Below are 72,089 nucleotides of genomic sequence, written 5' to 3'. Positions count from 1 at the left end.
AGAGAGAAATTATGATTGTATTCAGTTTGGTTTAACTGTTCATTTAAAAACAAAATAAAAGTAAAATATGTAAATTTTAAAGTACCTACTATTATAATTACATAGAAGCAGAAAGATGTGTATGAGAATATTAAATGCATATTATAATTAGGAAATTGATAAAGTGAAAGCAGGAGTTCCACAACGTAGTGTCATGGAACCTACACTGTATCTATGCCGCCTAAACCTGTTAATAAGGAAATGAATTGTATTAAAATGAAATGAAATGAAATGAAATGAAATGAATTAATGATATGAATTAATGAAATGAATTAATGAAATGAATTAATGAAATGAATTAATGAAATGAATTAATGAAATGAATTAATGAAATGAATTAATGAAATGAATTAATGAAATGAATTAATGAAATGAATTAATGAAATGAATCAATGTAATGAATTAATGAAATGAATCAATGAAATGAATTAATGAAATGAATTAATGAAATGAATTAATGAAATGAATTAATGAAATGAATTAATGAAATGAATTAATGAAATGAATTAATGAAATGAATTAATGATATGAATTAATGAAATGAATTAATGAAATGAATTAATGAAATGAATTAATGAAATGAATTATGGAAATGAATTAATGAAACGAATTAATGAAACGAAATAATGAAATGAAATAACGAACGTCAAAGCGAACGTGACAAAATTAGTTTCGATGAAGAGATATTTACATCTTGGCATGTACTTGGATGAAACGTAACGTGGAAAAAGCATATTTTTACCAAACGTCCAGCAATAGGACAACAATAACGCAAAAAGTCATAAGAAATGGTCAACCTGCAGTGGAAAATAAGGTCTTGTTATAGTATAAGTGTATAATGAAGTTTCAATGGATACTGTCGAAGATGCTACCTGAATTGTAAATCTTTATGTGAATGCACTAATGTGGTAAAGCAGCAGTATACGATGGAGTATTGAGATATTGTAGAAGCACCGTGGTACGTCACGAGAGACTTTACCGAAAATTCGGTATCAAAACAGTGAAAGAAGAAATAAATAATAAAGCTAAACATATCATAATGAAAACTGGAGCTACATAACAGTTTATTTGTGGACGATATATTTTCAAGTATTCGTTCGTAGACTAAAGAAGAAAGTACCTCAGGACTTACTGAAAGAAGATTGATTTATGACACTGGCCTCGAAGACCGCTAGAATTATTATTATGAAAATGGTACTGAATACCGCTCAGACAGATTGATTGCAATAACAGAGAAAAAGAAAATGTAACGAAGACGGAAGATGTAAAATAGAATGTTTAATTTAAGGTCCTCGGGTGAAACTATTCACAAGGAAGGTGTTGACACTACACTGGTGTTGTCAAATGCGAATCGAATTTCAGCTGGATGATTGATTCAACTGTTGATTAAGGTGTTGCAGATGATAATTGATTCTCAAGTAATTAAACGATATAGATAGCATACATGTATGGGGACATACATCATAACGTTCGAATGGCCGAAGCGGAATGGGGACATTCCGGCATCAGGACGGCCGTCTGTTAGCAACGAAAGGATTAACGCTGATTTGGCTATCAAATTTCACCTGAGGAACGCGGGGAGTCGTACGGGATAACAAAAAGATATTCCTTGTGGCATTCGAACGTTGGCCGCGAGCGAGAACGCCATGACCCGAGAGCCTTCTAAAATATCAGTGTGTTGTGTACCTATGATTGATGGCTTGAATTGGCAAATTATGGTAGTGGTGAATAAGTTGGTTTCAGACTATTTGTATTTAATATCCAATTTGTGAGTGAGTATGTGTACGAATTTAACACATATGTCTAGAGATTTTTTTGTTCTCATTTGAAATTACAGAAGAATTATGTAGGTACCTAATACGTAATTGAAATTACATAAGAGAAAAAGTACCTAAATAGTTTAGCACTATTATCTTAGGGTGGGTTGCACCATCTTACTTTGACTTTGAAAAACGTCAAAAATCTGTCAAATTACATACAAAATGCACCGGTTATCGTCATAGTTACCGTTAAAGTTAGGTAATGGAACTCAGCCTTAAACTTTTTAGGATATAGGTACATATTTAATAACCACCTCACCAATCAAAGTCGCACTATATGCTATATCTTCTGCATTATCGATAGTTAGTTTTTATACTGCCTTCACTAACGAAGCTTGTTTCTGTCCCGCTAGTGCTGTAAAAGTACTAACTAAGTAGCTAAAGCTGAATTTCACCACCTAACTTTGACCGTAACTTTGACGTTAACCGATGCTTTTTGCATAGATTTTGACAGATTTTTGACGTTTGGTAAAGTTAAAGTAAGATAGTGCAACCCATCCTTAGACCGTACTAAGACTCAGACTAGGTACTTGTCAAAATATTAAAATTCAATCAATTACCTAGTATTAGTAGAAGAAGTAAATAATTTAATTTACACGTGTTTTCATGCGATGGCCAAGTCAATATATTTATGTAAAACGTTAAAGATTTCCTGGCCTGGACTTGGTATTACATAGATCTCACAACTTTTTACCGTAGACCAACTGAGTTGCGAGACTTGGTTTTTTTGACAAGTATTGTTTTTGATGGGATCTCATTTCTTTTTGTATTTTGTAGACAGCAGTTATGTATCTAGAAAACTGGACCGAAATTGAAAAATTTTACTCGACTTGGCGGTTGCACTACCGTGCCCCCAAATATTTTAGTTTTTCCTTGATTCATACACCAAACACTACTTATATTCCAATTTTGAAGCTTCTAGGTCTGCTAGAAGTGCCTTAGAATTTTGATGATCGGTGAGTCAGTCAGTGAGTGACAAAATTAACAAAATTAAAAAACTTTGACCCGTTATAATTCTTAAACTACTGGTTCAAATTGAATGAAATTTGAAATATACCTTGTCTTTACAATGCTTGCATAGCTAATGAAAATTCAGCCTTCTAGTTTTATCCACAACGAAGTTACAGGCGGTCGAAAATGGCCTGAATTGCTTCGAGAAAAGGATGGTACGGCCGTGCTCGACTTGGTGGGGGAACTGCCGTGCCCCCAGATTATTTCGTTCGTTCGTTCGTTCAGCCAAATGACGTCCACTGCTGGACAAAGGCCTCCCCCAAGGTTTTCCACAATGAACGGTCCTGCGCTGCCCGCATCCAGGCTCTTCCCTCGACCTTTACCAGATCGTCGGTCCACCTAGTAGGAGGCCTGCCCACACTACGTCTTCCAGCTCGTGGTCGCCACTCGAGAACTTTCCTGCCCCAACGGCCATCGTCTCTACGAGCTATGTCCCCCGCCCACTGCCACTTGATTTTAGCAATTCTGCGAGCTACGTCGGTTACTTTGGTTCTCCTGCGGATATCATTTCGTAACAAATACAAATTATTTTTTTAATATTTGCCCTTAGTTGAGGCTGCCTCTATTGGAGACCCAGCTTAAGGCCTGTTTTCCATCAAGGCGACAGATTTTCTAGTTTCCTGAATAGTGAGATCTGATTGGTTATTCAAAACATTTCGTCGCTCCGCTTTGGTGGAAACTGGGCCTAAGACTTTGACCTGAAAATGTTGTTCACAATTTGCATGTTCTGTTCTCACTTTTCACTCTCGTTAAATTATGCTCTAGATTTAATTTACAGTCGTCTATAATTGTTTTGTTGCAAAATCGCACATTACAATTATTACTCACGAAGCACGAACAGTGTTTGCCTAGCTTTGTTTTCTTCGTCCGTACCTACTTGGACGAAATTATCATTCTTAAACCAAAGACAATAGCGTGGTAAATGGTACGAACGAGTTCATAGCATTATTTAGTGCCAAGATAAGCTCATTAAAAATCAAATTGTCAATCTCGACCTTATAACAGTTTGAAGTACTGCAACTTTATCGACACTTGCATCAATCAATATTAATTTATTCAAATCCAAGTTTTAAATTAGTTTACAGTGGCAATTTTCAATAAGTTCAATTATTAAGATTGCTTATACTCGTAATCTAAGAAGGCAATTATTGACACTTGATTATATTTTTTTACAATAACTTGAAAAATCGAACTGCCTAAGGTGAGAATTTTAAAAATTTAACGCCAGAAATTTTTATAACTTGATTATTTAGTATTTATTTATTTATTTATTTATATTAACCGGCAGACAGTGGTGACTGAGTTTGTTGCGGCGCTTCTTCTCGGCACTTGCCAAATGTTGGTCTCGAAGCGCTGGTAGGGTAAAAAGATTGTGAGACATGTAGAGGCTCCTTAAGAGCAAAATGACGATTTGTAAGAACTATTTACTTACTATTTAGTCTAAACAAATAAAGAAATTTTGACTTTGACTTTCCATTTTTTCCAGAGTATGACGAGTTCAAACTTTAATACTGCTACTATTTCCATTATACGCACATCGCAATTAGAGCTGCCTTGTTTGTTTTGAAATACCTAAATGGCTTTCATTGCCGTCTATGAGTGAGTCTGAATGAAAATCTGACGAATTGCAAATGAAAGGACTCCTTTGATAAATGACACTTAATTTTCGGGAGCAATCAGCTCTCCAGTTAGGTATTTTAAAGAATCCGTTGTTTCCATTAACTGCAGCACATTTCAAAACTTCACACAGGCAATTTAGTTAGAATTAATGAGATTTGGAAATTCTTGTTAATAATATCTAATTCTTGTTAAATATTATTAAACTTCAGTCAGTCACAAGTTTACATCGTTGCTTCAATTGAGACTTTTGAAGTTCATTACAGAATATAGATTTAAGATTTAAAAGGTTTTACCACATTTTATTTTTATAATCCATTCCGAACTAACAGAAAGCATCTAGTTGTTAAATATTGATCTAAATCCAATTGTTACTCTCCTCTCTTAAGATATTTTAATTCAAAGTAGATTTAATGAAACCCATCACAGACTCAAGTCACGCAGTTAAGGAGTGTTTGACATTATCATAATGAAAACCACAAAGTCACAATTTATTTTCAAATGTTCATTCGTTTAGGTACAAAACAGAAGACAAAAGGTGTCATGTTATTTGAAATTTGAATTTGTATAAGAATTATAATATAATCAGCCTTGTAATTTTGAATAATGTACCTAAAATTTTGAGCTATAGCTAAACCTATTACTTCTAAAGAACGTAAAGTATCTAGGTATCTAAAACAGATGTTGTACGAATAGAAAACCGCGACTAATAACGAAGGTCATACATACAATGTACTTACCTAAAACAATGAAATAAGACAAAAGACTTATTGGTAGTGAATAGTAATCGGTGTATTGCAAAAAAAACAAGGCCGGCTAACATTGACATCGAATTGCCTATAGCAGTTCAGTTTATTTCAGGAGATAAAGTTTCAGCCGGACCAGGACGCGAGCCGTGATAAATTCTTATCGATGATTTTAGACGAGAAATGTATGGGCTTATCGCGTAAAATCGATATATAAAATGGCGTGATAAATGCTTATCGCGGCGCGCATCTTAGGCCTACAGGAGTTTGTTTAATATGTAAAAACCAGCGTAAGTACACGTGACTTGATCGCGACGTTATACGTTTTTTTTACTTAACATCTAGAAAGCCTATACTTTGAACTTGACCAAAATACTTGAACCAGTAAAATAATTCTTGTCCAGAAAGTTTGAAAATATCTTGTTACACTTCTATGTGTCATTATCCTAAAGCCTGTATATTATTTAAAGACTCAACCCTGTGGTTTGTTGAACTTTACCTATTATGTAAGTATTTGAACCAGTAAAATAATTCTTGTCCAGAAAGTCTGAAAAATTGTTGGTAAGTAGGTACACTTCTGTATTAATATCATGATGATTTCTGAATACTTCCTTGTCACTATATTTTTCCTATTTTATTCCTTGAGCCCTTGGAGATATGATACCTCATATCATTATCCTACCGGATCAAGTTTCAAACTATCAGTTGCTTCTGAGGAAATTGCATGTGACAGAGGGACGAGATCAGACAGAATTTTATAAAATATCCGTATTTCAAGATGTCGAAAAATACATTTTTATCCAGTTAGTAAGTTATTTAGAGACTGCAAGATTAAATTGATTATTGACATATTATGTAAATATTATACTGTAGTAACTTTACAAAACATACAACTTAACATGATACTTATTCACGTCGTGATTTATTCAAAAAATATGGTACTGAACCGGTTGTTAACTTCGGATTACTGTTCTTTTGTCCACTCGTCATTAATATTCTGCTGTAGTTGGCTTTCCATTAATATCTTTTGTAGAAAACTTCGCAACATAATATTAACATAGCTGGGCATTAACTCGTTAATCCGTTAATCGTTAATTAACGAAGTTAACATTTCTATTAACGGATTAACTTTTAAGTTAACTTTAAAAAATGTTAACGGACTCGTTAACTTCCGTTAAATTATCCTAAGTCCGTTAATCGTTAATCCAGTACCTACTATTTACCAAAAAGATACAGCAGGCACGCTGAAAAACGCGTTCTGACAAGTACGTTCGGGCTTCTAGAACTTCCAGAACCCAAAACAACAGTTTTTGTAACCAGATCACTAACGACACTTGTTAGTATGTGTAGGTGTGACAACTCTTGCAACTGAATTTAAGACTAGTTTTCCTCAACCGATTGAGCTGAAAGGACATCATCCACGTTTCATATATTTTTGGTCCAAAATCAAAAGTGCCGGCCAACAAAAAAAAGTACTGTATTCTGACAGAATACGTCTGCCTTAGCATTTGTTACTATGGCACCAAAGCCGTAGCTCCACTGTGCGTCGAGTATTTGAGATCTAAAAGTCATCGACTATTCATACATTTTTTGTTCAAAATCAAAAGTGTCGGCCAATACAATAAAAAGTGCTGTATTCTGACAGAATACGTCCGCCTTAGCATTTGTTACTATGGCACCAAAGCTGTAGCACCACTGTGCGTCGAGTATTTGAGATCTAAAATTCATCGACGATTCATACATTTTTTGTTCAAAATCAAAAATGTCGGCCAATAAAAAAAAAGTGCTGTATTCTGACAGAATACGTCCGCCTTAGCATTTGTTACTATGACACCAAAGCTGTAGCACCACTGTGCGTCGTAGTATTTGAGATCAAAGACAGTCGTTTCATATATTTTTAGAACTCAAATACTACGATGCACAGTGGTGCTACAGCTTTGGTGCCATAGTAATAAATGCTAAGGCGGACGTATTCTATCAGAATACAGCACTTTTATTTTTTGGCCGGCACTTTTGATTTTGGACCAAAATGGATGATGTCCTTTGGTATACTTATGTAAGTACGATGACAATGCAATGTTTTTGTACCATTGAGCTGGTCTGATGATGGAGTCATGAGGTGGCCATAGGAACTGCTAAATGAAACGGCAGCATCGCATCGAATTTGGGTTCGTTGGATTTGTCTTTTCGAGCACTTTAGTACTAGATGATGTCCAGGGTCCTGATGATGGAGTCAGGAGGTGGCCATAGGAATTCCTAAATGAAACGGTGGAAACTTATCGAGTTTGGGTTTGCTGGATTTGACTTTTCGAGCACTTTGGTGCTAATTTGTATTGTAATTGAACCAAGGCTCTGAGATTGAGATATTACTAAAAATTGTAGAATAAAATTATAATAATTATAAAACTTTTTTAAAAACAAGCTTTTATTCTGAAATGCAGTTGTACTAAAACGAAAAAAATAATTGTACATATGCAAGGTTCAAATAATTTCGAAAGCTTGTAGCGCAAACATAAAATAAATTATATGCGCGATAAAGCTTTCGAAATTATTTGAACCTTGCATACAATTATTTTTTTCGTTTTATTATCATATGTTAACGGATTAACGATTAACGTTAACTTGCGGTATTTCCCAAAGACAGTTGTGAGGAGGGCATGCGGATTCAAATTTATCCCTAGTTAGCAATTTTTAAGTCCCATTATAAGATGGATTTCATACATGAAGTTGAGCTAACTCTATACTAAAGCTGAAGCCACACTGCAAGCTAAACAGTCGACATGAGCTAATCTTGTAGAGAAATAAATGTCTTAAACTGTAAATAAAATTAGCTCAGGTTAGCTCTCAAAGCCGTGGCTTTTCGTTTACTTTCTCCGCTTTCCCATTGAGCTAATAAGGCTAAGAACCGAAGTAAATATAGAACAATACCTATTGCAGTTAAACGCGACATCATACAGCTGTGTTAGCTTAGTCGGTGGTATGGTCTGCGTTTTACCAAACTGCAGTGTAGCCACAAAATAGATGGGAGCAGAAAGTAATCTACGTACAAAGTGCGATCGAGCAACGTACACATAGACAACGCTCACGGTAAGAAAAAGCTTACAGTAAGAAAATACAGGTTATTGATGTGAATTTTGTTCCCAACGGGTAACAGGATTACTCGTTTGGGTGTGACTCGTTGGGAACAAGCAACACGATATCACCAATATCGCGCGAAATGTCGCGAACCAAACTAAACCAGTGCGAGCGCGAATGCCGCGATGCCGATGCCGTCTGCTTGAGACACGCGTCTGTGTGCGTATGCAATATGAATTAGGTACCTACACCTACAGGGTTGTCTTCTGTGGGCTTAGCGTGAGTTTACATCAAACCTCTTCACTAGTGACTGCGTAAAAAAATTACACTAAATGTATGACGGATTGTACGGCGACCCTAACGGATACTTTCAAGAACTAAAATCTTCATAGATTTTTTAAACGCGCTCACCAGTGACGACGTTTGATGTAAAACACACTAACCCCTCTGTACGGCTAGCAGGAAAAACTTTCGAGTTCAAATCGTTTGCGTACTCGAATCGCCATCAAAATATTTAGTAAGAAAACTACAACAGCGCCCCTGTGAACGTGTCGTAAGGTGAACTTAGTATGAGATGTGGTTGCATGAAACTTATTTTGAGAACCAAAATTGTCACGTTATCGTTTAATTCGAAGATTGAGTATCGAATTTTATCGAATACGCAAACGATTCGAAGACTAAAGTTGTTCATGCTAGAGGTACTGTTACTATCTACTTTGTGGTGTAGCACAGTAAGTCATAGGTAGGCCGCATTCGGGCAATTTATTTGCAGCGTTGACACATCATTGTAGTAAAGAAACCTATTACAATGTAATTTTTATTACATGAGTAATAACAGCGCATTATATTTACATGAGCACGCAATTACTGCCACCATGTTGTCCCTTTATAAATCACAATTATTATGCACTATTAAATTAATTATAGCGGTTTTATGTGTGCCTATAAATCTTAAGTTTAAAGATCAATTTGGGATAATAAATTATGACTTTTTGAGTAGATGGAATAAACAGATATGAGTGATAAATTAATTTCAACTTATTATGTTACTAATAAATCAATAAAATACGATGATTTCAACAATCGGCTAAAAATACATGAATGTGATTATTATTTTTTTACCTAAAAAGAATTACCATAATTTAAGGTACAAACACGTGTGTGTTATTATTTATACCATTAAATATATTTAACTCACGTTTTGTAGTTACTAATAGAAGTCACATTATGTTAAACTTCAAACTCCAGCTATCATTCTAAAGAGATCTTCCGGTAGAGCCGAGACATGATCATTTCCCTAATCTATGTATTTACAAATAACTTTGAAGTTACTAAACTTGGATTGAATTTCTGTCACTATTTGAAAGGAAATCCGAGTGATTTAGTCCACCCCGTGTCACTCGGCTAATTGCGTGTGTGACATGAACCAACGGAAACTCGGAACAATTGATTCGACCGCAAATTCATCGTCATATCTATTGTGAAATGCTAATAAAAGATACTAGAATAACCGTTTTAACTGTCTGACACAGACAGTATATTCAGGATAAAACACTTTATATTTTCTAACTAGAAATAACTCCTCCTTTACCTCCTGTTTTCAGCAGGTGTTCAGTGTAACAAATGACAATAAAATATGAGGGTAGTTGAAAATTTTCAAGCCCGCCCGAACGGACGACGTCGCGAGCCGCCAGTCTGCTTGTGAGCTTGTGACCACGGCAGCAGCATAGCAGCCGAAACGTCAAGCCGTGAGTACATAATGTAACTCATTAATAAACGTCGCGTTAAGACCCGTGTCTTTCTATTTTAGTTGAAATGGAACGGGAAAGTTTAAAATCTTATAGAATCTTATAGAATTATGATACAAACCTACTCGTAAGGTGTATCTCTAAAATAGCTTCCTACTTTAGAGATACGCTATTTATTATTTTACAATCACATTAATATGAACCTCAGTCGTAATTAAAACTACATCTATTTTGGGAAAATTCCGGTAGTTTCCCGACATAGACAAGTAGTTTCAGATGATTAAAGATTACGTATCTGCCTAATGCGTTTGTTGATTGCTTCTCGGAATATCCTAACCCTTACACGCGATGAACACTGGTTTAAAATCACATACTAAAACATCAATTTAAACAACTGATCAACTTGAGTTTCACTTTTTGTAATAAAGCCCTCTAAAGTTTGGTTCGACAATCATCAAATTGTCTGAAATTAATATTATTATTTATTGACAAAGATCTATCTACCAACAACACATCTTTACACAAACAAGTAATGCATGCAATGAAGACAAGCCATAAAGATGTATCTTTATAGGTTTATAAATTAACACTTAGTTTTAACTCCATAAGTTACTGTTTAAAAAAGCTTTTGAAAAGTTTACATTGCAACTGCTAATTAATTACCTACATCTAACTCATTTAATTTGCACAGCCAAACTTTCCGGAAGTAACAAGCACAATTTTCCGCGCTCGCAGAATCATATCCACGAAATGGTGATTCATAAATGTGCAGCTGCCGACTAATGTTAATGTAGAGTGTGAAAATAATGTATTTAAGTGCGTGGAAGTGTGGTCTCTTGTAAAGGCACCGGCTAGCTACACATGAACAATTATACTATAGGATAGAACTAAGTCCCTAGGTATCCTAATTCCCTAGTTCCCTAACCTACAGCATAAATGTAAGATAAATAAATATATAAATAAGTGAGGGATGTCTGCACCGTGAGACCTAAGGTAACAGACGGAATGTGGTGAGGAATAAGGTGAGGAGTGGGTTTTCTCACTGCCAGTCAAGCAGACTCACAAGACTGATCAGGATCTGATGGCTAAGGGTGTCTTGGCCACAGTGAGAGGAATATAGTTACCAGGTGGAACGATACGTGGTTGAAATGATGTAGTCCAAGTCCAAACAGTCAAAGAGGATTTATTAACAATCTAACAATATTTATACTAACGCTATTTACACACACATACAAGTACATTACTTAAATCTATAATAGTGTACGCCCGTGTAATGTGCAACGATTGCACTATGATGTAGGCCAAATTTGTTGCTGATCAGAGATCAATGTTCGTCTGAACATCCTGGCGCCTCCAAGATGCTGGGGTCCAACTGGTACAGCTCGATCATCTCAGTTGGTGCCGGTGGCAGCTGGGTGTCAGGTGCCTGGCGTCGTAATGGTTTTGGAGGCGGTGTTGTTGCCGTCCTCTCCGTCCGTCCGTGCCTCCTGTGTGGGATGCTGTAGATCAGCTGTTCTGGTTGAACTGCAGACCGTCGATGATGGATCCTGGCTCGTACCCATCTTGTTACCTGTGGACCGTAGCAAAATATTAGTAAAACTATTATTAAAAGAGTAATTGTAGTAATAAAGCTAGCTAAGTACGAATGAGACTCTATTTGTGCCCAAACTGTATTATCTAACTGAGTTTGTAAATTGTGTTCTGAATTTACTATGTGTTGGAAACTGTCCCTGGAGCTATCTATTATCTTTTCTTTAGATACATCTTCTATGACAGTTGACGTTATGTTAGAGAGTACAGAGAAATTTAGACCTCTAGAAAATGATTCTAATACTGTAACTTTTTCAGTTCTTTTTGCAGACAATAAGTTATTGACTTAAATCAAGCCATCCAGGCTTGATTTAATTTAGTTTGAAGTAGTGTTGAACAAAGTTCTAAACGTGGTAATGTTGTTTTATTTTTCTTTGGTGCTACTTTCGATTTTGCTTGTAGTAACGTGATATAATATTGGTCATTGCACTTTACTCGGCAGTAGACTACTGCACCGTAGGCTTTTTCCGATGCGTCACTGAACCCGTGTAATTCAATGCTCACGTTTTTTGTTATATGACACCATCTGTTTATTTTTAAAGTTTCAATACACTTTAATTGGTTTTGTATGTCATTCCATTGTTTGTTGTTTTTCTCGTTGATAAGTTGATCCCAATCTGTGCCGTTAGTCCATAGTTCTTGTACTAATAATTTCATGGTTATGATGATGGGTGCTAACCATCCTAGTGGGTCAAATATTTTTGCGACTTCTGATAAAATAAAGCGTTTCGTAGGTTGTTTATTTTCAGTAACCTTGATTTTAAAATAGAAGGTGTCTTCTAATGGTGACCATGCCACTCCTAGCGACTTCCTATTTTCATCTAAAGGTATTTTTAGTAGTTGGTCGTCTTTGTTCTCGTTTGGTATGTTTGCTAACAATTCAGCACTATTTGAAGACCATTTCCGCAATACGAAACCACCTTTATTTAGCATAGCTATTAATTGGTTCTGTAATTCCTTTGCGGTTTCTAGATCATCCTGACCTGATAAGATGTCGTCGACAAAGAAGTCTTGCAATGTTATTTGACTAGCCATTGGATATTCATCCTTCTCGTCTTCTGCTAGTTGCTGTAGTGTTCTGACTGCGAGGTATGGTGCACTTGTAGTACCATACGTGACTGTGGTGAGTTCATACTCTTCAATTGGCTGGTCTGGATGAAATCTCCACAATATTCTTTGGCATGTCATATCGTCATCGTGTATCTTTATGAAACGATACATTTTCATAATGTCCGCCATAAATGCGATTTTGTGTGTGCGCCATCTTAAAAGTATGGTGGCCAAATCGTGTTGCAATCGTGGACCTTTGTATAAGTTGTCGTTTAGGCTTATTTTCAAGTTTGTTTTGCTACTTGCGTCAAAAACAGCTCTCAATTTTGTTGTTAGTGAATCTTCGCGTATTACAGCTTGGTGTGGAATATAATATTTTCCTGTGTTATGATGTTTTTTGTCCACTTTCCTCATGTGACCCATTTGTAAATATTCGTTCATAAAATCGTGATATTGTTTTTGTAAATTTTCATTTTTCTTAAATTGTCGTTCTAGTTGTAATAGTCGTGCCCCAGCTCGTGGTCGGGACACTCCATATTGTAATTCGTGATCCTTGAAAGGAAGTCGTACGGTGTATGTTCCGTCTTTGTTTCGTATTGTCGTGTCTTTGTAGTATTTTTCGCAAATTTCATCTTCTTTGCTTAGTGTATTTTTCTCTGGAACTTCTTCTAATTCCCAGAATTTAGTTAATTGTTGTACTTCTTCCGTGCGTACAGTCATGCTGAGTATTTTTAGCTCAGTGTTTTTGTAGGTGTCACAGAGGCCTGATAAAATCCAACCCAATTCAGTATTCTGGGCGATTATACCGTCTTCTATTTTTTCAAAACCATGTCGTAGTATTTTACTGTATTCGTGGGCTCCTAGTATAATGTCTATAGGTCCCTTTTTGTAATATGTTGGATCCGCAATCAGCTTATTTTCTAGACTCCGTGGCGTTAGCTGTTGCAAATCTTGTCGTGGTAGTGATCGGCTCGAAGGACCATAATGTGCAGCTGCCGACTAATGTTAATGTAGAGTGTGAAAATAATGTATTTAAGTGCGTGGAAGTGTGGTCTCTTGTAAAGGCACCGGCTAGCTACACATGAACAATTATACTATAGGATAGAACTAAGTCCCTAGGTATCCTAATTCCCTAGTTCCCTAACCTACAGCATAAATGTAAGATAAATAAATATATAAATAAGTGAGGGATGTCTGCACCGTGAGACCTAAGGTAACAGACGGAATGTGGTGAGGAATAAGGTGAGGAGTGGGTTTTCTCACTGCCAGTCAAGCAGACTCACAAGACTGATCAGGATCTGATGGCTAAGGGTGTCTTGGCCACAGTGAGAGGAATATAGTTACCAGGTGGAACGATACGTGGTTGAAATGATGTAGTCCAAGTCCAAACAGTCAAAGAGGATTTATTAACAATCTAACAATATTTATACTAACGCTATTTACACACACATACAAGTACATTACTTAAATCTATAATAGTGTACGCCCGTGTAATGTGCAACGATTGCACTATGATGTAGGCCAAATTTGTTGCTGATCAGAGATCAATGTTCGTCTGAACAATAAATAATTAAGTAACTAACACACAGAATTATGAATTTAGTTACTGTGCATAGTTTTGGGAAATATATTATTTCCATACACTTACCTTCCCGGTGATTATTGCAAAGATTCTACAAGCAAAATGGAACTCTACTCTCTCTGTAATACGCCAAGAGTTTCGCGATGCACTGTAATAAAAACAAACATACTCACGTCTCGGAAATTATGTCTTTGTTTATTATAAATACAGTTCACTACCCTTTTCCAACAATAATATTTGGCAGTCATTGCGAAAACTGAGATAGGTTGATGAACGTTTAAAGCACTTCATCATTTGAGCTCATCTAATAAATCCCAACTAATATTATAAAAGTGACTCTGTCTGTCTGTCTGTGTCGCTTTCACGCCTAAACCATTGAACCGATTTTGATGAAAGGCATTGATACAGTTTAAGTCCCGGGAAAGGACATAGGATAGTTTTAAGCTGGTTTTTGAAACAGGAACGCGCGCTATATAGTTTTTTTGTGACAGACAAAATTCCACGGGGGCGAAGCCGTGGGCGGAAAGCTAGTAAACTATAAGTCTACTTTAATTCATCTCTTCTGCGCTTTCAAAAGCAGAAAACATTAGGTATTATGAGGATGTTCTTGCCTAGTTATATTCCAAATCAAAGTTGTAAAACGCCTCAAAACATTGAGTTGAAATTATTCTTGAACTTGAATAGAGTTCATTTTTCACAGTAATTTCGTATTATGATAAAGATATTAATTAAAATCTTTCCATACATTACTCATGCTTGATTTAAATGAAAATTTTCCTAATAGGATCTGCACGATTCCAATATGATTTATTGATGAACTAGCTTTCCGCCCGCGGCTTCGCCCGCGTGGAATTTTGTCTGTCACAGAAAAACTTTATCGCGCGCGTCCCTGTTTCAAAAACCGGGATTAAAACTATCCTATGTTCTTTCCCGGGACTCAAACTATCTCTATGCCAAATTTCATCAAAATCGGTTGCGAGGTTTAAGCGGGAAAGCGTAACAGACAGACAGACAGACAGAGTTACTTTCGCATTTATAATATTAGTTGGGATTATGATGAAATGCTGACTCTTTTAATTATCATAGCATTTTTAATTGCTCCAAAAAATATTATTCCGTTGTTAACAATAAAATATTCATTTTGAAAATGTGTAAAATAATATTATTTTTAAACAAATAATGAGAACGTTTTGTTTTTAATAATTTGGTTTTGTTTACATGCAGGAAATGAGTCAATCCAATTAATGTAATGAAAAGCTGACCAGCACTATAGGCGTATTACGAGTAAGTATAATGTTAAGTAAGTAGTTGACAAGTTAGTAAGACTAACAGAAGAGTCGTATACTGGTAAAGCATGTCTACTTGCTAAAAAGAAACAATAAATCTAAAATGCAATATAAGTAATCCAAGTATACCTAATGTTTTTAAAATATTAAATACTTACAGTCTTTTAAAATTACAAACTATGTAACGTGATATGCAATAGGTAGAGGAAATGAAATCGGAATCTCAGACAGTGTCAAAGGTCGACATGCAAAATTGCACATTAGCCAAATAATGTTAATTGTTTAAACTAATCGAACTTAAAATAACTGCTTTAATGCCTGGAAAAATTAGCGACAAACAACAAAATGCAAAATCATGTATTTTTCTTGTGCATACGTTTTAAAACTGCATTCAAGAGTTTTAGAACCGATTACAAACTCATAAAGTTCGGAATTGCATGACAAGTCCCATTTAAAAAATATTATGCTTAATACCTTGAGAATCTAACATACGTATGTAACTCATTCAATATACACCTACACGTGATATAAAAGCCATGTTATTATACAGGGTGTTATTAGGTAAATATCAAGCCGACACTAGCCCATGTTAACCTTTATGCATAATAATAATTATACTTAAATAGTACTTATGGTGAAGTCAAAAATTTGATATCATCATTTTTGACTAATGACTGCTTCATATACTTACTTACTATCTACCTAACACTGTATATTCGATATTTTTATGTAATTTTACTTTTAATAGTCTATTTGGTGCTAAATAAAAAGAAATGACACCGCTCATCCTTTGGGAAACGAATATTTATCATAAATAAAACAAAATGATGCCATCTATAAATATGCATGTAAAAGAACTGCATTCGCGTTTTATAAGTTGATGAAAGCTTTTTATGCTTCGCATAAAATTATGTATTTATATCGCAATGGAATCTAAAAAACTATATCTGTGGAAACGAGAACACAAACGAATAACAGTTAAGGAGCTGTGTAAGATAGTTACTATTTCACTGATATACTAATCAAATACGGTAAGTACAAGACAAATAAATAAATACTTATTATACTGGTAATAAATTGCACCAAACAAATGTATGAAGTCGTCCTTCAAACATAATTTCTTAACCTCAACATCAGACATTCAGTAAAAATGTGCAATAGCAATAACGGGCACCCGCTGAAGATCTCAGCTGAAAGCACTTTATGGCTTGATTGCACAAAATACACAAACTTCTATAAAACTTTAAAGTTTATATTCCGTTTACCCTGTATTTTTGTATCAGCGCTGACAAGACCTCGTTGAATAACGGTGGGTGACACGAGTTCATTCCATCACAGCAACAAAAGTAATGGGACGTGTAAAAGACAAACGTGTATTAAGAGCAAAGTCCTCTGGATTGACTCAACATAGTGACAGCTGACTACGAAACATTTATTAGGTACTCTTTCTAGCTTTGTGTGTGATTTTATTTTAGTTTCACTAGCCTTCGCCCACTGTTTCACTTACACTTGCAGTAAGAAAGACTGCACAATAGGTATCTACTTAAGAAACTGGATCTTATTCTTCATATCTTTCCTCCTGACTATCTTTCTCAAATAAAATCAAAATAGGTAGGTATTCTAAAACCAAGGCTCCAAAGTGTTCGCAAGAGACAACTCTATTGGGCAAAGCCAGCTGACGAAGCTAACGACGGCGGACGGTAGTGTAACGTCAACAAAAGCCGAGGTTCTGGGTGAGATCGAGAGGTTTTATGGACAGCTATATACCTCGGTCACCAAACCCGTTGATAGCTCAACTTCAGATCCAAGAGCTAAGCTAACTCGACACTATACCGAAGATATCCCGGACATCAGCCTATACGAGATTAGGATGGCTCTCAAACAGCTAAAGAACAACAAGGCACCGGGTGATGACGGAATAACATCGGAGCTTCTGAATGCGGGTGGAACACCGATACTGAAAGTCCTTCAGAGACTCTTTAACTCCGTCCTACTCCAGGGAACTACGCCAGAGGCATGGAACAGAAGCGTGGTGGTGCTCTTCTTCAAGAAAGGTGATAAGACCTTGCTGAAGAATTACAGACCCATCTCGCTTCTGAGTCATGTCTACAAACTGTTTTCGAGAGTCATCACGAACCGTCTCGCGCGTAGGTTCGATGACTTCCAGCCTCCCGAACAAGCCGGATTCCGAAAAGGTTATAGTACCATAGACCACATCCATACGCTGCGGCAGGTTATACAGAAGACTGAGGAGTATAACTTGCCACTATGCTTGGCGTTCGTGGACTATGAGAAGGCTTTCGATTCGATTGAGACTTGGGCAGTGTTACAATCTCTCCAGCGGTGCCGTATTGACTATCGGTATATCGAGGTGCTGAAGTGCTTGTACAAAAACGCCACCATGTCGGTCCGAGTACAGGAGCAGAGCACGAGGGCGATTCCACTGCAGCGAGGCGTTAGGCAGGGAGATGTTATATCTCCGAAACTGTTCACCGCTGCATTGGAAGACGCTTTCAAACTCCTGGAATGGAAAGGATTCGGCATAAACATTAATGGCGAGTACATCACTCACCTTCGGTTTGCCGACGATATTGTGGTCATGGCAGAATCGTTGGAAGATCTTGGCACAATGCTCGAAGACCTTAATCGAGTTTCCCAACAGGTAGGCCTGAGGATGAACATGGACAAAACGAAGCTTATGTCGAATGTCCATGTTACGCCCTACCCAGTTTCAGTTGGGAGCTCAATTCTCGAGATTGTCGACAAGTATGTCTACCTCGGACAAACGATTCAGCTAGGTAGGTCCAATTTCGAGAAGGAGGTCAATCGTCGAATCCAACTCGGCTGGGCAGCGTTCGGGAAACTACGCAACATCTTTTCGTCCAAATTACCTCAATGCCTGAAGACTAGAGTGTATAACCAATGTGTGTTACCAGTGATAACTTATGGCTCGGAAACGTGGCCTCTCACTATAGGCCTTATACAGAAGCTCAAAGTTGCACAGCGTGCTATGGAGAGGGCTATGCTTGGTGTTTCTTTGCGAGATCGAATCAGAAATGAGGAGATCCGTAAACGAACCAAAGTCGCTGACATAGCCCGACGGATTAGCAAGCTGAAGTGGCAATGGGCAGGGCACATAGTACGCAGAACTGACGGCCGATGGGGCAGAAAGGTTCTGGAATGGAGGCCGCGTACCGGAAAACGCAGCGTGGGACGTCCACCTACAAGGTGGACCGACGACATCGTAAAGGTAGCAGGGAAGCGCTGGACGCAGGCCGCTACCAATCGATCAACATGGAAAGCATTGGGGGAGGCCTATGTTCAGCAGTGGACGTCCTATGGCTGAGATGATGATGATGATGATGATGATTCTAAAAGAATATATTTTCATTTGTTAAATATTTATCCACCATTTACCACCGGTACCTACCTACCAATTATTGTTATGATGTTGCGTAAGGAATTCAGTCAGCTTGTCACTTAATACTTAGGCTCAGTTGCACCACCTAACTTTGACCGTTACTATAACGTTAACCGGTGTTTTTTGTATAGAGTTTGACAGATTTTTGACGTTTGTCAAAATTAAAGTAAGATGGTGCAACCCAGCCTTAGTTGTCAGCCACTCATTTATTGCAGGAAACACAATTTACAAGATATGTAATAAATGCGAGCTAGGCAGGTAAAATCCATGCACTTATGTCATTTACATACCCACATTATGTCTGCAATGTTATGTACAGTTGATTGTGGAATTAACGTCATTTAATCCACAATCAACTGTAGGCAACATACCTAACCCTGATATTTATGCCCGCTTTCACTATCAATCTTTTCACTATCGATCCCTAATTTTTAAGTGACCCCTATGGTAACACATAACAGGAATTTTCTTTTCAAAGGGGTCACTTAAAAATTAAGGATTGATGGTGAAAACGGGCATTAGTTTTCTTTGTACGTAAAAATTTAAACTAGTCCAGTCAATGAATGCCTTAACGACGGTGTAGAGAGAAATCCGTGGAACACAATTTCTGACCTCGGGACTTTATTTAGACTAGTTAGGAGGTGAACATAGCAAAAGTCCCCGCCCTTAGCCCTTAAGCCGGCGGGGAGAGGGGGGTTTAAAGGTACTACTTTTCGGTTTTTCGCTTAATCCTCGGAAACTATGCGTCCTAGTGACATGACTACTATGAACCAAAAAAAGCGTATTCAATTTGCTACAGGTGAGACCGTCAAGTTTTTCTATGTCTTTTATAGTTTTCACGGCATCTGCTCTAGATGGTCCGTAATATTGGAAATTTTATTTTTGTCTTACATGTTCCCATCAGGAGAAATTTGACTAAATCAACATTAAGCCAACATTTTAGACATGCGGGAGCGTGTTAAGCCTAGTTCCAGGGAGGGGACTGCACCGTGCGTATATTTAGACGACCCAATTGGAGCCACTTTTGACTCCTCATCACTCAAAAACTACTGTGCATTAACACTTCAAATTTAGCTCATGTGTTGAGACTTGCAATGTAAACATCAGCTTCAAATTTCATAAATATACCTCAAATGGTTATTTAGGTATTGACGTTCAAAAATCGACATTTAGAACACTAAAATCTATCTATCACCTGTGAAATGTTAAAATTTACTGGTTTTTATTTGTTCCTTTGTATTTACACATCTACCTATCTGGATGCTAAATTTGAACCTTCAAGGTCATCTTGAAGTTGTTAGAATTTGGTCTATAGGTCAGATATGTAGATTTTTAGATGTCAATACCTAAAGAACCGTTTGAGGTATATTTATGAAATTTAAAGCTGACGTTTATCTTGCAAGTCTCAACACATGAGCCAAATTTGAAATGTTAATGCACAGTAGTTTTTGAGTGATGAGGAGTCAAAAGTGGCTCCAATTGGGTCGTCTAAATATACGCACGGTGCAGTCTCCTCCCTGGAACTAGGCTTAACATGCTCCCGCATGTCTAAAATGTTTGCTTAATGTTGATTTAGTCGATTTTCCCCTGATGGAAACATGTAAGACAAAAATTAAATTTCCAATATTACAGACCTTCTAGAGCAGATGCCGTGAAAACTATAAAAGATATAGAAAAACTTGACCGTCTCACCTGTAGCAAATTAAATAAGCTTTTTTTAGTTCATAGTAGTCATGTCACTAGGACGCATAGTTTCCGAGGATTAAGCGAAAAACCGAAAAGTGGTACCTTTAAACCCCCCTCACCCCGCCGGCTCAAGGGCTAAGGGCGGGGACTTTTGCTATGTTCACCTCCTAACTAGTCTAAATAAAGTCCCGAAGTCAGAATTTGTGTTCCACGGATTTCCATCTATAATGCTTTATTGACTGGACTAAACGTTCAGTTTCAACTTGACTGATATCCACAAACAAACCAACGAGCACGAATTCTATGTAATACTATATTAATATGATTAAACTTAAAGGCCACCCCGTGTTACGTTTCGCACACCAACACTAATTTTGATTTTATGTTGAAAACGTGTTCTCTGAGGATTAGCCTACATTCGTGTAGGATTAACGAGTTTTGTGTGTAACGGAATACTTAGTAGGATGACGGATGAAAATTACATTTATCCTTTATGTAAAAACTACATAATATTTTTCAAAGAGACCGAAATATGTATCTTATTCAGCATTAATTTCCGAGATTAACAAAAATATATTATCTTTATTAAGTAATGAATTAGTATTCGTTCGTTTGTTCGTTCGTTTCAGCCGAAAGACGTCCACTGCTGGACAAAGGCCTCCCCCAAGAATTTCCACAAAGACCGGTCCTGCGCCGCTTGCATCCAGGTACCTCCAGCGACCTTCACCAGATCGTCGGTCCACCTAGTGGGAGGCCTGCCCACGCTACGTCTTCCAGCTCGTGGTCGCCACTCAAGAACTTTCCTGCCCCAGCTCCCCATAATGAATTAGTATACATGCTCCTAATCAGTTTGCTCTATATTACCATCGATTAATTACCAACATTTCGATTATAAGAGTCCTGTTATTTCCGTATCAGCGGACAGTCGATGCATTGCATCGAATAACGCTAATGTGAAATGCGCATAATTATGAACCAGCTACCTTGTCTTAAGGGCAAGGTTCAGTTGCAATTAAAATAGAATGATTTATTATAAATTGATTTCTTGAACGCTATAATATTATAAATAATGAAACCATATACAGGGTGACTTTGTTATCAGTATCCAAATTTTTTTAATAAGCTCGTTAGAACAATTTGACAATACAACTTTATCGTAATTATTTTTAATAATTGTGGTATTTTTCGCAAAAAAAAAATATTGAAAGTCTAATTCGCGGGTGCCCATATCTTAAGTTTTAAAAGTTATTGCTTATTTTCGCTCACCATTATGTCTATTAAGCTTTGCAGTTAACTGTGTGTACATTTTTTTCCATGAACGAAGCAAATTTTCCACGTAAGTCAATTTGGAAACCGCGCGCAGCGGATGAAAAGAATTAAATATGGAAAAAAAAGTTTTGTTTTCTTTACGTAAATCAATTAAGTTACTGATTCTGAGTCGATCCTGAAAATTTGGATACTGATACAAAAATCACCCTGTATTATAGATGCGTGTTGACTATAGAGACTTATTTCTAGGAAATTTGCTCTTCAATCTTGTGAAAAATAAAGTACGAAACATTCACCCGAACTAGCTTTCTGTACTTAGAAAGTTATAAATAAACTGTTAATTTCAGCTGTTGATTCGGTCGGAGTCAATAAATTTTCAATAGAAATAGGCCTATCGTTCAATTATAATTCGATAATATCACCAAACCACGTCTCTCGTCCAAATACATTGTACTTAGGTACAGTCAGCGTGAAAAGGAACTCGGTGTTACAAAAAATAAAGTTATAACCGTGTAACATAAATATTCAGGGCACGAGTCACTTAATAAACTCATTTAGCAAATAACTTTAGCTCATCCGGACCACCAACAGAAAGAATTCGTACGACAGTAAAATTTCTGGGATCTGATATCCTCGTGACTCTGCATCCACTTACGTAATATACGTAATCTACCAACAACATATCATATTTGTGTTCTAAAATCTTTAATCACCCTTACATACCTATTACAACTAAGACAGTACACATTCATGACTAATAACTCTTTTAAAAATAATAAAATTCGTTATTTTTTTGTAACACTGATTCAGGATTTAAATAAATCAATAAAAGTTACACGTCGATAACAGATGTCAGTCGTGCGATGGCGCATCACTCGATGTCGCGGAGATATTTCGTTTTGTTTAAGTTTGTTCTGCTGACTGTACAAAATATCAATCGAATATGATCTAATAGATGTTAAACATAGAAAACAGTCTGGGCTCACGTAGACGGAGTCATTAAGTTATAAATAACGGCTGTCTGGGATTAGTAGGTCGCGTACCTGACTACAAAGGCAGCTTACAGGTTCGAATCCCGTCAGAGGCATATATTCGTCGAAAGCGCTCTACCATGTAATTCGTTGCAAATGAGAATTTATTATATCAGATCAAAGAAAATGATTCTGTTAATTTTGACTGTAATATCAGTGAGGCTTCCTTTTGTTTTCAATAAGGAAAACCAAACCCGATTCCGGATAAATATTTTTGAAAATCAGATAAGTATTTTTTCTTTTAATTGCTTTCAAGTCACACGAGTGAGCAGGAACCTTCTGGGGAGGTCTTTCCATCGTAGATCGCATCTGCACCCCTCGGGTGAGATTGTTATCAAGAGCAAGCACATGCATATTATATACTACATTAAAAAGAGATATGTGATTTTCAGCCTTTACGAAATCCTGGAAATAGATTTTTTTCAGATTATACTAAGTTTCTTGATAAAAATTACACGTGTGTTGATGACTGGCACCTAATTATGAAAACAACATAGTTAATAGGTATAGTTTTTTAACACTTGCCACTTTATAAATTTGTAGTTATACCTATACACAAATTGAAAATCTAACGTTTCTGTAATTACCTAAAACTTTTTTCAGTTTTTTATTTGGTTTCCTCGAAACTGAACAAGGTTTTCGACCTCCGCTACAATCGATGGCAATACCTACGTTAAAAGACAATATTTGAAACTTGTCAACGTAAGCATAATCGAACACAATTAACAATTGTTACGTAAACAAGTATTACAGTACTTATTATTATTCTGTGGTATTACCGTATTTTCTTACGCAAACACTGATGTCAAGAATGCCTAGGTTCAAAATTTTCTAGAAATATTGAATAATGAATTATAATTAGGAAAGTGCGAAACCTATTGATGACGCTTGATTTGAGACAGGAAATTTTGGTGTTGTTTTTCCATTAAAGTTTTTTATAACAAGTAGCAAGGTACTTAAATAACTACCCCAAGTGTAAATCGTAACGCCAAACGATTTACAAGTACGTGTCTTTTCTTAGCAAGTTACAAGCTTTTTTAAAGACTCTATGGTTGTAGTTGGTAGAAAAACACTCAGTGACCAACCCACTAACAAGTACAAGATATAGGGTAAAATTTTTGAGCAGCAAGTTTTCCGCAAATGTCCGGGGTTGTCAATGTAGCCGCGTCTAGCCGTAGCGTAAAGATGCTTCTCCCGCGTAGTCGTTCTGCCGCCTCAGCCGCCGCCTGCCGCGTACCGGGCCGCGAGTGCGCCGCGCGAACTCCGAACTACTCAATACATCGCGAAAAACTAAAAGTGCATAGTGCTGTTTGTGTTACATGTGACACAGTGCTGTTAACACTTTTACATTGGATTTTGTAACCGAGGTGAGTTAATTTGTAAAAAGTTAAAACTTAGTTTCATTGCAAAACGTGCTGATTGATACGCGAAATAGGCAATAAGTATTATCACTGTGCATGATTAGTGTTTCGTGATATTTACAGTGTTTTATTGTTGCAAAAATGAGATTATCAGTAAAATATTTCTATTTGAATGGTTTAGCAGCGTTATTGTTTAAATTTTAAAGAACGGTGACAGAAATTCACAGAAGTAAAATTAGTGTGACATTAAATTATAAAATTTTCTGGAATGTTGGCGGAAACTATTTATACATATTTTAGAAAACTCATAACTAAATAGATTCATAACACAGGTGTTTCACACCTATTGTAAAACAATTGTTATATTTGTGGAACGCGAATGTATGTATAATTACTTAATTAAAAACACTAAGTAACGCATTATTTTATTGATACCATGCAAATTACATTGCTTGTCTAATTAAAAAATAAATATGTGTAATTTTTGGTGATATTGTAGGATTTTCGTGGGGAAATGAGAGAAAATACATATTCAAAAATTAACTTGAAAATGTCTTTGCTAAGGCAAATATTTTGCCGCCTAATATATTATGATACTATTACTTTCCACTGAACGGCTACAGACTTTTCCAGATCTCTCCATTCTAACACTATAACGAGTTTGGAGGGACTAACCCGTAGAAATGTCCCTCCAAACTCTATTTAAACTCAAACATGCCTGTAATTGGTGGAACATCAATATTTAGAATATTTAGATCAATCTCAACTCAATTTCGAATCTATTTCTGCACATTAAGAGTAGGCGCACACCGTTGATTTTTCGTCGGCCGATAGTTTAGTCGGGCAGTTGATCAGTACGGGCATGTATGGGAGTGCGCACACTACGCCGCGATTCGATTTGGCCGATTCTTCATACAAATTAAAATCGGGCACAACTATCGGCCAACTAAAAATCAACGGTGTGCGCCTACTCTAAGTATCATTGCAGGGCCTTATCATGGCACTCTATTCAGTTCTACAGACCTTTCTCTACTTTTATAAGTAAGCTAGTAACACATTCTCGAAAAGAAAAATTCATTGAACAAACAGTTTTTTGTGTGTTCTTAGCATTTTTGTGTAGATTTGAGACGATATAAGAACTTTGAACCATTGTCTTAAAGTTAGCTTCGGAGACAATGGAGTACTGTATGAATTGCGCATGATATTATATTTTGTATTTGAGAAGTCGAAAAATAATATCCGTCTCATACCTACCTACAAAAATATCGTTGCAACATAGTTTAGGTATGTGCAAAATTGTTAAAAATAAATCATCGTAAATAAATTGTGTAGATGGTAGTCTGCGTTTACTATAATCTGAAAAACAATTATTTACATAAACACGTGGTTTTTTTTTTTCAAATAAATTAAAAAAATACATAATAAAGTAAAAAAGGTGGAAGACCTTGACTGAGGTAGAGTTTTAATCCGTCAAAACGACAATTTATTTGAGGTCGCTACATGTTTAGGAAGTAGTGTACTAATATATTATTTATTTCGCCTTTTCTGAAAAAAAAAACATTCTATTTACATTATCAACTACGAAGTCTAACTACTATGAAGTCTCACGGCCCTCGCTTACGGCGACTTTTTGTTTATGCTTTTACGAAACGCGCGACAGCATCGTTACTAACGCGCGACAGCATCGTTATTAACGCGCGACAGCATCGTTACTAACGCGCGACAGCGTCGTTACTAACGCGCGACAGCATCGTTACTAACGCGCGACAGCATCGTTACTAACGCGCGTAGTCTCATTTGCAACGCACTACAGAAATGATGACAACGCGCTACCGCGCTACAGCAGCGCTACTGCATCGCTACAAAAAGCTCTTTTATTTCCTGCTAAAGTAGTCTGATCAACAAACAAACATAATGATTTAATTCAACTTGCCTTTTAAATTAATTGCACTAACTACACGAGTGGTAATTGCACCACTTAATATGTATTACATTAGCTATTACCATTATCAACAGGCAGCAGTTAGTTAGCCTACATTAATACTGGGACGATGATCAAATTACTCACACTGGCGAATTTTAGTAATGAAGGCAGCATCGCAAAATCGTAGAGTAGGAAGCAATCGTATTGTAGAGTGGGTTAAGTTTGGAAAATTGTAATCAGAAAGATGTATTTTTTTAGATCAAGTCTTTTCTTATCTTACCTAGATTAACTTATATTCAGTTCTTGTAAATTAAATTCCTCCTAAAAAAAGTGCCTGAAAGAGTAATGAAAGGATTCGACTACATGTTTATTTGTAATCATTTGGACATACCTACATATGAATATTAACGTGTTGTGATGAGTTGTAACTTTATAAACCAAGTATGTTTTGGGTAGTCCTAAAAAGATAATATCTCTTAGATAATTATGCAGATATAATCAAGATAAAAAGTGGCAACAATAGGTAAAATATAGACTGTTAAATATTATTTATCGATTTTTAGAATCGTGGTACAAAGTGTCAAAATCCAAAAGCTACCAAATAAAAAGTTATTATCAATGTAAACAAACATTTTACTTCTTATCGATAATATGAATACCAATTTATATTTCATTTCAAGAATTACAATAAGCAAGCAAACATTATTTTAAAGATAGTGGATTAAAATCGTTATCTTCTAGCTTTAGTCTAATCATGCCCGTTTTCACCATCAATCCCTAATTTTTAAGTGACGGGCATCAGTATTTTAAAGGTAAGTTTTCTATTTTGCAGTCTTTTTATTAGTTTTCTGTCCACTACAAACTTTACACAAGAGATTTTTGCTAAATACTTTTTCCTAAACCTTTCCACGTAGAGACATCTATACCTACGATGAGTTAGCGTTTCTTTTTTTCACTTTGCGAAATCGTTTTGGTACAAATTTCGAACTAAAATGATTCGCTACATGTTTGCAAAAGGAAGCGTGATTGCAATTTGATTTAATTGGTTTTTAACGTGTTTCGCTTTGTGGATGAACGGACCTATAGGTACAAATATTTACAAGTACATAGGAAACTCTATTGATTTTGGCTTTTGCTTTTCAATACAATTCAATAAGTAGCTGCAATTATGATGAATTTTCGTAATGAGAGAAATTGGAAAATGGAAAATGTTTTCAAAATATAATGTATATAAGTAGGTATTTATTTTTTATTTAAAACTTATATGCACATAGAACGGTGTACATAAGGCGGACTTAATGCCTTTGGGCATTTTCTGCCAGTCAACCTTAGGGCCAAACTGAGAATAAAGTAGGCGGTATAGAATTAATACGAATTTAGAAAAAAAAATAATTACATAAATAACATATGAATACATACATAGACACATACATATATAATAATAGGATGGATGACAAAGGGAGAGAAAAAAAAAAAAGAGAAGGAAAAAAAAAGGGGAAAAAAAGGAGGTTGAACAGAAATCATGAAGATGAAACACTGTCGAGAAAATGTTTGCGCACATGAAATTTAAAGGTGGACTTGCTGGGAGCCTGCCTGACGTTTTCAGGGAGACCGTTCCAAAGACGAAGAAAGAAGGTATGAGTATGTAAGAGCAAAAAGTTTTTATTAGTAAGTAGTAGAAATAGAATATCTTATTATGTACTTGGAACATAGTGTTCCATTTAAAAACTTAGTTACCATCTGAGATCCAATCTGGAACCAGATGTCCTGTGAGTGTGTAGCTAAGTGGTAATATGAACCACTCTGCGAACATTTGTGAGAATGTCCTGAGGTAGAGAATTTATTCAACTGGAATTGCAATAGGGGTTTAAATAAAATTCGGAATCCAAATTGCGTTTTTAATCTACATAGGTACATGTTAAATATGTATTAGGTTCTCCGATAAAAACTACAACTATGTGTACAGTGTTAAAATACAAACCAACACTAAGGCTGGTTTGCACGTTGCACCATCTTACTTTAACACACATGCATACACATATACTTCATCACACACACACAAAAAAACACCGGTCATCGTTATAGTTACTATGCTACTAATGTAGGTATTATAATGTTCATATCCTCGTGTTCACTCAATTTTATTAGAATCTGCTCAAAAGTACCTACCTAATTACTTAAAATCTCTTTCAATTATGTTTTTAATGCTTACACTAATATCTTCAGTCAGCATTACCTACAAGCAACGGTCACGTTTTAATAAATGAAAAGTAAACATTAGTTTTTAATTACATTCGTACCAAATACAGGGTGTGCAAAGAAAGTTAGACAGATGCCAGAAGTAGCAAATCGAAGTCAGAAATTTATTTACATGTAAAAAAAATAATTCTTATTCCATACAAATCGTAATTTTTTGGAGTCTTTTATATGCCTCAAAAACTTATACCAGTGCTTCGAGAAACCTTCCTTTATACGAGAGTACCGAGAGTAAAAAATGTTTATTGCAATAAAGAATTTTTTGATAACAAGTTGCCACAATGTTTAGCTTGTTGTCGGCTTGTGTACAACATTTGAGGTTATTATTTTTCATATTTTTTACTAACTCGTGTATGAGTATCAGAGGAACATTTATTAGACAATAAATTGTATGTAGAAAAAGCTTTTACAGTAACTTTCACAACTTTGAAAGTTATATTCAGTCCACAGGGTTAAACATTTGGGCTTTAGATTTAAATAAACGACAATTAAATGACTAAAATGTAAAAAGACAAAAGCGCTTTTTCTGTCGATCGTACTTCTCCATCGTTAAAACTGTATAAACTTCATAAGTATCAAAGAGTTTGAAATAGTAGTTTTCTAGGAATTTTTTTTTCAGCTACACAAAATTACGATGGAAATAATAATGAAAAACTTATCAGAAGAAAATACTTACCTCATAAACAAAAACAGCATGGTTTATTTGCTGTAAGCAATTCAACTTTGGTGTTAAGTCTACCGTAAAAAACATCTCTCCAACTAAATAATAACTTATAACTTTGAAAGGTTTTGACTTTTCTTGACAATGGATATTTTAAGAATTTTCCTCTTTTAGGCGGTCGGACTCGATTATGTAAATTAGTTTCTTTTACACAAGTAAGTAATAATTTACTGTGTGAAACTTCATCGTAGTATTTAAGAATACCAGAGAAATTTTCAGGGATTACAAATTGTTAACATAAAGTGAAAATTAAATTAATTGGTTTCACAAGACTAATGATTATGTACAAAATTGTAATGATCGTTTTATTTTAAATATAGGTCCTGTATTTCCATTCTTCAATAGAATATTCGAATAGCTATGAGTAATCATAAAAATAATACCATTATCGAAATGGGTTTATAATATTTTTCGTAACAACGTTAAATGTATCGGAAAATAATCCTTTTTTGTACCACTTTGACAATAAAGTCATACTGAAATAGCTTTGATAATTTCTACATCCCATTTCGTGAGTTTATGAAATTCAAGCAAGTTTGACCCATCCTGTAGGTCGCAGGGCAATAATATTTGTTTAGGTTATTGTTATAATATCAAATAAATCAATAATATATGGTTGAAACACAAACATAAGCTATAAATAGTAACATGACTATATTCCAAACTAATTTCACTTTAGTGTACTTGTACCTATAGCAACTCGAATTAACAGATTCTTGCCTTTGGACTAACAACGACATTTTCTATTAAGCAAGTATACGTACCTATAAGTAATTACCTAATAGATACATACTAGCCACTGGATTAAAGCTCAAAGGGATAATGTACTTACGAGTTACACATAACTATAATTCTAACGAAGGTGCCACTTTTCGCTGGACTCTTTATTGCTGTTGTTGGGGGGATTACCGTACTTTTTGTTTTGTTTAATTGCTAAAGTCTAATCGCCACCGATTGTATACATATTATGCATATAAAATTGTGTGTCGTTGTGTATCTTTTTTAATAAATAAAGTCTAAAGAAGTATATATAATTTTTAATGTTTGGCAACAAATATAAAATAAATATTTCTAAACAAGATGCGGTGGGTCATGTACTTGTAGCTACCGCTTGCCGGTTAACTAATAATATGACCTCCGGTTCTTTCAGTGTCAAAGAAAAAGTAAATATTTTTTGTCTAGACTACGAGTAGGTATTTTAAATACCTAAGTAGTCACTTACTAATACTTGTAGAGTACTTGTTATATAATGATTTAATTAAAAGATTAATAAAAACTAAAACGTTTTAGGTGTAGCCACAGAATAATAATAAGTAGGTACTAAGGTGTGGCCTTAACATGTATTTTTCCTCACAAGTGATTTTCATTTCTCTACATTTTCACTGTCGAAATTTTGACGTGATTGACTTATTCTTTCGTGATAGTATTATTACATAATATTTCAAACTAAATCTATACGATTTTGCATCTTTACATTATGTATAAGTTTCATCCCATAGTCACACAGGGTCTACACATCGACCTTCACCCCCTAGTAGTATTGTTACGCTGTCAACCGGCAAAGAGGTTCAAAACTCGTATGTAGTAATAAGGCAAGACACTCAACATGCGACAAACACGCTTCTCGACTAGTATACCAATAAAGGAACAAAAAGTGCTTTGAATACGTCCAGCTTTCCCACGATCTCAATATTCGTTCGTTTCAGCCAAATGACGCCACTGCTGGACAAAGGCCTCCCCCCCACCACGATCTCAATATTGAGCGCTGTAAATCACAAAAGGCTCCCAACTATTTTCCGCTATGCGCTAATGAAGTGCTACACATTACTAAATGGGTAAACACTTTTTCAATTTCTAAAAACTTTTCAAGAGCCTGGAGGTGACAGCTTGAAACGACCATCAAGTTAACTACACTTGATGGTAGGAATGTAAAATAATGTATGACCCGTAATAAGCCAGGATTGGTACGGTCTCAAAATTGAGTAAAGATATTTTATAATACACACTACGACAGGGCGTGTTCGGAAGTAGAGTTGTACCTTTATAAGATACTTCCTTCCACTGGGGCTATCAATATCTATTCTTAACCGAAACCGATATTTTCTAGACGCAGCGTAGAATAAAGATATTACAAATAATATTGGATATTAGGATATATCGATGATTTTCCAACAATGTTATTTTTATCACAAGTTGAAATGTAAGGATGCGAGAGCAAAAGGTCTTGCAAAACGGAATTCCACGTCGATCTCTGTCGACTGTCACACTCAGTTGTGTTACAGGTCAAAGTGATTCGATGTAAAAGTGTAGATTTGAAAATAATGTTAACTTTTTTGTTATTATGAGTATGAACAAATAGAAAATTCAATAATAGGCAGGTGTTTGAGGTCGAATCAAGGGTGTGCATGTGCAAATAATCGAAGCGAATACTAAGGCTGAGTTGCACCATCTTACTTTAACTTTGACAAACGCCAAAAATCTGTCACTCTCCATACAAAAAGCACCGGTTATTGTTATTGTTACGGTTAAAATAAGGTGGTGCAGCTCAGCCTAAGTAATACCTGTGTAAGAATATCTGATGTAAGGATGTAAATTTAAAAGTAGATTCAGTGTGAATGTGTGTGTGTACAATAATAGATATGCAATGCCTTTCAACAAAGGACATGTTGCACAGCCAGAACAATCATTAACAATACCTGAATTATTTTTCTATCTTTTACTACTGGAGCTGTAACATCTGAGGTCACGATCCAGGTGTCAGGCTTTATGAGCCGTCATAAGGCTTACCTCGGCGCGCCCTCTGAAGCACCTCTAATGCATTATGACAAGTGATTGAAAAAACAGATAAATGCTATTATTATTTTTGCTTTTACATTTTCTTTTTCTAGGTTTGACGCGGATTTATTGATGGGAGGTACCACATTGTAGAGATCGTTAACCACTTGTTACTTTAACCGTATCATTGCAAATTAGATCGTATCGCGGCGCTCACACGTTTTTCCCTGTGTTTGATTCGTATCTGTTCAAAAGTTACACAGGATTTCGAAGTTATTGTTAAAATTCGACATTATTTTGTACAAAAATAACACTTTTCAAATTAAATTTCACCTAAACATTCTTCACAAATCTCTAAAGTACCTAGGTACCTAAATACTTAAGTCAATATTCAAAGTTAATTTTGAAAGGAAAATTAAAAGTCCGTATTTTCCTTATAATAACCTAAGCACTTACTTTTCTGTTTTGACAGTTTTCTTATTTTCACGTAACACTTCAGTAAAATTATCATTTAGGTTGACACTGCACTTGAAATTTCGAGACGCCACGGACTTTGTTTAATTACCTAACTGAAAACAAGATAGGTGTACTTATTTTTCTGTAACAAAATCCCATTAGCATTTACATATTATGTAGTTCGCTGACTTCTTAACTCGACTTCTCGTCGGCCGTTTGGTGTAGTGGTTCAGAACGGACTACTATGCCGAGAGGTCCCGGGTTCGATTCCCGGCCGGGCAGAAATTGAAATGATGAATTTTAATTTCTGTGACGGGTCTGGGTGTGACTATGTATAATATTTATGTATTTAAAAAAAAAAAAAAGTATATAAGTAGTATATCCGTTAAGCTAGCACCCATAACACAAGCATTAATTTGCTTACTTTGGGGCTAGCTGGCGCTGTGTGAAATTGTCCAAAGATTTATTATTATTATTATTTATTAACTGTCAGAATAACTTTTAACTGCGCACGCTGAAAACTTTCCGATATTTTTCACAGAAATTCAACTATATATAATAGTTTCATGATAATATTTTCGAAACCATTTTCATGCACTGTTTCATCATCTTCGCAATACGTCACATGTCATAGTAGGATGTTGCTGTTTGCATGTTTTAAATACTACCTCAACTCAAGCGTTCTTAGACAGAGAAAGTACCGCGATTTAAGGATTTTTGTTACGCCAGTTTTTCCACATTCGTCATCAAAAACAAATAAAAAAATCCTAAATTAATAAACATTTCGGAAAATTTGAATGCTGGCTTTTTCCTCGCACAAAAGCTTTGTATTGCTATCCAGCGAGGAAATGCAGCCAGCATCCTCGCCTCTTTGCCTCGCAGATACGCTTTTATTTTTGAGTAAACAATAGGTACATTTTTTTTAATTTTTTTTTCTATTTGGAGTAAAAATACAGGGTGTTAGGTAAATGGGTATATGAGCCGACACTAGCCCATGTTAACATGGCCATATAAATGGTAAGGTGAAGCCAGATATTTGATATCATCATTTTATTTTTTTAAATTTTCATACAAAATATTTTTTATAAAATCCGATTTGTATGAAAATTAAAATAATTAAATTGAAGATATCAATTTTCTGACTTCACCATACCATTTATATGACCATGTTAACATGGGCTAGTGTCGGCTCATATACCCATTTACCTAACATCCTGTATATCTGTTTTTTTAATAATTTGTAATTAAAACATAATGTTCTATTAGTTATACCTAGTTGGTACCTAAATAATTTTCAAAAAAAAATTGCATCTTAGACGTCATAGGTCATAAGTGCGTAAATGACGTAAATTAGCAAAATAATGCTTAACCCGTAGACACCCAAATGGTGGCAGAAGACAGCGCTGACAATTTATTTACTTTCGCTCATATTTCATATTTCTTCGAGTCTCCTTTTGCGTCTAATTTCGAACCGATATTTTTCTAATCTAATGCATAAGGCACTCAATCGTCATAAATTAAGGCTCGCTTCGTATTCGGGCATGCAATTAAAACACAGAAAGCACCATGAATGTGACTAAACATGTAAGCGCTTCGGGTTATCTGTAAGCTTATTATGTTGCTCATTAAATAAATAAATACTACTAGTAGTACTAATTCTGAACTATCACTAGCCTGTGATTTGTTTAACTAGGTCTAACTACTTGTGTTACTTGTTATGGATAGTACTAAAATTACGATTTACATTCTGAACGATGAATTTGTTCGAACGCTACAATTTCCCCGACATTTTCAGGACGTGTGTTGCATAAGAGCGAATTTATCCGCCGGTAGACTTCCGTTTTTTACTCACATTTTGAAATAGCAATCACTTTTTACGTTTAAAGCTGTGTGCCAATCAAAGTAGGTAGTATTTTATATTGGCAAAGCTTTGATTGAGTTGACTAAGCGTTCTTTGTACCCGACAAAGTTATAGTAATAAAAGACTGATTCTCAGAATAAGCAATAGAGAGAGACCCTGAACCGCTCTGATGAAAAAAAAGTAAATGAATGATTTTTTTATAAAGTAGGTGCCCAAGAAATAACAGCAACGTTTCATTACATTTTTATTCATTTTATTAATAACAGAATTCCCCTTATACAAATGTATCTACCAGTACGAGTGTGTTTTTCTTAAGTTATATCAATATTTATTTTTCCCGTCTCTATTTTTCTTACAATCTTGTTCAAGAAAATTGTAATTTGTGTCTACATTTCCGATATTACAAATAAGAAAATTATTGAGTATGAAGAGTGAATCCTTTAATTATAAATCAGACACTTACTTGGCAGGAAGTAACATAAACACCGAACAAGGTGGATTATAATCTATTTTGAATTGGTACTCATATTAAAACTCAACCAGGTGTGATCAGCTCCATAATTAGTTCCAATTACTCCAGTGATGATTTTACAAGCTTTTATTTTCCGTGCCCATTAAATTCTCTCAGGAGCTCTTGAGAAAATCGTGCCAAAAAGTAAACGTATCCTTTAAATGGATTTTGTTTATTAAAAATACACTGATAAACGTAGAAAAAGAAGACTATCCCAGGCAACATTAAAATGAGAATAGTGAATAAGTATTATGTGTTTGCAACATTAAATTATTTTTGATTTGAAAATCAATAGGTACCTACAATGATGCCTTTCTAAATAGGTATGCAGTAGGCATTATCATAAAATAATATCTCCGTAGAAATACGAAAATGCATTTTAAATAATTTAAATATTGCCTTTGACATTCGGGAGAACACCCGAAAATTCAACAACAACACATGACCTCATGTTGTGTTGTAAACATAAACATTTTTAAATAACTAAATAAATATTATTCTATAGCCAGGAAAGTTTTTTTCAGGCTCTAAACATCATTGGGTTGTTAGGACATTGCAGACTTAATTAAAATAGGTATAGGTGTTTTCTGAAAAGCAGTAGGCAATTAAGCACTGGTGACCTGTAAAAAACTTTTTTACATCTTGATTTATTTAACATTTACACGATATTGATTAAAAAATATATGTCAGATTGCACAGCGCCCCTAGCGGTTACTTCCAAGAACTATTTTTCATTGATTTACGCAAATGCATTGCGCACCGTCACCACTGCCGGGGGACAGGGTGGTGTGTGGGACTCCCGGCGCCCTAAAAAGGGCGCTGCTCTGTCCTGAAAAACCCACTAAAACCTCCGCGGCTTTCCGTCATCGCCCGAGTGGGGGTGTCGCGAGTATTCGGCCGTAGTCTTAGACTTCCGCGACTTGATGTAAACTTTAGGTTAAGCTACCGATGACCTCGGCTGCGACTTACAAGAACGAGTAGGTATATTCCAAAAATCCTATTATTTCCTGTACACATGAAAGCTAATATTTGCTACCCACGTCGACACGTGTTGCTTTGTGATCGTTTTAGAACCTGTCCCAATTTTGTGTTAAATAAGCTTCTTCTCTGACGGCGTAATCTAAGACTTAACATAAAATATATAAAATAAAAAAGATTTTATTCTCAAAATTATCTTTATTTGGTTATTTGGTCTTTGTCATTTCGCTTGCTTAGGCTGGGTTGCACCATCTTACTTTAACTTTGACAAACGTCAAAAATCTGTCAAACTCCATACAAAAAACACCGGTTATCGTTAGAGTTACAATCAAAGTTAGGTGGTGAAACTGAGCCTTAGAATTATTATTTTGAGTATTGATAAAAATATTATCTGTAGATAAGATTGACTTCCATCCAAATTTTCATCTCCTTCTAAAACAATTTGCAACAAAAGGTAGAATAATATGTCTTCTGTCTATCTCTATACCAAACATCAGAATTAGTTTATAGACTCGGGCGTGAAAGGCAAACACAAAGGTTACTTTGGTATATTATTAATAATTTATGTTTATAATACAGTCTGCAGGAATTCGCCGTATACATCCCAAATGCGATGTTTTCTTTATGGCGAAGAAGTGGCACAAGTTATTCGGTAACCTTTGCATAATAATAACATAATTTACATTATTCGTATTTTCAAGATCTTGTCACTTTTTGTTATAATAGAAAATAGTGATTATGATAAGTGATAAGCTTGTCGTCATAACATCATGTGTATTATTATGCTTTCACAGCAGAAATGTCGTGAAAGCATAATAATACACATGATGTTATTTCTATTTATTCAATTCGTGTCCATTACTTAATTCCCGAAACATTGGCTTGTACTTACTAATACTATAAGGCTGGGTTGCACCATCTTACTTTAACTTTTTCAAAAGTTAAAATACTGTCAAACTCCATACAAAGGGCACCGGTTATGGTTATAGTTACGGTCAAAGGTGGTGCAACTCAGCCTAAGTGATGCCCTATGATCCCTGCTTCCTAATTAAAATTCGCGATCAAAGTAAAACTTGACAATTTTCATTGTTTTATTTGATTAATTCTAACATCAAATACCTATATCAACAAACGCTCGATAGGTCGACAATCAATATCGAATATCCAATTAAGGGAAAAGGCAAACAATGGAACTTCGAAAGAATAAGTGAACGTCAGGAAATCCGATGAAAATTTGAAAAACAAGTAAGACAAATCGTAATACCGTAGATATACCAAAATAGAAACTTCGTCTTTGTGTACAACACAGGTAGTCATTATGTAGAAAGACGATTATATCTAGATAGCATTGCAGGATATTCCTCAATATTATCTTTGTTCTAGGTTCTTATTTTGCTTGCAGCAGAACGCTTTTATTTCTCATGTTATGAGCACAGTCTCAAACTAGTCGCTGACAGCAGAAACTTATTAGCTTATATTGCGATCTCATTAATACTTAGTGGGCGAAAAGTAGGAAGTTGAGCGAGTCTTTTGTCCAGGAGTAATTCGCCCAAGTTCCGCCAATCGCACAAATTTTTGGACGAGGTCTTTCATACCGTGGTGTGAATTGCCAAGAACTTTTTGCAATGGGCCAATCTTTATAAGGGTCGATAAGCAACCTTTATATTCATGCTCAATGTGTCCAAAACTAATTTACAGTGGTTTTCCGCACGTTTTGGTTTATCTCGTTCAGATGTTTGTGGTTTAACCTGGATAGGTAATCGTTTTATATTTGACCGCAATCTCATCTGATATTAATATAGTGTAATAATTCGCTCGAAAGGGCGCGCTGGGATGAATATAATTAATGCATGTAGTCATTATTGTAATCAGTATATATTTGCTGATGCGCTTTGCTAAGGTCCTAAAATTGCAATGCGGGTGCTGTACTTTTTATGCAGTTGGAATAACGGCAAACCGACTGCCATTTGAACTGAAAACGCTGACTGCAAACTAACTGCAATACAGTTGAATTGCAGTTGATTTACAATTTTGATCCACGGTCTTTGTAGTAGTCTAGCAGAACTATCGATTGGCTGTAAGTCTGACTGAGGCCAAAAGGATTATGGAATTAAATCGGATTTAGTACTGTTAGCGAATGTCACTCGCTCCACACATGACTTTAGCACATAAAATATGTTAATGTACCTACAGCTTAGGCAGAGTAGAAGAACATAATTTAAATATTTTCAGTATTTCGCATCTCTACTTTTTTCATGTACCTAGCATTTTACTTGCTATGTAATTTACCTATAGGTACTTAAATAAAAGAAAAAAGTTCAATTGTTAACAATGTTAGATCTTTGTTTTTTTATGTTTTCGTGACAACAATTTATGATTGTTTTTTCTGAATAAAATTACTAATTCGATATAAAATATACTGAATTCGTGTTTGTAATCTGAGATTAGTTTACCTTATTGAGTAGACAATGACAATATTAATTAAAATATCATTATGAATGATCGATCTGTTTACCATTCATTGAACTACCTTGAATCGCAAATAATAGTAATTTAATCTTGAGATTGAATGGAGGCGTATTTGTTGCCTGCGAACCAAAAAAAGGGGAAAAATATAATGTTACTTAATCACAATATTATGATAAAGTATCTAATTCCAATACTATAAAATACTTATAGTTATACATGAAAATGTGGTAGTTTTTATTGCCGCATTTATGTAATTTAGGGAGTGTACAAAGCGAACAGATTCTGTGTTATTAAATTAAGAAGACTTAGTAGGTACCTACATATTTTTATAATCATCGATATTTTTATTTACCACGACATTACTTACATTCTTGAAGCCTTACCTAATTGGGAATTACCGACGTGAGGAATGTAGAATGCTAAATTGTCAATCAAACTTATTTTGTTAACATTTTTTAAAGAAATTTAAGTGGATGCCACTCAAGTTGGTCAAATTTACAGAATACAAGATGGTTCTTCCTTAAATGGAGGCAGTAATGCTGATTGACATTCCAGGTATTTTTTACCCTAAATCTGTCAAATTAATGTTTGATGCCTCCAATATTTACTGCCTTTTGTATACAAATTCTCACTACGAAACAATTAGGTACAAATATCTCTATTTCACCGCTAAGGTCATTTTTTACCTCCTAATCACTGTTTAAAGCTCTAAATGACAAACAAATGAAAGAACAACAGCGTTTTCATTTTCTTACAGAATTAAATAAAAGTCACACTTCTCACCCAAAGACTACCATGCGAATTTTATTACGAGGTAGCAATTTCATTTATGTGAACTATAAAAAATTTATAGAGCTTCCATTTTGGTCAAATTCATAATAAAACACAGCGAAACGAAAGAAGAATAACTTGGATGTTGACATTTTCTCTCCTATAATACGTATAAAATAGATAGATTTAACACGATAAGGCGTGATCGATTCAGAAACTAAGTAGGTATTCATCGTCGATTATGTATCCATATTCATAAAGGCGAGGTTCAATAATCTCTTCTCTTATAAATATTAGTCCTAAACCTTATTTGCTCAAAGATAATAATTCCGAGAAACTAGAAAAATGGGACCGTATATCCGAGACATACCTATCTGCGTATTTAAACAAACATAAGTTTTTAAGTACACAAAGTTTCTTCTTAGTAATTCGAGAACTTAAGCCGATTACACAAATGCGGTAAACCTAATAATGTAACCTTCATTATCAATTTCTTCGTAACGGTCCTTAAGTTTGATCCCTTTACACACATACATAATAATATAGCCATAATATTATGTGTCGTCGGCCGATCGTTGAAATGGCCATTTCGTGATATGCCTGGGTACATCGTGAAACGCCAGCATTGATATAGAAGGGAAACTAAACACTGTTAATCTTAATAGTTAGTAGTTGCAATCTATATATACGTATATAACTCAAAGGTGACTGACTGACTGACATAGTGATCTATCAACAAACACACGCACAGCCCAAACCTCTAGATGAATCGGGCTGAAATTTGGCATGCAGGTAGATGTTATGACGTAGCCATCCACTAAGAAAGGATTTTACGAAACTCCACCCCTAAGGGGGCAAAACGGGATCCACGCGTACGAAGTCGCGGGCGGCCGTTAATCAGTGATAATATATTTTAACCAAAATGTGTCTGATCTGCCGCTAGCACATTGCGACTGTACAACAAAATTAAATCTTGTTATTCTTTATTTTCTTTATTCTTGTTTTTCAATCATGATTGTAGGCATGTAACTACCAACTACCCTTGCATCAGTTGCTTGCTGCCGTCATGTGTCAGGCATGATTTAATTGGACCTATACCTAACTAATAATCTTGTAGTAAATTAAGCAAAACAAAAACATACGTCACGAAGCCGAAAAAGAAATTAGGTAGGTACCTATTTGTATTTTGAAAGTCAAATTTTATAACAAGATACTATCACATAAGGGTCAAGGTCGCCTTCATAAAACTTAGATAGCAGTTTTATTAAGGATTCTTAGTTCTGGTGGTAAAGCACTGAGATTTTACTGATTATGAATTTTATTTGAGGGCATTAGACAAAATGAGCGTCATTATACTTTTCAAGTAGCAGTTTTAATTACAATAAATCTACAATCACGAGAGCATCTCATGAAACCTAGCATGTTAATAAATGTCTGTTACAGCAGGTATGAGCGGTTTGCGAGATATGGCTATGAATAATTTAGTTCTTTTTACAGTAACACTATAAATTGGGACTATCGTAAAAAAACAACGCCACTGTTGCTACTCTGTTTCAACAACCATTTAAAAATAAAGGAAGAAATGAAATGGACGTCACTGTTATCATAGCCAAAGTTCTGAAAAAATTTTTACGTTTAGGTTTAAAGAACATTTATTTCTCATTAAAAACATTACAGTCACTTACATGAGAAATTAACAAATTTTATGTAGGTAGATAATTTACAAGTTGTCCAATAGCCAGAACAAGCAGATGTACTTCTGCGGGAACCGTCCTAACAAACCTATACTTACGTGAACTTTGTTGTACATACGTTTACACTCAGTTTTTGGTGTTGAGAACTGTGAAAATAAAGTTGTTTTGAATTTAAACAATCAGACAACTTTACTTTACGGGATAAACATCGAAATCACAAAAACATCCAACTATATACCTACTATACACGTTACAAAAAAAATAAGTCGCACACAAGTAGGTACGTTTTTATGTACAGTATCGATGTTAACGATCGAACTTGACAATAATGTTTATACATTGTCTGTTTTCTAACGACGTTGATAATGACCTCTCAGTAAAAGTAATTTGTTTTGATGAGCACGTTCACCCCTACGCCCGTTAATTAAGGCCCATCAAAATAACACATTGTATGCGTAGATTCGTCGAAAATTTTGTTATCGCGATGTAGGAATGTACCTGCGGCATGCCTAAATTGTTTGTGGTTTCCCGATTAGTATTAAACTCTCTTTTAAAACCTTCAACTACAGAATTGTCTACTGAATAGATTTTAATGGAAAACTTGTGCTCCTGAACACTGTTTTGTAATTAACAACCAAAAACTTCGTGCACATTTTAAGCTTAATTCATTGTTCAAGACTCAGACAGGAAAATTCACTGGACCTCAAAGGAAAAGAGGGTTGGTTAGAAAATATTCTATATCTTCATAAGTGTCTGACCTAACTTTATGAAACAAAACATACTGGAAAAGCTACGCATTTTTATTTATTTCATATTTATTAAAAATAATAAGCTTGAATTAATGTTATCTTTATTCCATAAACCTGGGTCAGGTACTGAAGATATTGCAAATTTTCTAACCGGCTCTTTTTATGTCAGTGTATATTCAGTGCTTCAGTTTCATACAATACTCTCTTCTAACCGAGATCTTACTGAATGTTTGATAAAAGACATTGCATTTTTTATAGTCAAATCTTTTAAATAAAGTTAAACAGTGTTTTTAAGTGACGTTTAGTATGGAAAAGGCATTAGTAAGGGGTAAGTGTTCCAATGCTAAGTAGGTATACTCGTAAAATAAGTAGAAAAGAGTATTTAAAAAGATGAGGAAAATATTCAAATAATCCTTTGTTTAACGTAGTAGCAAACAGCGTGAAAACAATAACACCACCTGAAAACCTATGTATCTACCTTAACAAAAACTTAGTTTTGAAGTAGGTAAGCATTTAAGTAATTAGTAAAGAATTATTGTCATTATCAGCTTTCAGATAATAAAAATTCGTTGATCGTGAAAAATATTTTAAACTCTCAACTTTCAGGTACTATTAGCGTTGATCGTGAAGAATATGTTTAGCTCCATTATCTTTCGGGTACTAATTAGGTACATTTGCGATAAGCATACCTATTAATGATATTTGGTTTTGAAATTAAGGTTCAAATATATTTCCCTGAACCGTTAATCCGTTACTTACTTAGATTGATCATCTATCTTTAACACATACTTACTTAATTGTTATCTACTTTTCGTAATTGTTCTATCAATCGGATTACCTGTTCCACTTTTATTTGGCAAATGAAAGCTTCAGCTTCACCGATAAGTGCGGAGAATCTGAGGAGAAGATGTGGGTAATTGGGCATACCTACTTATCGTATTATTTGGAAACCTCCAGGATAATAAACTAAGTAGATTGTTTTTACCATACAATTATCAAGCCGTGTTCTTATAATTAATTAATTAAGAAACGCAAAAACACGACTGAATGATAATAATACTGCGTAGTGTTAAGTAAATAGCTTGCAAATTTTAAACTTACTATATTCATTATCCATCACACTTAAATAAAATAAACATTATACGCGTGGATGAACAACGCATCATTATTTTAAACATGTCCAAATATTTCATGCAATGACATTAAGTTTTCTAATATTGTTTTTGAATAAATTGTACCTAAAATATTGAGACGACGCGCCACAAAACACGCATGACCTTTGGACGCCTGAAATCCTGAACACGACAAAACAATAACGAAATAATGTAGTCAAATGAATGAACAATATCGGTTAGTAGCGAGAGAGGGAACTCACATTGTGTACTTAAATCTTTATCATTGTAGAGCAATAAACTTGTCACGCTGAGACCATAAAATCATACGAAGGAACTGGGTCACCATGACAGCAGGTACTCGTACTCGTCTATTTTTAGTATTTTTACTAGAGATGAAACGGATATCCGGTAACTATCCGGTAGGCCGGATATCCGGCCTACATTTACTATTCGGCCGGATACCGGATAGTAACTCACTATCCGGCCGGATACCGGATATTAAAAAACTACGACAATTTCCTATTAATAAAATGAAATAGGACATTAATCTTTGAAATAAACATCAATAAAATGGCTTATAATAATGACGGCTTTTATTTAAAGTCCTAAAAGTTACAAAAAGCTATATTGAGGCCTTTAAAAAAACTATTTTATTTTTCTGGGCTATTCACTCTAATGACGAATGCATAAATAATCTGTTAAGTCGAAATATTGCTAAATAAACTAGGCGATCTTTTTTCACTGATGGTCTGATGACATGATGCAGTTCAGTCAGATTATGCAGCAAGTAAACTAATTGAATTTTCGCTACTCAATCACATACTCACGATGGCAACCGAAATCGTCCGAATTGATCTGCCCCCTAGACAAGTGGCAAAATCTGACATTCTATTCGGACTGATTCGATTTTCAAAAAGCGTGACTAGTCTAGTCTACTAATAGACCCACTGATCGCGTTCGAAGCACCTGTGCGGCGCTAAACTCGTCACGACATGTAACGAGACAATGGGCCAACTATCCGGCCGCCGGATATCCGGCTATCCGGCCTAGCAGCTGGCCGGATATCCGGTATCCGGTATCCGGCCAAACAACTATCCGTTTCATCTCTAATTTTTACCACCTAGACGTAGAAATTCGAAAAGAGCGTCTTTAATAGAAAATCTGGATTGTTATAGATCTTTAAAACTCTTTTACTGACGTTATATTCTCGCCTTTAGTGACATCAAACTAATGTGAGTAACCACATTACCTACACGCCCTCCCTTTGTAAAGGACTTAGGACACATTTGGTGCCAATAAAGTGAGTGCCCTTCTGGCAAAGAGGTGTATAAATTAGTTCATTATTTCCAGCAAAACGTCTGCTTTTAGTGTCGTCATAAATTGCCTACTAATAAATTTATCATGATAACATATCGTGAAATCATGCAGATTCTAGATATTGACAAGGTATCTTATGCTAAATCTATGAAAGCTTAATAAAGTAAGTGATTTAAGGACCACAGAAACCAAGCTCACAATCACTTTTCCGAACAAAGCGCAAAAATGAAACCTAGCAGCCTTTTCCTTGCGCTTAGAATAACTTTAGCTTTTCAACAAGGAAATGAAGTTAGCAACCTCCCCTCTTTGATTCAGGGGCTTGAATTACTACCTAAAATTAAAAACTATTTTAGGTTAAAAGTCCAAACTACAGAAATAGGCTGCATAAAAAGTATTAATTTCAAGTTTCGATTTTCAGGATTCGTTTGCATAAAATACAGGTGCTACCCAGCGCATATTTACCTACCGACAGCTTATTCAAACACTGTTAACACTCTATTAACTTCGGTTGATAGCTGTTGGTTTGACAAGCAATGTTTTTCGCCTGGTTTTAAACGGCAACGTCATTAACTGGAAATATTTTGAATATAATTGGACGCGTCCGATAAGTTTTAATTGAGTCAATACCATGAATTCTGCGAAAAAGAAAAGCTGATTCGCAAAAAGACGTGCCTACAAATATCTACCTACCACCTTATTGATTTCATGGAACCCCAAAATATTTTATTTTTCACATACTTTAAAAAATAGCTTGCTGACGTTTATGGTGGTGGTGGTAAGTTATTTATTTATATATTTACCTACGCAATCGTTTGTTAACAAAGACCAGGTGTCACCTTCAAGTACTCGAGTTCAATACTTTTGAGAGCACTGCCCTAACTTCGCGAACTTTGCAAAACCTAAGATGTCACGAACATTCGTCATTTCTTAACCAATGCCAATATGACGAGTATTGTAGAAATTATTTTTGTAAGTAAATAAAATGTATTATACACGTGTTACAAAGGGGAAAAACTGGTAGTAGTACCTATTTGTATTATGTATTGACATTTGTAAAGTTACTTAGTTAAGATAGTGTTGTCATGTAGTGTAGGTACACCCGATTAATTTGTTCAACAGTTTAAAATAATAAGACTTGATCATGACAACAAAGCCTTACTACTCATTGTTATATTAAGTTACTTCTTCAACAAAAATAACAAAAATATGGTACAAGGCATATAAATTTTATAGTAGGGAATTTAGTGCAAGAACCCCTCCACTTTGGTATAGAAGGCTCATTTTTGCAACAGTCTTTCTTTGGGTGCTCCTGAGTGGATTTCCGTCGGTAGACATCGGTAGCCCCTCCTGTGGTAGCAGGGGGAGGGGGGGCAAGTTTCCTTCTGCCGCGCTTCACTGTAAGGCCCATATCTTCAAAACTATGAGTATTAGGGCAAGTGTGGTATCATTTTCAGATAATTAAAGGATGGCGAATTCATTTTTAGAACAAACTTTTTGCCTTTTCATACAAAAAAATAGAAATATTGAGCAAAATTCACAAAAACCAAAAAGTATTTTTTTAAATAAACGTCGTTTACTTTTAAACCACTGGAGATAATCTAATAAAAAAAATATGTCCTGAAAGCTACATTTATCAGAATTATAAATATATACCATTGTATGGTACTTTTTTCGCAAAAAGTAGGTGAAAAAAAATTTTTCTTCAGGACACAGCGGCCGAATTTTATTGTGCATCGGAAAAAAATATTTATTTTATCCATGAATTCATACTATTTGGTTCATAAGCAAGTAAGGATTATTATTTTAGAATTTATTTAGAGTTGCTGGCACATCAATCTATATTTTCTTCAATTGATTTTGAACTCTATGTGAGAGACATAAGGTTGAAAATAGCTTAAATACATTTTAATATTGAAAATATAAGAAGAAAGCACTAAATAAAGAACTTGAATTTGTCTAAATGTCTAATGATTATTATCATTTTAATTAATACTTTTATTTCTGCATACTATTGTACAATGATTTAATGGAAAGGTAAGTGTGAGGAAAATGAGGATTGACAATCATAGTACGGCATATATTTTAGCACAAAGGCTACGGTTGTGATCATTTTAGTTGTTTTTTCAGACAGCACCAGCTTCACCAGCACTAGGTACTTCTTGCACTCACATCTTACCATTTCCAGGCAAGCTTCAGCAGCTACGGGCAAATCGGTCCATATAGGCTCCATGTTGCTATCGACTCTGGTCCACCCCCAACTAGTCGGGTAAAGGGAAGACTGAGTCGTTTGTTTGCAACTGATCCTATACGCGAAGCCCTTGATATACAAAATTTTGAATAACTTGAAAAAAACCTAAGGAACAAGAGACGACGAAAAGAGGACCAAAATCCCAACATAACAGCCTAATCTGGTTTACTGACAGCTCCAAGATGGCCTTTTTAACGGGAACGGGCGTCTACTGAAACACTTCGAACACTGTGAACGCATAAGGAGGTTTGCTTCAGTGTTTCAAGCTGAATTCTACGCTATAAATTATGTGTGCACTAAAGAACAGGGGCGTAAAAAACGCAATATTTACATCCTGAGCCACAGCCATGGCCATAAATGGCATGAGGTATGCTTTTAGATAAAGGTACTATCAGTTCTGACCCAATAGGTATAGTCTCTGACCCTTGTCTCGCTAAACTGTCGGCTCTCATTCGATCCGTGTATGTCCAGGTATCCCACATCAGGGACACTTTGTCATGCCTTCTGAGTTTGTTCATCTTTAAGATCTCAACGTTCACTGAGGCGATGGCTTTGCTTGAGTGCTGCCTGGCTGCGGCTCAGGATGTAAATATTGCGTTTTTTACACCCCTGTTCTTATATCCAAGAAGCACAGGGCTGAATGGGAAAGCTCCAACGATATAAGCCTCTCCAAATCATTCCTAAAGGGAAATACAAGGTCATGGAGAAAACTCATTAAACGGAAATAAAAGGTAAGCCCAAGCAATTACGGGTACGCAAACTGGGCATTATGGAACGAACCACATATCCCACAAAATGGACCTAACTACAGAAGACAGCTTTCGAGCATGTGGAATACATGTGGGGTCCATGAAACACTTAATACTGCAAGGATGGGTCTGCTTGGGTCAGCATATCCGGCATCAGAAGACTATTAGGTGACTTTCACTCAGATGCTTAATTCACCTAATGGATAGGATTTTTTTGGATGATAGGGAATAAAAAAGGAAGCATAAAGATCCTAATGGGTCGCTGTGGACTACGCTTAGGTGTGGTGGCCCTACATAAGATAACCCAGACAGCTTTGTATCAGCATTGGCTACTGGCAGTATATTAAGGAGTTCGCGTATAGGATCAGTTGCAACCGACTCAGTCTTCCCTTTACCCGACTGGTTGGGGGTGGACCAGGGTTGATAGCAACATGGAGCCTACATGGACCGATTTGCCCGTAGCTGCCGAGGCTTGCCTGGAAATGATGAGATGCAAGTGCAAGAAGTAGTGCAGAAGCTGGTGCTGTCTGAAAAAACAACTAAAACGGTCACAGCCGTAGCCTTTGTGCTAAAAATATCTCCCGTACTAGATTGTCAATCTCCATTTTCCTCACATTTACCTTTCCGTTAAATCACTGGTACAATAGTATTTAGAAATAAAAGTATTAATTAAAATAATAATAATCATTAGACATTTAGACAAATTCAAGTTCTTTATTTAGTGCTTTCTTCTTATGATATTTTCAATATTAAAATGTATTTAAGCTATTTTCAACCTTATGTCTCTCACATAGAGTTCAAAATCAATTGAAGAAAAAATATTAATCATGGTAGATTGATGTGCCAGCAACTCTAAATAAATTCTAAAATAATAATCCTTACTTGCTTATGAACCAAATAGTATGAATTCATGGATAAAATAAATATTTTTTTCCGATGCGCAATAAAATTCGGCCGCTGTGTCCTGAAGAAAAAATTTTTTTCACCTACTTTTTGCGAAAAAAGTACTATACAATGGTATATATTTATAATCCTGATAAATGTAGCTTTCAGGACATATTTTTTTTATTAGATTATCTCCAGTGGTTTAAAAGTAAACGACGTTTATTTAAAAAAATACTTTTTGGTTTTTGTGAATTTTGCTCAATATTTCTATTTTTTTGTATGAAAAGGCAAAAAGTTTGTTCTAGAAATGAATTTGCCATCCTTTAATTATCTGAAAATGATACCACACTTGCCCTAATACTCATAGTTTTGAAGATATGGGCCTTACAGTGAAGCGCGGCAGTAGGAAACTTGCCCCCCCTCCCCCTGCTACCACAGGGGGGGCTCCCGATGTCTACCGACGGAAATCCACTCAGGAGGACCCAAAGAACCACTGTTGCAAAAATGAGCCTCCTATACCAAAGTGGAGGGGTCTCCATACAAATCATTGCACTAAATTCCCTACTATTAACAGTTTTTTTTATTTCTGGACTTACTTCTAATGTCGTATTTTATTCAAATATTTGAAGGTTTTACTCTATGGAACGAGCTTGTCCAAAAAATTATGATGCCTCGTCGTACCTTTATGTTGTATGAGTTTGAAAACATTGTCCTTTTCAGGAAATTCCACTCTTAGCGCATTATAAATGATGTCAAAGAGGTGGTGCGGATAAGCGGATAGTTGGTATTTTAGGCATGTCGATCATAATATATTTATATACATAGCCAGGTAAGGATGGAACCTCTCAGTATGTCTTTCAAAGGATAACGTAATTTATGCATCTAGGTACTCGTAAAACTTTTCAGTTAAAGTTATTGCCTTAACGCTAACTAAAATATTGCCCTAACATTGAAAACATGGAAATAAAAGTTACCGCGCCCTACGCACTATTATGATTTATCAGTTTATCAGGAATTGCCCTACACTTGGGAACGCCTATTAGTACCTAATTGCCGTTTTCACTTGTTAATGTATAGAAAATTTATGTATAGCTCTACATATAGCACTTATTTTAATGAAGAGCCACTAATGGTGAAAAATATTTTTCCCATAAATATCAATTAAACAATAATTAAGCACAGACGACAGCACAACAAGCTTAACAGTGACATCTTACATGTTAAATGTAATAAAGGCCATATTGTTTAAAAATGTATCACCTGACGTGCTGTCGGTATTAATGAAACATTTGTTTTAGGATAATTGGAATTTTGATTTTCATCTAAAACTCATTAAAACTCATTTATTTCTGTAAATAGGCTTAAAAAAAGCACTTTTCACATCTGCTCGTTGTGGCAGAACATCTCAATTTCCATCTAATAATATAATGCCGGTTTCTGCTTATTACTTTAATGATGTTATACATAAATGATTTAAATGGCCTTTCTTGAAGAAAATAAACGTCGTAATCCTTTCTTACAAATAATATGAAATTGAAAGTATATTATGAGGATGGATGGATGTTCGTTACACATTCACGTAAAAACTACTAAAAAAAAAGGAAAGAGAAAAATATTGGGCAAAAATCTCTAGTAAAAAAGTCTAGATTCGCTCTCTCTAAAGTCAATTGCTGCTTATTCCCCACAACAATCTCCCAGTATGCACAACATTCCCAGAAGAACAGATTGGTTTTAACTGCAAATACAAATTACATTTTTGCGGGAAGGAACAATATTGTAGAGCCTGAAAGTTTCAAACACATTTCCCTGTACTCCTTACAATAAAGAAAGAGAAACTGCGAGTGACGTTCGACGTTGTTTTCGTCGTTTTGATAAATTTCCCAATCGGATTTCCAATTAGGTACAACTTAAAAGGAAAATATTTTTCCAGTCCTAACTTTAGTATTCCTCCCAGAAATCCTAATGTTTTTTTAGTTATTTTACGTCCTACATAATGCATAGACCTTTCCCCTACATTAATTTGGTGAGAGGACGGGTGGGTGGAAGTAACTCTACAAATGTTATATTATGTACTAGCGGCCGCCCGCGACTTCGTGCGCGTGGATCTCGTTTTACCCCCCCTTCATTTATCTTACGCGGTTCAGATTTTTTCATACAAATGTTTTTTCCCGCTAACTCCCGTTCCCGTGAGATTTTTGCAATATCCTGTTGTAACTAAGCTTTAAGTTTACTAAGGTACCTGCATGCCAAATTTCAAGAGTCTATCTTACGCGGTTTAGATTTTTTCATACAAATGTTTTTTCCCGCTAACTCCCGTTCCCGTGGGAATTTTGCAATATCCTGTTGCAACTAAGCTTTAAGTTTACTAAGGTACCTGCATGCCAAATTTCAAGAGTATATCTTACGCGGTTTAGATTTTTTCATACAAATGTTTCTTCCCACTAGCTCCCGTTCCCATGGGAATTTTGCAATATCCTGTTGTAACTAAGCTTTAAGTTTACTAAGGTACCTGCATGCCAAATTTCAAGCGTCTAACTTAAGCGGTTTAGATTTTTCGTACAAAAGGATTTTCCCGCTAATTCCCGTTCCCGTGGGAATTCCTAAGTATCCTATAACCTGCCCAGGAGTATGAAGAATAATTGTACCAAGTTTCGTTAAAATCCGTCAAGTGGTTTTTGTTTCTATAAGGAACATACAGACAGACAGACAGACAGACAGACAAAAATTTTACTGATTGCATTTTTGGCATCAGTATCGATCACTAATCACCCCCTGATAGTTATTTTGAAAATATATTTCATGTACAGAATTGACCTCTCTACAGATTTATTATAAGTATAGATAACTATCTTAACATCAACCATACAAACTTCAGCATGCATGGGCGTCACATGTTCAATATTATGTTCTTGTCAACCCTTACCCATGTGACATGCAATAAATAATTTGAATTGGAATTTGGATGCTGTGATACCACAACAGACGGCGTTAGTTAAATTAGTAGTTAAGTAAACTACTAATTTACATACCATTTTTACATTACGTGACTAAATGAATTTTCATAGGGCAAAACCAATTTGGCGTAAAACAAAGCGCCATGAAAATTCATTATTTTACGTTAATGAACGTTTTGTGTGCAAAATTGAGAAACTACTGAGATAAACGGATAAAACTGAAGTATTGTAGTTATTTCAAATATAATTAATATTGGTGAAGAGGATTAATGTTGTTTAAATAGTGTAGTGAGCTCAATACTTGTTAATATCTGCGACTTGTTTTTTTAAAAGTTCACCTAGTCCTCAAGGTCGTTTTTAGCAGAAAAATTGTAAGCAAAAACTAAACGTTAAGTATTTTTTAGTGGATGTAGTATGAATTTTATTTGCTGTATCTTTTTCTTAAGTCCATTTGAATTAGATATTCAAATGAGCGAGTTATACATGTGATATATTGCAGATTACGTGACTTAATAATGCGTTGAAGACAGTCATCGCAGTTGACAAAACAATTACCTACCTGCTTACAACAAGAGCGGTTGCACGCCACTGGTTAAGATAAACGCCCTGTTACGCGTCGTAGTGCAGTTTCCTCCCATGAAACAGTGCAATGTGAAGTCATGTTACGTAGGGCACTAATATACAGTTTTATATAATACTGACTCAGCTGACTCAGAAAACGTTGTTTTGCACCTAGGGGTTTGAAAAATAGTATATGTCCTATTTAGTACAGACCGTGCTATGGAGAGGGCTACACTTGGGACGGGCTATCTTGGGACGTCCACCCACAAGGTGGACCGACGGCATCATGAAGGTAGTAGAAAGGCGCTGGACGCAGGCCAGCCTCCCAATCGATCAACATGGAAATCATTGGGGAGACCTATTTTCAGCAGTGGACGTCCAATGGCTGAAATGATGAATACAAACCTAACTGAATATACACACAAAATTTCATAAAATCATAAATAAAATCAGTCAGTCACTGTCTCCCGCTTTGCAGCGGAGGGATGATTTATAATTGCTTTATACAGCTCCCCTATTTTTCTGATTAAATTCATTTCCAAGTCAGCTATCTCCCGAGGCTACTCAATTTTCACTGTAGAATTTGATTAAAAACCAAACTCTAGAATTCTTAGAGTCGCAGAGAGGTCGACAGAAGACGTAGAATTATTTTTCAGGTATTATGAAACGACACATAAGTAAATTTTCTCTAAAAAATGTTTTGTAATTAAGTAGTCTAAAGATTGAACTTTATAAATCATAGGTTTGTAATCTGACTTCATCATCATCATCATTTCAGCCACAGTATATTCGCTGCTGAACATGGGCATACCCCAATGACTTCCACATTTGACATATTTAGACATTAATATGACTTATATTAGTCTGAATCGAGTTTTCAATTTGGAAAAAATAATTTTGGCCGTATACCTACTCATACATTTTCCCTTAATATTTTTATGGCAATCCCAATTTTAATAAATGTTGTGCCATAAATGAGACAACATTAAGCCAACAGAAACCTTAATTAAAAGTGTCAGCTGTAAAAAATATCAAGAACTTTATCATGAAAATAGATGACATTTGGTTTGGAACCTTTAAAAGACTTCATTTATAAAATTCAGACTTCATTTCAGTTATAAAATTGGAAATAAAAGAGGGTTTATGATATAAAAGTTTTAAATCAAGTTTGAACAAAACAAATTACATATTAGAAGCAGCTATTTACCGAAATGTGTAATACTTATCTAATTGAAGTTAATTTAACAACTCATTTACTAAATCTCGCCTTCTAAATACTTCTAATATCATCATCATATCAGCCATAGGATGTCCACTGCTGAACATAGGCCTCCCCCAATGATTTTCACAATGGCCGGTTGGTGGCGGCCTTTTTTTTTTTCGTCAGTAAATGCATGAAATTGCATACCCACTGGCCCGGGGGAACCAGTGGGTTATGTAAGGCTCTCCCTGCCAGATGGGCAGGGCCTACTCACTAAAACCTGACGGTGTCCTCCCGAAGTCTTTGGGACGGTGCTGCGAGTTATTGTCCGAGCTAGACGGCCTAAATATTCTTTCGCGGCTCCGCCCCAGACTGTGGCTCGCTCTGTTTGAGCAAGCGACGACTGGCTTCAGGGGAGTAGTACCTCCCCTGGTCTTCGCTAACGGTGCGCGTGAACACATGCGCGCGCCTCCGCCACGGGTCCTCCTTTAGCGACCACCAAACACCCCCGTGTCTAGTGGCCGAGGACCCTTAAGAGGGGGCATGGAGATGGTAGTGTCTCCTGCGGTGTCCTGGACGTCGGCGACGGTTCGGTGGAGCGTCAGGCGAGGCCTCTCGCTCCCTGTCCGCCGCTTCTTTCTGCGACATGACCTCCTCGCATAAGTGGAGCACCGCATGCCATGCATCTGGGCTCTCTAGCATACGAGGCAGGATGGCCCGTAAGGTGAGATCTTGTCCTACCTGTTCCACGAGGATTTCGCGCTCTGCCACCCAAGCTTGGCACACTTCGAGTGTGTGCTGCGCGGAATCCTCGATGCCCCCTCCACAATGCCAGCAATTGGCACTTTGCTCCCGTCCTAATAGAACGCCACATTATTGCTGAGTGTCATAGGAAAAATAAATACCGCGCGCGGAAAGCTAGTAAAGCTATAAATTAGTTAAATCTGAGAGTAATTAATATATTCACTTGTATGTAAGATCAGGTAAAACACTGATTGTTTCTCCGATGCGGCCCGGTTTTGGTTACGCCTACATCAATACTAATTAACCTAATCACTTATCAGTAATTAGCAGGCAGAGAACAACAGATAGCTCTATGGTTCCTTGGTTTTACATCGACATTTACCTACTAATCGTTAACAACTCAGCTTACATGAAAGAAGTTCAGTTCATTTAAAAGACTAAATAATTTCGACTGTGGAATGTTTCATTAGCTCGCGCAATAAAAGGCAAGCATTTCAGAAAAATGTAGCTTTCTATCGGTAAAATGAACTTTATGTTATCTCTATGAAGTTCGAAATTTGGTGGCAAGGCAACTACCAGGTAAAGGTTTAAGAATCTGATACGATTGATTCGCGATGGAAACGTCTTTTATAATTCTTATTCATAAGTATTACACAGCGATTTTTTTCTCGTTCCTGCGTGAAAAAACGATCAAAGTGTGTTATTTTTAACTGAGTAATAATGAGACATTTTCGAGAAACATTTTCACAAAGATATTTTGTTTCTTGTAAGGTTTAGATTACACACATTTTGCAATTAGAAATAATGTACCTAATTAAAAGCTGGTGATACCTAAAGTCACGTTTGGAGTAAATAATTGAGTAAGTAATTATAACTTCGTAAGACTTGAGGGCAGGCTTTGTATTGCGTGGGCTACGTTGATCACTGAAGGAAAAGTACCGCACATGTTTCTTGTGCAGTGTATTATTTATAATACAATTTGCAATAGTTTAAGCAAAGAATGTCCAATTTAATAAATTGAATCATGGACCTGGACCTGGATGGATTTTTTAAGACCCTTATTACAAGATTTAATAGACAACCAAGAGAAAGGCAAAAAAGAAAAATACAATTAAAGTGAGTATCGGTCGATAGTTTGGTAGAGTGAGCTGTTAATCAGGGGAACAAATATGAAAATATTGGTATTAAATATTGGTATTGGTAAACATATGTATGTGTTGGTCATAAAAAATATTAGAAGTCAATCTAACTATCGGCCGACAAAAAGTATGTAGTCTGCCGGGTTACTTAGCTAAATAATTACTAGGTACCTAGCAACATCTAAATAGAAAATAAATGCTAATTAGAACATTTGTATACTTACCTTATCTCTAAGTCCAAGCATTAGACTGTTTTGTATAAAAAATGCGGTGTGTTGTTAACAGAGTGGTGCATGAGGAAAATATCAATCAATACTGGCAGTAAGGAAATCAATACTGGCACTGGCCCATTTATTGTCCCGAAGCAGTGATAGGGTTCATACTGGGATGTGTAAAAGTGATTTTTAAAAGCCTATTTGCAAAAATAAATGAGTTTTATAAGTTTTTTTTACTGAATTTTCCAAGCTTTGTTCAAATTCTTCTTTTCTGGTGGCAAAGGTCTATTGAGGTATTTGTTTGTACATACAAAATAAGCGAAGAAGGCAAGGAATTGGTACAAGAAATGCGAGTGAGGAATGTGTGCAAAAGTACCTACCCGTAATGTACCTACTCGTGAGTACCTACGTACCGTATGCGCCAACTGAAAATTTTATAAATTTACGTAGCATCATTAAAATCAATTCGATTAAAAATGTAATCGTATCTATATACTGAAAACTACGTACCTACTTCACGTTACAGGCATATAAGATAAGTCTCCTGAAATAGCGAGACATGCATAGATCCGTGACAATGTTATCCCATTTTATATGATAGAAAAATTGAGTTCTATTGCCTTGAACTAATAACTGAAAAAACATAACTCTCCTTATGCTGGCGCAGTCAGGTAAATAGGCAGTTAAGCATTCTAACGCCGCTCATATAGGTACCTACACACTTTCCGTCTTCCTTTTTTGTTGTAACATGGTGGAACATTTGCTAAATTCTTCAGACACACTCATCTTTAGAGGAAAAGCTGCCTAAAATGATTGAAATAAGATTTTCCTCTTCAACTCTACTGTCTCGTAAACTGTTAGAAACGAAATAAAACCATTAATAATAGCCAATCGTTTAATTACTTTAATTAACACAATTCGTTTATTCACATAAATACAGATAAAAATTGTTTAAGAATTAAAACTTCTTGGTTAAATATTTTTTAAACGATAAGACGGTTAAGACGATAACTCTCGCATTTTAAGCGTTCCATTATGAACTTAAAGGTGGTACAATATTAAGTACCTACTTTTTAAACAAGTGTTCGTAAGTAAGTAATCGTTTCTTTTAAACATCCTTATTGAACCTAAATAATTATAATAACCTAGCGCTCGCAAATTAGCACACACATTTCTTCCAACTCACCAGAGTGAGAAAAATAATACTTATTACATAAAAAGACAAAACGCTTTCAGGTGTAAAAGTATAATCTTAATAGCTTTTTTCCATTATGTGGGCGTTTGCAAGAAAAGCGCTAGAAACTTATGAATATTGTAAACCTCTTTTTCTAGTGGTGGGTGTTTGCGAAGAAACCGACTTAAAAACTCTCTTTCTACAGTTACCTACATGATACGAACTCATGTGACTATCGCCCGTATTCACAAACATTACTATGAGGTCTCACAGTGCGAGTGGACGCACAGGGTCACACAGGAACCAATCACAGAGCTCTATTTAATGCTGTGCGTTCGATTTGTTGCTTCACTTACGGGCGATAGATAGCTACAAGTCAATCCAAATGAAAATTCAATTAACACAAAATACTAAGGGAATAGACGCTCTTTCGTATTAATTTAATAATTTGGGGATAATGTATATTTATCTCAAGTTCATGTTCGCGTGTTTTCAGTAAACATTAATTAGTGGTATTGGTCAGTGCCAAAATCGTTAACACTTCAGTGGGCAGCGATGTACTCGTAGGTCAGTGTGCCTACCATGAGTTTACGTTAGGGGTGCTCGCTAGCGACTGCGTAAAAAAATGACATTTAAATGTATGACATATTGTGCAGCGCCCCTAGCGGCTACTTTCAAGAAATAAAATCTTCATAGAATTTTTTGACGTATTCGCTAGCGAGCTCACCTAACGTAATGTGCACACAGATGCGGTACCGCTTAGGGTGCACGCACACCAATCCATACTTTAAGAACCCCAGTTTCGTATCCTTTTAAAGTCGCAGATTATTTTCAAAATTTCATCAATCAAACGAAACACTTTAAAACTTTTATAAGGAAGGAAACATATCTTATGAACACAAACTACGAGAAAACGTTCGTTTAATAAGCTAATATTGCTCTATTGTTCTCGAAATTTCTCAAAAATATTCGAATTTTCTCAAAAACATCTGCGTTTATAATAAAATTATAAAATTTCTTTTGCGCGTTCGGTGCCAGCCATATGAGTTCACCTTTAGCTATAAATTCGACGTTACTCCATTTTTTTTTTTGCGCCTTGCCTCGCGTGGAATTTGGTCGCTGCATTATAAAAATGTCATAAACCTTTGTATTTCGAAAATAGTTAAGTCCACAGTTATCCTAAAAATAGAATACCTATAACTTGATAGATAAGTAACTAATAGGGATTCTATTGGCATTTCATTATTTGCTAGGAATAGGCTGTTGTACACCCTAAACATTTGTTTTAGTGAGTTACTATGAGTAAGTATTTACGTATCAACAAAATCATAAAAATATTTCTCGAAAGCAAAGACCAAAACTTTTAATTTTACACTGACTGTAAACATTCTTACCTATTCCTTACAAACACTTTGACATAATATTGTAGCACATGAATACGATGAATCCTCAGATCATAGACTATGATAATTATGAGAATGAATCCTAGGCTACGCATATAAGGCCAAGTGCAGACTAAATCGACAAAGTATAATAGGTAAAATTTTGGGGATTTTTTTCTATATTCCGCGTCCCGTGGTCAAATACCAGTTGTAAAAAACATACACTAAAAAGTAGAAAAATAATCACTAATTACTTATTTATTAGGACGAATTAATATTTATGTATACCATGATTGATACTTTTGGAGTCGGTGCCAAGATTATGAAACGTGTGAAGTTTGCCTGCACCGACTCCAAAAGTATCAATCATGGTATACATAAATATTAATTCGTCCTAATAAATAAGTAATTAGTGATTATTTTTCTACTTTTTAGTGTATGTTTTTTGGAGTCGGTTTTATTTTTTTTTATAAAAATTAACTTATTTCTTGCTTTTTAGTTAACTAATTATTACCTTGGTGTTACCACTGAAGGTAGGCAGTATATTCTTAATGTCAAGTGTAAAATAATATTCCCTACAAAATACAGGTTACCATATCGGCAACCTAAAAAGACCTTAAACTGTCAGCCCACCTTAAAAACATGAAAGAATACAACTGTTAGGCTATTTGTACCTATAATATTTAAAGAATTATCCTCCAACTCCTAAGCGTTAAGGAGTTGTACCTACCATGACCAGTTCATCGTGATGAGATGATGGCTATCTGATGCAAACACTTGAATAACTTTAGAAACTATACTTATCTATAAAATTAAAAGAATTATTACTTTACTTTCTATCATCAGCTCATGAATTTGAGATGATGATTTCCATGAGCAAATACTTGAATAACTTAAGAAAATGTTTGAAAAACGATATACGTGCCTATAAAATTTGAGGGTTGCAGTCGATTTCCCTAGGATCCCATCATCAGATCCTGACTTGGTGACAATGGGACCACCTCAGAAGTGTACCCTATCGAACAAAAAAAGAATTTTGAAAATCGGTCCACAATTGACGGAGTAATCGGTGAACATACATAGAAAAAAAAAAAACATACATACAGTCGAACATATAACCTCCTCCTTTTTTGAAGTCGGTTAAAAATGTAACGTCATCGTAAAATTCTCTTTATTTAATGAAAAAGAAAATAAACTATAACTACTATAAACTTAGTAGTACATTCTTAACTAAGCACTATTTAAAAGCACAATTTCACTAAACAAAAGTCATTAAAATTACAGCAGTTAAGGAAATAAGCTCGCAAATAGATAGGCAGTTATTTTCGCATTTCTTACTTCATACTTTACGGAATAACTGTCAACCTTAGAGATAACTTTTACGTACCGAGGGTGGAGACGACAAAATGGATTGGCTCGGTGAGAGTGCTTACTACGCAACTTTCATTGCTGAAATGTAGCTCCAAAACTACTCCATTCATCCGAAGTACATTTACTATTGTGAACGAGGCTTAAGGTGAGTATAGACTACAGCATTTTCTCGATCATTTCTATGTAATGTAACGTTCTTACGAATGGTAAAATACAGGCAAAATGTACGACGTTTGGTTCGTGAATGGGTGACACACTAGAACATATATAGAGAGGCTCGTTGTTCTGTTACAAGTAAATGCTCTAGTCTATATTCACCTTTAGGGTAGTGACAAATGATAATGCCCAGTCAGCTGCATCAATTACAATTAGGAATTTGAACCTTCCGGCGTCAACACCTGTTCAATTGTTCATGTGTCAAATAAGATGCCACGTATTGGTGAAATAGTCGATGTTACCTTCAATGTCAGACACTGGATGCTATGACCTTCAGGCACTTTATGTTATTATGTTACAAATAATTGTAGGTTCAATATTTGTACTCACAGTTTTTTTTTTAGTTTATCGGTACAGAAAAGCATTACGATGTAAATAAAATAAGGTATTATCCGATTTTACGGTATTTATGGTATTCCGTATGGAAAGATGCCCGCTATACTGGAATTGTTAAATGTTTGGGATCAAAGAGGATATTCGTACCTAAATCGTTTTCATCAATCACTTCTTACGGTTCAAAGACCTTTGAAAGGTAAATACTCGTAACATAACGTTTATGGTTTTTTGGTGTCCGGAAAACTAAACTAATTACATTAGCAACTATACAGGGTGTTTGGCGGAAGGTTAGACAAACTTCGTGGGTATATAGGTAAGGTCATTTTAAGAATACAAGTTCGCCTTAGGGTCACTAAGTGACCTATTTTTTTAATTGATATTTTTGTTTTATTTATTTTTTTCCAAAATTTGACTAAAAACTGCTTAAATTTTTTTGTCGCGTGTTTTCAACCGTTTTTTTATTTGATATTAATGTTACGGTCAAAGTGATAAATGTGAAAATTATGAATAATCGCCGGTTATTATGAATAATTACCACATGATTTGGTAAATGTGATTAATATGAGATCATTTATGTGTGTATAAAACTAAATAGGCGGCTTAGGGGTGACGGTCAAAGTGATAAATGTGGCCCAAGGGCCACCCCCACCGCACCTTAACCTATTTTTCACTTTAAATCAAAACAATATGACGGGCTTTATGGCAAAGTAATGTTACGCAAGAAACAGTCGAAACTAATGAGTTTTGACTGTTTCTTGCGTAACATTACTTTTCCTTAAAGCCCATAACATATATTAATATAATTTGTATTCGCCAAATTATATTACTAAATGATATCAAAACATTCAAAATGTGTGGCTGTACCTACACAAGCACTATAGGTACATGAGCCATTGTTCTTTTATGATATTTCATAGTACTAAGGTCACATTATTAAATAATCACTGATATTATAAATGTAATTCATGTACTTATTACTTTTACCTGAACTGTCGGTAATTATTCATAATAACCGGCGATTATTCATAATTTTCAATTTATCACATTAACCGTAACATTAATATCGAATATGTCTTGTCATATGACTGTTGTTACATTTTCACGCCTAGGCGTGGGAACAACAGTAAGAAATAAAAAATGATCCGTGAGAAAGAGTTTATGTAATAGACCCATGCAAATACAGCCGCGAGTAGAAGACAACAGTAGTAAAAACAAAATCGATACTTTGTACATACACGAGTACAAATAGTCATAAAAGTTGGTTTATTTACACCGAAACGCCGCTTTGCGGTAAGCCCTTTTATTTTCCGTAACCAACATGCAACCAGCGTGCGCGATGGCGATGGCGATCAGTAGAAATCAATAGGATCGGAATCGCGCACGCAGGCTGCACGCGTTGGTTTGGCTGAAACCTAAAAACTGAAACCAGAAGTTAAACACTCATAGCAAGGGTTCCCAGAGTGCGCGCCGCAGCGCCCTGGTGCGACGTAGAGATAGATGTATTAATTTTTGTTCCTATCTACCTAACCTAGACTACTTCATCAGTCTTTCGACAGTATCTTTTTCAAAGGGTAAAGCGTTGTGACAAAATACTTTTATAAGTGCGCCATGGGATGAATAAGATTGGGAACCCCTGCTCTGTAGAATTAAGCTTGTGACTTTGTTGTTATGTTTGGAGGGACCATTAGAAATGTGCAACTGGAAACTCCTGCGAAAACGGAACCTAATGCGACACAAGTGAAGCAAAACACTGACTGAGCAAATCCTAGTATTCGGAAATTTAGTGCTAGCTCGCTTTACACTTGTCAACTTGCTTGCGACCTTTATTGAGACAGTACTTAATTATAAGGATTTTATTAACTTATTTTAGTTCAATCCGTATTTACCTTTGGACATTATACACTGCGCTATTTTTCCCTAAAGAAAGCAAAGCTATAGAAGTACCATGAACCATGAGTATTAGACAACGGATACAATCATTATGATTTCCGTTTCCGTTTTTCCAGACCAATACATTACATACGTACAAGTATCTACATATTTATTTGTCTGAAGAGGTTCGAACTCAACACAACACAAACCTCTTAGTGGATATTGTTTATTTTTATTTAGCGTAAATTCCGTAACTCTCACTCAGCATCGAACCCTCTGGAATCCAGCTACGTGCCCTACATTACAGTGTCACGAACGGGACATAATGCTGAGTGGGGTCCTATTAGGTACGCCGAGCTCCGCAATCGTGACATTATTGGTGACATTGCTCGGTTCACTGGTGTAATAAACAGTGTTTTTAGGGAAAGACATTTATCTTAAATTAGCTTTTTCCCGCGGTTTCATCTGTGTTAAAATTTGGAACCCCATTTCATCTCCATAAAAGGTTACTTTTGGAAAATCCTTTCTTCAACGGACGCTTACTATCCGCCGCAGCGAAATCCATTCAGTGGTTTGAACTGTGTGTTAATAAATAGATCAGTCAATCAATAACGTGCGCCTTACACGTTATAATCTACTAACATAGTTCACCAAAATATGCTTTAAGCATTTTTCGTTATAAATGGGCTAATTCCAACTTCTTCGTCCCCACCGCTGCAACTCCTGTGTAAGGATCAGGAGCTAAGCACCAATAACTCAACCAGTAAAGGCCAATTAAATATATCGTAGGGGAAGGATTAACGATCATTGGCCTCACTGCGAAATTATAAGGAAGTTAATTAAAAGAAGCTATCCGGAAATTTGATTCAATATTTCAAAAGTCCGTCGTCAACAGACTGCTTAATTTGTTCCGAATATCCCGTTAGTGAAATCCACGTCAGTGTAACTATACGAAAAATCCAGTTTTTTAAAATAAGAACGCTCGTGACCTCGTCTAATTCTGAATTAAGGTCACCGGATTATCACCATGGTTGCATTTAACTGTAATATTTAATGCAATTACTTACTGAAAGACTCCGGGTATATTTATGATTTTGGCGCGAATAACAAAGCGTTTCCAAACAACAACATTGCATTATCATTTATTATGTGTATGAACAAACACATTCAGGGGAAATTATGCGTAGGTGGAAATCCAATCTACATACAAGTGTATTGAAGGAGTACCTCTTTCATTTGTTTCCATAATATTCCCATATTATACAAACGATCCAATTTTTCAGATTGCAGAGATACAGGTTTCCAATCCAATCACAAGTAGATTACGGAATTAAGGTAAACAAACGTTCTATTTACCTGTATAGGCTCCCACACGTTATCCTAATGGTTAAATTAGGTTAAAAGAAAGATATCTTGTTAATATTGGATAAGGAGCTACATTTGGAAAACACTAATTTACTTACCTTTTATAACTACAATTATCAACTAAAATTGCCATTACTAGATGAACTAGAGTTTTAGAGAGGTTTAAATTACGCTCTATCTGCTTCAGAAAAAATGTATTGGAAACGTATTTTCGTATAAAAACAGCTTAATGGCTTTTTAGGTACCACAAAATTAAATGTCATACCTACTATGAAAATTCGTATTAAGCATAGCATTAGCCGAATAAAGTATGATACAAATCAGCTCAAATAGATATTAAACTGCCTCAGCATTCTCAAGTCGGTGTACTCATACAACCCCTGCGTAATCTGCAATGCTTAATGTGATAATTATATCGGACGGACCTCACTCACTCAGCAAAGGTCCTGAGTCCTGCTCTGAGATTGCGTCTTGTGAGGAAATTAACATTAGTGTCGTCGGATATTAGGGACACTCTCGAAGGGTTAAGCTATTTCGAGCTGTTGTCTCTTACATAATTCACAAGATAACAAGTGAAACATTCATTTCGACGACTAGAAACGTCTTATCTAAATAATGACTGTATAATCGAAAATCCTAAATACATCTTTATAAACTAGATTTTGCCATCTGCAATAGTTTAACCGCACTATGAAATTCATGATCTTTCAGTGGGTTAATGCATCACAAATCTAAGAATAGCTGTATTAATTTAGCTCTAAAGTACACTACGCCATAATATAATGAGTTCTGTAGCTTACTTAGAAATAAATAACTTTAATTTATACGTTAAACGGTATTTAACAGACCATTAATGTCGCACGCTCTCTAAAATTGCTCTTGTATATTTTCCACGAGTCGCATAATTTTATTGCGTGATAAAGTACCCATATCCGCGTGTCAAAGATCAACAGGACTCCGTTCAGCCGTGTAATCGCGATGACAACAAACAAACATCCTTTTGATATTATTAATGTGAAAAATTGATCTGTTTGTTATTGGCTGCTCCATCTTCCAGCTTTTACTTCTCCTTAGCCATAATAACGCGCCATTTTTAACCGTTATTAGTGTCACTTTCAATTGTTTATTAATATGTCTAAAAGAAGATTTCATTGTAATAAAAAAGGGTATATTATTTCGCGATCTAACACTTGCAGTGTTGCAATTGCATTAAAGCGAATGTTTTAAACATGCTACGAATATCGGTACCCGCTCAATTATTATGAATACGGTTAGCAAACTCGGTCACGTGAATAGCTCAGGCCATCGAGTGGCAGTTCATGGGGAGACAGTTTGGTTGCCATGAAAATATTTTTTGCTACGTTAGAAATGGCAAATAAGGGTAATATTTATAAAAGCAAAAGGTCAGTGACTGACTCACTCACTCATCACAAAATCTCAGAAACTACAAGTGCTAGGAGTCTCAAATTTTGCATGGGGGTGCCTTTTAGAACGTAGGTGCTCATTAAGACGATTTTCCAAAATTCAACCCCTCAGGGCGCAAAACGGGGGCAACGCGTACGAAGTCGCGGGCGACCGCTAGTATCTTTATAATATGGAGTTCGCGCGTCTGTGTTGGGCCACAGCGTAATAATCTCATCAGACTGACTGACGTTCGACAGAGTTATTCGACGTTAAGACAATTTTGATAAGATCTGAAGGGTATTGATGAAATTGCCCTAAATCCATCCTTATCTAAAATAGCGCGAACAAAAGTTAAAGTCCATCTCCTGTCTAGTAGAAAGCGCTCAATTTCTGTTCACCAGACAGCTATTAGAGCGAGTGTGGCAGTGGATTATCATTTTAAATTAATTAATTCAAAGATAAGGAGCACGTTCTTATACACCCGTCTAAAAGTAAGAGTGAGGCCAAAAAATTAAATTCACTTTCTTAATTTTGTTCACAGGTGCAGTAAGGAAAACCACCCGGAAAGAAATGAAAACAAGAAAAACATACCCTATTAAACACCAACTGATGTTTAAAATATAACTGATCTCAAAAACTATGAACATGAGCAGTCTAAATGAAGCAACCAACCTCACCCTCAACAGGAGTGACATAGTCGACCCTATAGCCATCTTCGGGCCGCAAAGAGACTCACTGTACATAGTGATCCCCATCACAATAATTTATTCAATAATTTTCATAACTGGTCTATTCGGAAACGTGTTTACTTGCATAGTCATAGTGCGCAATAAGAGCATGCACACTGCAACAAACTACTACTTATTCAGCTTAGCAATCTCAGATTTACTTCTGCTTGTGAGCGGAATGCCTCAAGAGATGTATTCAATATGGTCAAAGTGGCCTTACGTGTTTGGGCCAGCGTTCTGTGTGATGCGAGGCCTGGCTGCGGAGACGTCCACCAACGCAAGTGTTCTGACCATCACTCTGTTCACTATAGAGAGGTATCTAGCTATATGCCATCCGTTTGTTTCGCATCAGATGTCGAAACTCTCTCGAGCAACGAAGCACGTGCTGATGCTATGGGTAGCGGCGTTAGGACTAGCATTACCTCAAGCTCTGCAGTTCGGTATCAAAAACTACCGAGGTGTAACCATGTGCCTACAAACACGGGTGATCGTGGAGCACTCGTTCGAAATATCTACATTCTTCTTCTTCTTCGCGCCGATGGTTCTGATCACAGTCCTGTACTCGCTGATTGGTCTGAAACTGAAGAAGACGAGTATGAGCAAGGAGGTCCGAGATCCAAAGCTCTTTGAACGGAGTTTGAGCTGCGCGCACAAAGCGCACAGAAAACCCGGTCAATCTACTAGACGAGTAGTGAAGATGTTAGGTAAGTGCTTATTTCATTTTAATATTCTTCTAAGTTCCTATAAATACATCTAAATCCTGTTATATTATTTAGTTAGTAGTTAAACTCTCCCTGATTAGTAACAGAATTACTAGCTAAATTGTCATAATAGGAAGGCTCTAAGATTTAGACAGACAGAATGGCAAAGGGCACTGGCGGCCTCAATTAAACCAACCTCTTTAATACCTAATCTGAACTAGGGCTTACAATAATCTAGAGGAAAACAGTATCTAAGCCATAAACGGGCTGGGTTCTTCAATTTACAATGAACTTATTTGATCATGTACTTAATTAAGTAAATTCCTTCTACAGGTAGCATTATTTGCTTAGTATAATAAGATGATCATGTAATGTTAAATGTATCAAATAAACGAAGAAAAGCATGAAAATACGAGTACAGTATTTACATATTGCATTACATTGTACATTATTATTATCATCGTTTGAAGCAACTTTCATAATACTGTTAAATGTTATAAATTCCAAGTCAAAATTACGTTAAAGTTTCAACTATCGTATTACGTTGTGGCAGTAACTAATTAGTTCAGGTCTTGGGTTATTTATTAGTTTAGATTTCGAATAAAAAAAAGAAATAAAGAAAATTGTTTTATTCAGTGACACGCAAAAACAACAACATTATTAAATAATGAATTAAAACTATACCCATTTCATTCAACAGTGGCAGTAGTGGTGGCCTTCTTCGTATGCTGGGCGCCGTTCCATGCTCAACGGCTCGTGGCGATCTACGGCACCACGCCCGACCACATGGCGCGGTCACCCATCCTGCTGAAGGTCTATTACTTCCTGACCTACTCGTCAGGCGTGTTCTACTACATGTCCACGTGCATCAACCCTATATTCTACCACATTATGTCCAATAAGTTCAGAGAGGCGTTCAAAGTGAGTATCCAAAAGAAAGCAACTTATTTCGAGTATCATATTTATATTTTAGCGTCTAAGCCCGTATTCACAAACATTACTATGAGATCTCACAGTGCGCGTGAACGCACAGGGTGACACAACGAACCAATCACAGAGCCCTATTCAACTAAGCATCGTTTGTGAATATGGGCGTAAATATCTTATAGAACAATCATCACTTTGAAATAAAAGACAAAAACACATGGGACTGTTTGAATCTAGACTTTATTACGCACATTATAATTACGCAAATGTTTTTTTACTACTTAACACACGCAAAATAAGCAAATAAAATGCTTGCGTAGGCGCACGCGCCTCTTAGCACCGAACTCACGCACATTTTGCGTTCATGCAGTTTTCAAAACACGCGAGCTCAATGGCTGCGGCTGCCTTTTATTCTTTTTGTCTGGCATGCATGCATGTGTTCAAATGCATGTGTATGTTCCAGAACACGTTCAGGCAGTGGTGCTGCCAGTCCGGCAAGCAGCTGGAGATCAAGCGCTGCTCCTACACGGCCGTGGGCATCGTGAAGAACGCCACCTCCTCGGACACAGGTAGCTCAGGTACTAGTAGTCCACACTTAAGCACGACCACCGCATGCGAAATAATTTTAATATAAGTAAACTGGCTGAAACTTTTTACTTCACTTTCTTTTAGATTCCAAATGCTAAACTTTAATGGATAAAGCCTACATATCCTGTAGAAACTTCTTTAAAAAATACAACCCATCTGAGAAACGAACCCCCGTAAATCCAACCAAAAGTTGTACACAATAGAGGCATAACATAATACACCATACCATAAAAAATATGTATTTTTTCCTGTATGCTTTAGTTTGGTCTTTCAGCTTCTTTCAGCGTTTTGTATGGTGTTTTAATGTACTCGTATTGACAACAATATATGATAAATGTTTAATAAAAGTCATAAAGGTATACCTATTTATCTTAATATATATTAACTTTTGTAATCTCTTTTTCGCAGGGAAGTCTTTAAGAAACGATCTCGCCCAACTACAAAGCTTGACCAAAGAAAACGGCGTGGAGACTAGCCAGTTAATCTGCCCCGCTTGCAAGAAAGTCGTCTCGGGCAGCGGCCGCAGCAATCAGCTCGCCGTCAACAAAACAAACAGGAACAACAGGAAAAACAGTATTCAACAAACACAAAAAACTTCCCTCATCAACGAAACACCATTCGTTAGTATCAAAACTAGAGAGATACCACAAATAATGATCTCTACCAGAAATGGCAAATTAGAACGTGAACATTCTCTAAGCGGAGCAGATGTGACTTAAAAATTCATTGTCTCAAATAAAATAGACTGAAGTCGTATAGAACATTGAAGTAATAAAGTCTTTGTAAATGTCGAGGTAACAAGATACGTATAGATTTTATTTAGTGAGATTGTTTTATTGAATCAAGACACCGCTTTTAGCAGTAGGTAAAAATATGTGTTCCTCGTGTGTGGTGTTTTTAAGAATTGTGATGTACTTAATAAGTTTATAATAAGTGGTGACCGTAAAAAAAAGAGAAAATATTGTTTCCCTTGTGCTAGGTTAAATCAAATACTAAGAATAACTAGAACATTAAATGGATGCGTTTTAAAAGATGGATTAAAAAACAATGATGTTTAAAAGACTGGTAATAAATGGAAAAAGGTATCTCGTGTTGACTAGGGGATGAGTGCTCGCCTAGTAGGTATCGTTGTAATTTTTTTATTATTAGACTTGTTAGTTTTGTTTTTAATCGATCCCATTTGACAATATTTTAGTGACACGTGTAGGTATCATCCAAATACTTACGCCATAATGTAGAGCTGATAAGAATTTTTATTTTATTTTATTTTTCTTTATTCAGTTTATTTTTTCAGAATGTAAAGTTGATAATAGGTACGTTAGTCTTTATTTTTTAAGCAAAACAGACAATGTTTGTTTCTTTCCTGCATAATAAGTATTCCCGTAGTACCTAGTACCGAACTCTATTATCTTGCTATGTATATTTCTTGTGTCTTGTACTACAATAATACTTACTTTTCAAAGTATGTTAAACGCGGTGGCGGGAAACATGTTTTCTCATATAACGGCAGAAATAATAACACATTGAAAATATGTAATATTTTCATTCATTTTACTACGACCATGACGTCTCATTCAGAAATCTAAAGCATTTTTGTAAATAATTTCACATTATTAGGAATTAACGTTTTATTTGTTACCAGTCGTCTGAAACAAAGGGAGAAGGGTATATTTTGTAAGAGTTTTGTAAATAAAAGTTAAGCAGTTATTGTTATTAGGTACTGAATAATGTAAAAGTATTTCCTAACTATTGTTTTTACATATTTTTATAAATAACTTAAGTTCTCTTCCGCTGTGTCTCTAGTGTCACTACGATGTCACCTGTGTACTTACCATGAGTTTACGTTAGGTGTGCTCGCTAGCTACTCGTATGTACGTCAAAAAATTATATGAAGATTTTATTTCTTGAAAGTAGCCGCTACACAATATCTCATACATCATAATGTTATTTTTTTACGCAGTCGCTAGTGAGCACATCTAACGTAAACCCATGGTAAGCACTAAGCACACTGATCTTGAGCAAATTTATTTATTTACTAGCGGCCGCCCGCGACTTCGTACGCGCGGATCCCGTTTTACCCCCTTCATCTATCTTACGCGGTTTAGATTTTTTCATACAAATGTTTTTTCCCGCTAACTCCCGTTCCCGTGGGAATTTTGCAATATCCTGTTGTAACTAAGCTTTAAGTTTACTAATATATCTGCATGTCAAATTTCAAGCGTCTAACTTAAGCGGTTTAGATTTTTTCATACAAATGTTTTTTCCCGCTAACTCCCGTTCCCGTGGGAATTTTGCAATATCCTGTTGTAACTAAGCTTTAAGTTAACTAAGATACCTGCATGCCAAATTTCAAGCGACTAACTTAAGCGGTTTAGATTTTTCATACAAAAGGATTTTCCCGCTAATTCCCGTTCCCGTGGGAATTCCTAAGTATACTATAACCTGCCCAGGAGTATGAAGAATAATTTTACTAAGTTTCGTTAAAATCCGTCTAGCAGTTTTTGTTTCTATAAGGAACATACAGACAGACAGACAGACAGACAGACAGACAAAAATTTAACTGATTGCATTTTTGGCATCAGTATCGATCACTAATCACCCCCTGACAGTTATTTTGAAAATATATTTCATGTACAGAATTGACCTCTCTACAGATTTATTATAAGTATAGATTTGTAATAGGTACACAAACAGTTTACAGTCTGGGCTTCATCGTAAAGAAAATTGGCGAAGTATAAGTTATTTGTAACTAGGTAGTATTATTTGTTTTGACAATACCTAAAGTTTCATTCGGTAGTGCTTTGGGAAATCTCATCTGAACAATCTCAGTTATTCCTTGCTCAATCTCCCAGACGAAAGCACATCAAGCTAAGCACTGAGATACCTACTTTATTATGTAATTGTGATAGTTGCTATTTTTCAACCGACTTCAAAAAAAGGAGGAGGTTCTCAATTCGACCCGTATGTTTTTTTTTTCTATGTTTGTTACGCGATAACTCCGTCAATTATGAACCGATTTGAACAAATCTTTTTTCGGCGTATAGGTAATACCTCAAGGGTGGTCCCATTTAAATTTAATAATAAAAAAAACAACCCCCAAGGGTGGAAAATTGGGGATGAACTTTTTTATACGCAATATCTCCGCCGATTATAAACCAATTTGAACGATTATTTTTTTGTTGAATAGGTATTATCAAAAGGGTGGTTTCATGCGAATTTGAAGAAAATATTTCACCCCAAGGGTGGAAAATTGGGGATGAACTTTTTTATACGCAATATCTCCGCCGATTATGAACCAATTTGAACGATTATTTTTTTGTTGAATAGGTATTATTTGTGTTCACGCATTTAAAGTCGTTTTTTTTTTTAAAGTTATCAATTAAAAAATATGTATAGCCTGAGGGGTTAGTGTGAGTTTACATCAAACGTAGCGTGAAAAAATGATGTTAAATGTATGACAGATTGTAAAAACTTCCAAGAACTAAATTTTTAATATATTTTTTAACGCGATCACTAGTGAGGCCGTTTGATGTACTCACACTCAGTCCACTGATATGCTTTCGGCTGGCAACATTAGATTTTAATTAATAATATTTCCGTTAAATCCTCCAGCTTATTTTAATGATTGTATTAGGAGTGGGTTTACAAATATATTTTTATTCGATCCAGCATATTCATATTTGAACCCTATACCAATGACGAACCAACATCTGCACCTGTCTGAACTTTAGTTAGAGCTAATTTTATGCAAACAGTTTTTCTGTGTGTACCTCAGGTTACCTGAGGTAGACAGGTACAGTACCTGTCACCGTAATATTGTGAATTCCGTCAGATTATAATCTGACGTAGTTAAATTACAATCTAACCTAACCTAACCCACTGTTAGTTTACAATCTTACGCGTTATATTATAAATTGACGGAGTTCCCAATTTCGCGTTGACATACCTATATCTTTAGTGCCATTTTAAAGTGCCTGAAAGAAAAATCAAGGCAGTGTTTCCTATGGCAGCCACTGTTTGAAGAATCGCACTCATCACATTATTACCGGAGTATTTCTATTTATATTTTCTTTTATTATTCCGTCGCAAACAATCAACAGTTTTTTTTTCTTACAGCTCGCTTGAAAATGATGTTTTGATATTTTCAAGCTACATAGTACTAGATAGGAATAGTAAAACATAAAATTCTAATTTCCTATTCCGATTCCGAATCAAAGAGGTTGAATACTAATCATACGAATTTCGACGTTTCAAATTCAAACAAGATTATTGCCCTCGAAGTTTTAATGAAATCCAGTACATTACCCCTCGCAAGGGAATTAATGAGTTACTTTAGGTTTGGTTCATGACATGATTAGGTATTAGACCGTAATCGAGCAGGTGTTGTGACAGTTAATGTCTCTTGATATGGTTCAAAGGTGAACTTGTCACAGGTTCAATATACAGAGTGTCCCAGAATGGGTTAATCAAACTGATAGGGGAGGTAACTCTACTAATAATAATAATAATAATAATAATAAGCCCCGCAGGGCAGCTTTGTGGCGAGCTGTTGGTGAGTAGCGACACCACGGGGCCAGTTGTTAATCCGAGTGCTCCCGAGAGTCGGTCAAGACCCTCGTCTTCGGCTTGCCGAAGTGGAATCCGAGAGGGTCTGCAGGACTTTCACCTCTGGCTTGCCTTAACCGGCCGTCCAGAGTGGAGTCGCTAGAGCTATATGCTCCAGGGGTGGAAGTGTTAAAGGGCATAACGCCGCGAGTAACTCCGGAGAAAGCGCAGCACACCTCTCTACACCCCTGAGCTGGCAGACGCCAATGTTGCCCCTCAGTCTGGTCTATACGACCCATGACGCCAGGGGGGGGCCATTTAGTCGCTGGCTAGTCACCGCCTGCCATTTTTTCAGTCCGAGACTATGAACCAGGCAGGTGACCCGTAGTCTCCATCCATAGCCCAGTAACCAGTCCCTCCATCCTTCATCCATAACCCTTGTCCATTCTCCAATAACTGCAATAGCTCCTGTGCACAGGCTAGGGATGGCCTCTGGCTACATCCCATGATATAGTCAGAGACTAGATCCAGCATGTGCACCACTTTCACTTTTGTCGATTATTTTGCGCTTAAAACGGCCTCTACGTGTTGGATCTGTATCCCCACGCAAGCCTTATAAAGGACCGGGCCACTTTTGACCCGTGAGCTCCAAAGCGTACAAACATAATAATAATAAAAATCTTTATTTGGCACGGGACTAATACTAATGTACTATCCCTAAAAAATATGAAAAAAAATAAAGCGCATAAGGAATTTTTTTTTTTAAGTTTAAATAAATCAGCTTTGCCTAAGTATCTGGCTATAATTGCTGCGTTTGGAGTTTATTTGTACTTTTTTCTTACTAATATTAATTGT

At 35.8% G+C, this 72,089-nt stretch overlaps 1 protein-coding gene across 2 annotated transcripts; it reads left to right on the top strand.

Moving 5' to 3' along the window:
* The first annotated feature begins 24,190 nt into the window (after positions 1 to 24,190).
* On the top strand, positions 24,191 to 68,905 carry LOC135072454 (pyrokinin-1 receptor-like). 2 transcript variants are annotated; one of them, XM_063966360.1, is made up of 5 exons: positions 24,191 to 24,338; positions 64,287 to 65,177; positions 65,875 to 66,095; positions 66,565 to 66,670; positions 67,098 to 68,905. In XM_063966360.1, the coding sequence occupies exons 2-5, from the start codon at positions 64,385 to 64,387 to the stop codon at positions 67,406 to 67,408; spliced, it is 1,431 nt and encodes a 476-aa protein (XP_063822430.1). In that variant the 5' UTR covers positions 24,191 to 24,338; positions 64,287 to 64,384; the 3' UTR covers positions 67,409 to 68,905. The 2 variants fall into 2 exon arrangements, with proteins under 2 accessions (XP_063822430.1, XP_063822429.1); XM_063966359.1 differs by having other exon boundaries at positions 66,565 to 66,679; positions 67,098 to 68,904.
* The last annotated feature ends 3,184 nt before the right edge of the window (positions 68,906 to 72,089 follow it).

The sequence above is a fragment of the Ostrinia nubilalis genome, chromosome 6 (assembly GCF_963855985.1).
Source record: "Ostrinia nubilalis chromosome 6, ilOstNubi1.1, whole genome shotgun sequence".
Lineage (NCBI taxonomy): Eukaryota > Metazoa > Arthropoda > Insecta > Lepidoptera > Crambidae > Ostrinia > Ostrinia nubilalis.
Note: the sequence above shows the minus strand (reverse complement) of the source record. Positions and strands in the feature narration are given on the sequence as shown.

Coding starts and splice junctions, on each gene's coding strand:
- LOC135072454 (XM_063966359.1), top strand. CDS start 64,385: ATGAACATGAGCAGTCTAAATGAAGCAACCAACCTCACCCTCAACAGG. Junction 66,096..66,564: donor AGTTCAGAGAGGCGTTCAAA/GTGAGTATCCAA, acceptor TGTATGTTCCAG/AACACGTTCAGGCAGTGGTG. Junction 66,680..67,097: donor CTCGGACACAGGTAGCTCAG/GTACTAGTAGTC, acceptor TCTTTTTCGCAG/GGAAGTCTTTAAGAAACGAT.